This window comes from Eucalyptus grandis, chromosome 2 (genome assembly GCF_016545825.1).
Source record: "Eucalyptus grandis isolate ANBG69807.140 chromosome 2, ASM1654582v1, whole genome shotgun sequence".
Lineage (NCBI taxonomy): Eukaryota > Viridiplantae > Streptophyta > Magnoliopsida > Myrtales > Myrtaceae > Eucalyptus > Eucalyptus grandis.
In genome coordinates this window covers 13,923,088-13,993,625 of record NC_052613.1, presented here as the reverse complement: position 1 = coordinate 13,993,625, position 70,538 = coordinate 13,923,088, and the positions used below count along the sequence as shown (strand labels likewise).

Genomic DNA, 70,538 nt, shown 5'->3' with positions numbered 1-70,538 from the left:
ATCTGGTTTAGATTCTACATTAAGATTGATTTGATTGACTCAATCTAATTGATTGACAATTAGATCTTGAAGACAAAAACTTTATATTCTTACCTTTCACAAAAAAAAAAAAAACTTTCTATACGAGAAGCTCTACTTATGAAAACCAATGTTCTATTTGTATGGGCGATCGGAATCAATTTGGGATTCTATTTTTGTCACTCAACGGCTACCAAATTTTCTAGATACAGATTTGTCCAACGGGTAGATTGGAAGACGATCCTCAAGATATTGTCCAACGGCTAGTTTGGAAGTGGAGGAGTATTTAAGGAGATGAAGGACCGATGAGCAAATAAGAGACGGAGCGTAGAATTTATAATTCCAAAGTCTGAGCAATTTTCGAGCATACACTTGTCTTTGGTGAGCTTAAACGTTTGTGATCGTGAGAGAAATACCAAAAGAGTGGCTTAGTGAGATAGTGCGATCTACTACTAAGTATTTGCACTCAAAGTTGTATTCTCTTGTTGATTACATAGTGGAATTTAGCTAGAAGACTGTTAGCGTGGGAGAGTGGACATAGGCTTGATCTAAGCCGAACCACTATAAACCTTGTGTTCTTATTTTCTTTCCTAAATTTCTTTATTTTATTCGTAGTTCTATTTAACTGCTAAAGTCTGAATTCGCTCAAAAGTCTGTTGTTCTTCAGACTCAGTTTCAAAAGTTTGTTATTATTCAGACTCGGGTTAAAAGTAAAGGTTTTCACTGCATTTTGCAGAATCTGTTTTTATACCTATTCACCCCCTCTAGGTGTTCATACTAGCATTTTCAATTGGTATTAGAGCCAAGTGCTTGGTTTATAAAAGTGTTTTTACTTTTGAGCTAAAGATCTTCTATGGCTAGTATCTTGGCACCAGGACTTATGGAAGGGCAAAGCAACACTAGGCCACCATAGGACAATGCTAATCCTTTAGAACATATATGTTAGATTCTGAAAATCTGACAATAAAGTATATTGTCAAGAAGATTTTCGATCTTTACTCCTTATTCCACACATTTTATCATCTAAATCAAAACCGTAAATACAAAGGACACTCTACGGCCGACCAAAGCTCTAAAATTCAACTTCTAACTTTCATCGTTTACCAAGAACTTTGCTTCTTGTTGTTTGGATCCAATTTTTCCACGGTGTATGCTACATCATACTGTCCATTACATGCTTGTAATGGACTGACAATGTGAGTATAATGCTATTATTCCACATTTATTTGGTGAAGTCAGTGTCTATTGCTTCTTCTTTTTTATATATTTCCTTTTTTTGGGTTGACATTAAAAATGAAGCTCTTGATTTGGTGGGATATGGATGAGGGGGTGGAAATTCACGAGCCATAAGTGGTGGAAATTCACGAGACATAAGTGGGGTACCATCCGCTCATTTGAGTGTACAAGAATGTTCATGGGATTTATTGGAATTGGAAAGTTTGAAGAACTTTAGATTGGTCACACATCAAATTTGAGGACTGTGTTTTCTTAATCACCCACTGCCTCTAAGAGACTAGTCAAGCCATTGATTATGTCGCCAAGGCCCACCGAAACAAGACTCTCCCTCTCAATTCTTTACCCCATCTTTCCTAGGGAATATTTTATGTTCAAAAACTCAATTGTCTAACCCTAGTAGGGTTCGTTTCTTTGTATGAATGAATGTCTTTCAACCAGAGAAAAAAAGGAAAATTTGGGAAGTGGTTGACTTTGTCATAGCAAAATACTAGTCGAATCTTGAATAAATCTTGGGTATTCTGATCTCGCTCAAATTTGCATCTTTATTTTATGTCATTACCTTACTTGTCAATATGATGAGAGAGGTCATTTCCTGATGATTAACTCGAATTAGCATTGGAAATTGTTCGTTTATTTATGTTTTCAGGATGGGTGCATGGTATTAGTGCTTGACTGACCCATTGGACAAGGTATCGTGTCTCGAATTCAATTTGATATACAATTCCACAATACAAAGCCTTGATATGACTATTATTATCGTCGTTGGAGTGTTTTAGTTATTGATTTGAAGGAAGGATGGTGCTTGAAAATCATTTTTGCTTCCCTGTATCATCCTTGTCAATTTGTAGTTAAATGGTTTTTTGAACACTTGAAATGAACATGATTGTGGGAAGATACTTACCTCAGGAGATTAACCAAATTGCCCAAATACAGTTTTGGTTCTTTTAAAATTGACGTTCAGGCAATTTACGTGGCATCCTAAAATTTCGTGACAACCCCTGGATATACATAAACCATGAATAGGTGATGGAAGCACCATTGGGTTATATTATAGGCATTAGACCAATGGATTACAAATAATCAAGGCCGAGCATTTAATGAATAAATTGATAAGGAAAATTTTTGTTCTTGGCCGTATACTTTATAAGTTGGATTGTCATTTGATGAATGTTGCAATTTTATATAACCAAGTGAGTATTTGAGATTATGAAATTAAGTGGGGAATTAAGGTGGATTAAGGAGCAAATGTGGGTTGATTTAGTTAAGGCCCAAGACAGCCCAAAGGAGGCCCACAATTACCCACCATTCAGCCGACCAAGCTTGGCCCAAGGAGCCCATGAAGTAGTTGACCGAAGGAGGGAGAAGCCTAGCCCAAGGGAGGCCCATCAACCTGCATGAGGAAAATGACAAGTGGTGAGAGGAACTCACCAAGTGTCTAATGCCATGCAAATCAAATGATTACCTAGCTGATATTACTAGTATGAGTACCTAGAGGGGGGTGAATAGGTATATAAAAGATTTTTCTTCAACAATTGCACAATACTAGACAGTAGAAGGAAACGTTAATCAAAGTAAGACTGAGAGAAGAGAAAATTGAACACGCGGTTTATAGTGGTTCGGCTTATATCAAGCCTACGTCCACTCTTCTTCACTGACAGCCTATTGGCTGGATTCCACTATGAACAAAAGAGAAGTTACAGCACAGCTTTGCCTTGATTCCACAAAGTGTGGATGTTCTACCACACCTCCTCAAGATTTCTCACAAATATAGACTCTCTTGTATACAAGTATTTGCTCAAAGGATTTGTCTAAACAAAAGGAGCTTCAGACTTTGGAATTCTTCTATCGCGCACACCTTGAACAACTAAGACCGTCTTTCTTATATACTCCTTTATGCCATCATACCCGTTGGCACTTACTAAAGGAATTCCTCCAATCTACTCGTTGGACAGAATCAATTAGGAAGATTGTTCAAGCTATTAAAGGAACGTGTTGATAGCCCATCAATCATGTTCGCCCATACAATCGGATCTCGGTTTCCATAAGCGAGAACCTTCCAATAATATTTAGGCAATCACCGGATCTTCAATTATCGAGTCAATCTTTGATCAATCAAAGGACTCCGTTATGTCTTCTCCAGCCACGAGATCTTCTCCAGTTGATAAAGTTAAATCTTTAACAAAACATCCAGTTATGGATAACCTTTCTTCAACGGATTAGAGACTGTCAATGAGGATAGACTTTGAGTCTTGAGTCTGGCTGTCCGGAGGTCTTCAGACTTTAAACAGCCCAGTCTCAAGCCTTCGAGACTAGACTGATAGAAACGTTTTGTCAACTTCAAAACACTTCAAGAAGATTTCTCCAACAATCTCCCCTTTTTTATGGTGACAAAACTTTCCTGCAGATTTGGATATCTTTGACCTGCAAAACATTTCTCAAACACATATGCATATCTTATAGAGATAAATGGCTAACATGAATAACACTAGAATCTGCAAACCACAGAAAATAGGTTAGTCCAAAGATATGATGAAGCCATCCATAAGATATCAATATTAGTTAATAGAAGCGAAGTCAAGTCCAAGTCTAGTTCGGTTCTCATCCGGACACAAAACAAAGTCAAACGAGTTCAAACCACAAAACAATCCAACAAACAATTAAAAGTTTAATGAATGAAAAGTTTTTGTTCAAATCTTGCATCTCTCCCCCTTTTTGTCATCATTAAAAAGGATGAGATGAAGTCAAGATTGCTTGGGAACGGACAAGCTGGAAATCTTCCATAGATCGAACGAGGCCTTCCAGCCTTTTAAAGTCTTCCTTTAGTTGTGCAATCTCCTCACTCTTGGCATTGGCCTGATTCTGAACAGAGAGGGCTTGCATTTTATCATTCAATGAACATGAAGAAGCTTGACCTTCATTCTTCAAGCTTTGAACTTCGCATCCCAAGGCATAAATTTGACCTCGCATCTCCAAGAGAATATCCATGATTCTGCGAAAATCTGCTCCATTATCAGTCTGAGTATTTGCTTTGGCTCGATCTGATGGAGTAAATGCAGACGATGGTAGATCAGCATAATCTCGCAGGTTTGGCGATGAAACTTCATGACCTTCCTCTGGAAACCGAGATGCATAAACATCCTCTGGGTCTGCTGGTGAGCGACTGGCTCCTTCACTTGCATAAGGAAATGAAGACTTCACTCCTTTCTCCTGATCTCCCCCTGTTTCCATGCCTACAGGTGGAGAAGAGTGTTCTTTAGGTTCTCCTTCTTCTCTTCTTTCTTCTTCAGGTCTTTCCTCCTATGTTTCTTTTTCAGCTTTTATTTCTTCTTCTTCCTTCTCCTCTACTTCTTTCGTCATTTGTTCCGATTCTTTCTGTGGAATAGGACGACTTAAATTCTTCAAAGCCAATGCAGAGATGGTGATGTCTTCCTCATCATCTTCATCCTCAACGAGGAGAGCTCTTCTTCTCTTGGATGGAGCAACCATGGGCTCATTCCCTTTTCTTTTAGCTTTCAGAAGAGATTTGATGAGATTTTGCAGGAGTCTTCTCCTTGAATTTCTCCAACTCCTTGCTCAGTTCCTTCCGTACGCATTTTGGTCACCATTTTCAGTCCTACCACCATATGATCGCATGGTCGAACACAAAAGATTTGTGGAGGCTGAATATTCGAGATGTCCGAATAACTTCGTAACAAGGCTTGGGTAAGGGAGTTGACCTCTGTCCTTCATCATTGCTCTATACATGTGAAACATCACAGCGTGAGGGAGAGAAAACCTTTTTCCAAAGAGAATGGCATACATCAGCTTGGCCTCTGAACTTGAAACATCAGTCTTGGAAGTTGATTTCGGTCGAAGGCAATTAATCACAATCTTGTGAAGCAAGATGTTGAATGCACCCATCCTTAAGTAGGTGATCTTTCATCTGTTCTCCCCGTCCTTCACCCGAGTTCAAGTGTGGCCCGAGCAATGGAAACTTTGATTGGTTGATATCTTCCTCTTTCGACTTCTAACACATCTGCCAAAGATATTCATATCCACAACATAGTGTTGGTCTTTAACGCTGAAAGAGAATCTATTCGCATCCAAAAAGCTTAGATTTGAATAGAAATATGCAAGTTAATTCAGCATAGGCCTCCAGTAGAGTCGAGCGAGAACTTTTCAAGTTGAAGATAACTAAACTTTTCCCTCAAGTTCACATTCACAAAGATCCAGAAAATCAAAATCCACACTCCTAGGGTTTATTACCCCACGCTTCAGCAATTTCGAGTACATCCTTTTGCTCCTTTGATCTGAACAAATCTCCCATTTTTCCTTGATTTTCAACCGCAACACCCATTTTCGGTTGAAATTGACTGTATAATTTATCATCATCATTCCCATCTACGGATTCGGCCCCCGCACGAGGATCACTTGGGATATTTGCAAGGGTTTCCTCAGCCACCCCTTTTCGAGCAATTCCCAAACTTTCCATTTTTCGCAGAAATATATATTCGTTCCCATGTCCTTTGTCTTTAAGAAAATCATCAATGTAGTTCAAAGGAGTACGAATTCCTTTTAAGGCACGATATAACTGGTAAATATAAGCGGGCTTTTGAACTCTTACAGGGTCTGCATCCTCGATGATTTCTTCCCCGTTGATGATCAACGCCTTGAGGACTAGATGGAGGAGAATGACGCCGTTGAGAATGTTGTGGGCTCGCTTGCTGTTTCCGGGAGTCACTTCTACTTCGTAAGATAGAAGTGCATAGGCCCCTCACTCATTCGCCGTGGTCCCCGCTTGCAATTCTCAAAGACTTTCTTGAAGATGACATCTTTCTCAGTTTTGGAAGATTCCTTGCTTGACTTTCCTGGAAAGATGACAACTTTTTGAGGATTAAACGAAGAAGACAAACGGGAATGGAGGATCGATGCTTTCTAGGGTTTTTGAGAGAAAAGTGAAGAGGAATCGACGAGTGCACGATCGGTTAAAAAGAGGGATAAACGAACCGTCGCAAAGGAAATAAAAAAATGCCTTTTCAAAATAACTGTCTTTTTCGCAAAAATAGCCATTTCAAAATAACTTCCTTGTTGAAAATGAAACGATGCAATATTTACGTCAATTAAATATAGCAACAATTTAAACACGCTTGACGATCGTACCTTTTCAAGATGAGATTCAAGAGAGAAAGACTTACGGTCGACGGTCGTACCAAGACTATATTTTAGATAAAGTCTTGTAAGATCGAGTCCGAAAGTCTTTAGACTTTGATATCCTCATACCTCAAAATGTTGAGTCTGGAACGTATAGACTCAAATTGATTTTTCTCCAAAGGCTTTGTGAATATATCCGCCGGTTGATTCTTTGAGTCAACAAATTGAATTGAAACATCTCCATTTTGAACATGGTCTCTAATAAAGTGATGTCGAATCTCTATATGCTTTGCTCTTGAGTGGAGAATTGGATTTTGGTGAGGTTGATAGCGCTGGTGTTGTCGCAATTAATCTCCGTGCATGAGTCTTCAATTTCAAAGTCTCTTAGCTGTTGTTTTATCCATAGAATTTGCGAACAGCAGCTTCCCGGGCTACATACTGCTTCATTGTTGAAAGGGACACGGTGCTTTGTTTCCTTGAAAACCAAGACACCTTTGCCCGCTTCCAAGCATCCGGCAAGTTCCCGAAGTGCTCTTTCTATCAACTCTGCAACCGGCCAGATACGTAATCCGAATATCCTTAAGATTAAAGTCTCCCTTCTTAGGATACCAAAGACCGATGCTTGATGATGAAGCAACGTATTTAATGATGCGTTTCGCAGACCGAGATGGGATTCTCTAGGATCCGATTGAAACCTAGCACAGATGCAAACACTCAACAAGATGTCATGTCTAGAAGCAGCAAGATAAAGGAGTGAACCAATGATGCTCTGTACAGCTTTTGATCAACTTTCTTCCCTTCTTCATCTTTGTCTATCTTCAAAGAACTTGACATCGGTATGTCGGTCTTTTTGCACTTTTCCAGTCAAATCTTTTGACAAGATCATTAACATATTTTTCTTGATAAATAAAAGTTCCTTCCTTCAATTGTTTTACTTGAAGACCAAGAAAGAATGTTAACTCTCCCATCATACTCATTTCAAACTCATCCCGCATAGACTTAGAAAATTTATTGCATAGATTTTCATTAGAGGATCCGAAAATAATGTCATCCACATATATTTGAACAAGTAAGAAACTTTTGTTTTCCTTTTTGATAAATAAAGTCGTATCTACTTTACCTTTGACAAAACCATTTTGTATTAAAAACTTACTCAATCTATCGTACCAAGCTCGAGGTGCTTGCTTTAAACCATACAAAGCCTTTTTCAGTCTGAAGATTGAGTCTGGCTTCTTTGGGTCTTCAAACCCTGGTGGTTGTTCCACATAAACTTCCTCATGGATAAATCCATTTAGGAAGGCACTTTTGACATCTATTTGGAATAACCTGAAATTCTTATAACAAGCAAACGCAAGTAATAGTCGAATAGCTTCTAACCTTGCTACCGGAGCGTAAGTCTCATCATAGTCTATTCCTTCTTCTTGCGTATATCCCTTTGGCTACGAGTCTTGCTTTGTTTCGTACGACTTTTCCTTTCTCATTCATCTTGTTTCGAACACCCATTTAGCTCCAATAACAAATTTTACCTTTTGGTTTGGATGTCAATTCCGTGACATCATTAATGTTGAACTGTCCGAGCTCTTCTTGCATAGCTTCAATCCAGCTTTCATCGGATAAAGCTTCTTCTATGCTCTTTGATTCAATTTCAGAAACGAGCCACAACACTAGACTCTTCTCGCCTTTTGGATCTGGTGCGAATTCCTTCATTAATTTCGCCGATTATAAGATCTTTGGGATGACTGGACTTATGCTTCCAGTTACTTGTTGATTTGTCTGGTTGATGATTTCTCTCTTTGTTTGGATCTTCATGGACATCCTGATGCTGGTTTTCCAGAGTCTGAGATGCTTCTTGAGTTGTAAGCTTTGGAAGGTTCGGAGCGGGTTCGGACTCTTCTTGATGAGTCTCGACTTGATTCATCTTGCGTTAAGTCTTGAAATTTGACATTCATTGACTCCTCTACAGATCGGCTCTTCTTGTTATAGACTCGAAGGCTTTGCTTGATATAGAATATCCAAGGAAGATACCTTCATCCGATCTTTCTTCAAACTTACCAACTCGATCTTTTGCATTTTTTAATATAAAACATTTGCAAATCGAATACATGAAAGTATGAAACAATAGGCTTCTTATCTTTGAATAACTCATAAGGGGTTTCTCTAGAATAGGTCTTAAGAAGACTCTATTGATTATATAGCATGCTTTGTTGAAACAAACTTCAGCCCAAAATCGTGAAGAAATCTTGCTTTCAATTAAAAGAGTTCTAGCCATTTCTTGAAGAGATCTGTTCTTTCTTTCCACAACTCCATTTTGCTGAGGAGTATATGGAGAGGAGAACACATGATTAAATCCAGATTCATCACAAAATTTTATAAAATCTTGATTTTCAAATTCACCTCCATGATCTGTTTCTTATACTTGAGATGACACGTCCTTTTTCATTTTGAACCTTTTTAGCAAATTTTTCAAAATACGAGAAGGTTTCGGACTTACTTGCAAGGAAATATACCCAAGTAAAACGGGAGTAATCGTCCACAATTACTAGGCAATATTTCTTACCTCCAATACTCTGTGTTCTGGTTGGTCCGAAGAGATCCATATGCAGCAACTGCTTTCCCAGAATACATGGAGTGCATGGATCAGTCTTTTGATAAGGTAATTTGGGTAGTCCTCGAACAAGCTGTTTAGATGAGATTTTGGCTAATTGCTTCATGTTGACATGACCAAGCTTTCTGTGCCATAAGCTTGCTTCGTCTTGAATTGAGATAAAACATTGCGATTCATTTGGTTTCACATCCAGAAGATAGATGTTTCCATGTCTTCGACCCATGAAAGACTGAGTAGAGTCTTTACTGATTCTAGAACATATTCCTTCTTGAAAGAAGATCTTGAAACCAAGATCACACGGTTGACTAATGCTTTGAGAAGATTGTAATTGAGTCCTTCCACTAAGGAAACATTACTTATTGTGAGATTTCCAATTTTCACAGCCCAAATCCCACAATACTTCCTTTGCTGTTTCCTCCAAATGAAACTTTTCCACCATTTGCTTGAGCAAGCTTTATAAAACAATTTGAGTCTCTGTCATGTGTCTTGAGCATCCACCGTCAAGATACCACTTTACCTTTTTCTTGACGGTGACCTGCATTTAAAATAGAGTCTCAAGCTTTCTTTGGTACCCAAACTTTCTTGGGTCCTTTGGTGTTAGTAACATAAAAGTATTAGCCCATATTTTCTTAACGTGGTTTCAAACCATAGGACACTCTTTTTCAAAGTGATCCTGACTGTTGCATTTTGAACATCCGAGAGCATTTCTACCTACTGCATTTTACAAAAACTTTCTTGAAGTGATTTTTGTAAGCCTCTCTCGAGAGTCTTTTCTTAATTCTTTCTTTTACTTTAGGAAAATCAATCAAGGGAATTGTTTCGCTGTCATACCTAGACCGGACTTATTGAAGTAAGGTCTTTGAGCTGAAAGAATTTTCTCAAGTTTTTCAGACCTATTGAAAATTTCTTTGAAATATTTGATACGTCTATTTTTAAAAGAGCATTTTCTTTTAAAAGATTATCTTCATTTTCTTTAAGAGTGGAAACAGTCAAGTCTAGACTTTTAACTCTTTCTACTAAAACATTTTCCTTTTGTTTTAGAGCTGAGTTTTCCTTTTTCAGTTCGGAAATTCTTTTGAGAGAAGTCTTAAGACTAAAACACATTCATCAATGTATTTAGAAACTTTGACAGGAATTTTAAAATTACTTACCTCAAATTCACCGTCCGAGTCTCGATCCGAGTCTGAGTCTAATTGTGCCATCAGACATAGATTGGCATATTCATTATCACTTTCTTCACACTCGTATCACTCCGTGTTTCGGCTTTGAGAGCTTTTCTAAATTTTTCAGCTTTTCCTTTCTTCTTCTTCTAAGAGGACAGTTGGGTCTGATGTGTCCCTTTTTCTTACATTCAAAGTAGACTACGTCTTTGTTTGGTTCCTCATCATCACATGAGACTTGGTCTGCTGTCTTTGAAAGCTTTGTTTCTTTGAGTTGAACCTTCTTCCTTTTCTATTCAGTTTTCTGAATCTTCTTATCATGAGAGCAAGCTCCTCATCGTCCATATCTTCTTGAGAATCTATATCATCGAATCATCATTTGATTTTAATGCAATGGATTTCTTACCTTTTGGATCTTCATCTTCATTGATCCGTTCCACTTCATAAGACGAAGAGTTCCAATTAGCTCTGTACGACAGAGATAGTGGCATAATTCTTTGCGTCTCTCTTATCGAAGTCTTTATGTGATTCCAATCCTCGGAGAGTCCACGCAGAGCTTGTTTACCTTCATGGGATCAGAAGTTGGTTGACCTTGATTTTCAAGACCATTCACAATATCTGTAAAACGACTAAACATGTCGATATAGATTCTCCTAGTTTCATTCCTCAAGGCTTCGTATTGACCGAGAAGAATGTTGATTCTTGTTTCCTTCACTCGATCTGTTCCTTCATAGGTGATATGCAATCTGTCCCAAACTTCTTTTGCTTCGTAACACAAGAAGATATTCTATTATATTCAGTTGGTGACAAAGCACAATATAAGGAATAAATTGCTTTTGCATCGAGTGCTTGTCTCTTGATTATCTCTTCCCGAGTCATTCCGCCGGTCTCATCGCTTTCTTTTCCTCTTTCGAGACCGATGCAAAGGGTAGGAGTAATTCCTTTTCTACAACGTCCCATTCCAGAGGATCCTTTGATCGAATGAAAGCTTTCATCCTGTTCTTCCAGATGTTGTAATCCTTTCCATCAAAGTAGGGTGGTCCGGTATTGCTTTGCCCTTCCATTAGCCTTGGTGCTAGCATACTAGCCATGGATCTTTTACTACGAAGTAAAGCACTTCAAATAAAGTAAGTACAATGTGCTCGATACCAATTGATATTACTAGTATGAGTACCTAGAGGGGGGTGAATAGGTATATAAAAGATTTTTCTTCAACAATTGCACAATACTAGATGGAGACGTTAATCAAAGTAAGACTGAGAGAAGAGAAAATTGAACACGCGGTTTATAGTGGTTCGGCTTATATCAAGCCTACGTCCACTCTTCTTCACCGACAGCCTATTGGCTAGATTCCACTATGAACAAAAGAGAAGTTACAGCACAGCTTTGCCTTGATTCCACAAAGGTGTGGATGTTCTACCACACCTCCTCAAGATTTCTCACAAATATAGACTCTCTTTTGTATACAAGTATTCGCTCAAAGGATTTGTCTAAACAAAAAGGAGCTTCATACTTTGGAATTCTTCTATCGCGCACACTTTGAACAATTAAGACCGTCTTCCTTATATACTCCTTTATGCCATCATACCCGTTGGCACTTACCAAAGGAATTCCTCCAATCTACCCGTTGGACATAATCAATTAGGAAGATTGTTCAAGCTATTAAAGGAACGTGTTGATAGCCCATCAATCCTGTTCGCCCATACAATCGGGATCTCGGTTTCATAAGAACCTTCCAATAATATTTAGGCAATTATCGGATCTTCAATTATCGAGTCAATCTTCGATCAATCAAAGGACTCCGTTATGTCTTCTCTAGCCACGAGATCTTCTCCGCCTGATAAAGTTAAATCTTTAATAAAACATCCAGTTACGGATAACCTTTCTTCAACGAGTTAGAGACTGTCAATGAGGATAGACTTTAAGTCTTGAGTCCGGCTGTCCTGAGGTCTTCGGACTTTAAACAGCGAGTCCGCAAGCCTTCGAGACTAGACTGATAAACGTTTTGTCAACTTCAAAACACTTCAAGAAGATTTCTCCAACACTAGCTAATCATGAAGGAAGAAAAAGAGAGAGAGATGGGCGGATTGCTCGAGAGATTGAAACCAAGAGAGAGAGAAGGTGTCATGCGAGAGGGAGAGAGAGAACACCGAGAGAAAGTGAGCGTGCAAGAGAGGAAGGGAAGAAGAAGACCGGCCCGTCATGCATGCACCTAGTTGCTGCCGTCGATCAAGCCCGCTTAGCCTCGTCGTTGTGCTTGCTGTGATTTTCATTGGATTTAAGGCAAGTAGAGTCCATTGATCTACACTTTGCTTGCTGTGATTGTGTGTGAAGAATGGTGAATTTCGGATGTGGGGGAGGTTAGAATTTTCGAAGTTATGGGAGTAGTGCCTTAGCCTAGTAATCTGTTTTCTGGAAAAACAGTCCGACCTTTGGTGATTTTGTGAGCTGCATGCAATTTTCTAGCTGGAATCTCACTTTGTGTTCTTGATGAAAGTTGTAGAGGACTTCTTGAAGATTAACATATCAAAATTTTAGAGAAAGAGAACAAGTATTTGTTGGTGAAAACATTTTCTCCAAAGATACTAGATCTGGAAACTGTTATGTTGATCTGTTGTGATTATGTGAATTTTTTGCAAGTATCCAGTTCGAATTTGGTTTCATGTTCTTGATAAAAGTTGTAGATGATATCTCGAGGAATAACATACTAAAAGTTGAGAAAAAACGGACAAGTATTGGTCGGTGAAATGATTTTTCTTTGAAATGGTTAGATCTGAAAATCATCACCGAGGGTTAGGAAGAGTAAGGTGACCATAGATTTTGATCTATCAAGAATCTGACTTTGAGTTCTTCACAAAACTTTTACCTCTAGGTTTTTCCTAGAACATATCAAAATTTCAGAATTTTCGGAGCTGATTTAGGGTTTATACCGAATTTATGAATAAAACTGTACAATGGTGATGTTTCGAAATTTGCTGTATTTTCAAGAATAAATGAATTACTCTATAAAATATGATGTCTTGGGTGGTTATCTATGCTGCATATGTGGTGACATTTAGCATGTCATATAGCATCAAAAGGCTGGTTTAGACCTTTGACACTATTGCATCAAATGCTATGTTGAAAGTGAGATATATATGTGAATATACATTGTGATGATGATGATACCGTCGGAGGTGTGAGCCGACGATGCCTCGGGAGTGTCGGGATGCCCGGAGTGTGTGTGCCGGATGTCCTTGGGAGTTTCAAGATGCCCAAAGTGTGTGTGCCGGATGCTCGGAGTGTGTGTGCTGGAGGTTCCTCGTGATGCCAGTTAGGGTACGGGATGCCCGAAGTGTGTGTGCCGGATGCCCGGAGGTGTGTGCCGGAGGTTCCTCATGACGCCAGGTTGGGTGTGAGTGATATATGAGGGATGCAAACACTGGTCCCTGGAAGAAAATGAGATCCTTTTGAGAATTGAAAATGGGAATTGAATCATCTGCATGTGTGTGCATATGGCATGGTGCACGAATTGCCTATGAAATTGAATTGTACTAATTGGCATTGAGAATGCGATCATGAAGACATTGAATGGATCTCATCAGGATATATACATGATTGTGTGGATGACATGGATCATGTGTATGGGTGTGTGCATATGGCATGAGATATATTTGTCCATGATTCCTGAATTGGTATTGCTTGGCATGGGGAATGTGATTATTAAGGTTATGAATGGATCTCATGGAGACATATGTATGATAGCATGGATGATATGTGCATCTCACATGAAATTGTGGTTGTCTTGCTTGTTGCATTGTGTAGTTTGATGGATTTTTACTGCTAAGTAGTTGTACTCACCCCTTTTGGGGACTAATATTTCAGATTGAGAGATGCCTCTAGCACCTGTCACACGTGGTACATTCTATGGCTTACCATCTGATGTTGAGGTCGAGTGCTCGGAGCACCCCTGTGTTGGTGTTCGTGGTCTGGTGTTTATCCGAATCCATGTTTTGGTCATGTATGATGTGGGCCTACCTGATGGCCCTGTAGTTCAGGAGTTCCTTTTTGTACATGTTCGATGCGACGGTCTGATGATGGGGATGCTGCCACCGCCACCGGCCGTTGCACCGAGCTGGGTGTGATTAGAGCGTGTGATTGGTGGATGATGACACTTTTGGAATGTCCGACACTAGATGATGGATTGATGTACATGTCTAATGTAGAGTCAGGTACTTTTGAGTATAGCCGAGCTTAGTTAAAGCCTTGGCCTTTTGTTGTACCGACTTGTGAAGTTCATCATAGTTATGTAAATAAAAGTGATTCTGTCCTAATTCATATATATATATATATATATATATATATATATATAAGGTATAGTTGGTGTGTATTGCATTGTATTATTTAGTTTGAGTATGGGTTAAGGAGACATCAAGTATGCTTCCGTTATATGAACTATGTTGGGACCGATTAAGATAATATAAACCCCAAGGTTGTATGGATCCATTACAATTCAAATAATATCAGAGTGACATGTTATTAGGACAAGTAAAAGGTAAGCGAACTGTTGGCAACCCTAACGGATTGGGGGCCGTTCGAGGGGTGCCACAATTTACCTCTCTTACTTTTTTGTGGTAATGTAATATTCTAACATTGTCCTTTTGTACAATAAAACCTTTCAGTGCCTACCATTACTTGTAGTGTCAAATTGACATTGTAGCGCCACATTGGTAAATTTAGAATAAAATAGAGGGAGAATATGTAGTGAGAGAGAGGTGGTGGGAACGGCTGCCTAGCCTTGCCCGGATGCTAGCTAAGATCGTGTCTTGTTTTTGGCGTAACTTTTGGGTTTTGCCCCTTTCAATATCCCAAAAAAAAAAAAAAAGATTGTGTCTTTTACTGGACAAGTATCAAAGACAAAATGACTTAGGTAGCACAGACACATTCAAAGGGCCTCCGTGTCGTGTCGGACACCCCGACACGTGTCCGACATGCTCGGACACGCTCGGACATGCTCGGACACGCAGTCAACACATGTCAGAGTTTCCAACACATGGTCAACTCTTTCCGACACGCGCATCGGAGCGTGTCCGGAGGTTTGTGGGCGGATCCGCAGGTGCGAAGGGAAGAAAGTGATGGAGGGTGAAGGCAAGGGTGAGGGAGCTGAGGCAACGCCGCGAGCGACGACAAGGGAGGGCTCCGACCGCCGACTGCAAGGGCTCCGACCGCCGACTGCAACACTGAGAAGCTTTCTCGATCATCTTGGTTGGCTGCGACCGCCGACTGCAACGCCAAGATGGAAAACGGAAAGGCTGCAATGGAGGGCTGGATGCGAGGCTACGACAGCAAAGGGGGGAACGGAGGCGAGGCAGCGGTGAGAGAGGTGGAGACTGAGCGAGGGAGAGGAGAAAGAAGGCGATCGCCGATTGCTAGGGTTTTCAATTTTTGGAAGAAGAGCAAGGAGAGAGAGGATGTGTCGATGGCTTCTTGGGGGAAAAAAAGAAAGCCTCGTGCAGTGCAGTCTGACTTTGGGAAGAGATGTGTGTAGGCGGTGGGTGGGTGGGGAAATAAATGGATGGGACCATTTAACCCTAAAAAGAAATATTAAATATTAAATAACTTTATTTTTTTTGGCAAAATCTGTAAAAGTTCTCTCTTTCTTTTCAAGACGATGAGAGAAACGGATCGAATGCCTTTGCGTACATTGAATAACTTTATTAATACATGTTACTAGTATAGATTTATTATAGGCTTTTTTTATTATTTATTTATTTATGAATTTGAATAAATTAATTTAAACATAATAATTAATCATGTATATATAAAAATATTTATTTAATATTTAACGTGTCGGAACGTGTCGGAATTCTCTACTTTTTGAGAAATGACGTGTCGCGTGTCGTGTCGCGTGTCCGTGTCGCCGTGTCCGTGCTACCTAGAAAATGACACAACAAAAATTATGATGTAATACTTTCAACTACTTTGTCGCTGACCAATAAATCTTATACGTCTAAAAAAAGGATTTTTATATCCTCTCAAAATGATAGGTCTTATCTACCCAATTAAGTCATAGTGCAACAAAACATCACAAATATCATTATTTTCTTCAATGATAATATTTTAAGAACGGTTAGTACTTACTACTTAGTAATGGGTTCAGTGAGTAGAACACTTGACACAATTTATGTATCAAGAGAAAATCAGGCATTATGCGGGTTCATGGATATTGCTGTGCTGGAACCCGATGCATAAATTGCAGATCATTGCTATAATTTTAATTTGAATTTTATTAACAACTATTTTGAGAGCATTTCTCAATTGTACTTACTAAAGAAAGATTCTCGTTCTCAAAACATTACTTGTAAAAGATATGAGGGAGACATAGTACATCAAAAAGAACAATATTTCTTTATTTAAATATTTAACAAGTATCCTAGGACATGTTGATGAAATCCTAATGATTTTAGTAAATATTGAAAGCATTCATTTGACCTTGCCCCAACCTAAAATTGATGCATCAAGGTCATGACACGTGTCATGGGACTCATGAACAAGGGTAGATAAGGATGGGTCCAGGAATATAATCAATTTTAAAATGAAATAAAAAGAAAGGCACCAATGTGAACAAAAATAATCAAATCAAATCAAATCAAATCTGATAGGAAGCCGTCGAAGGGAGCGGTTGAGATTATTAGACAGGCGTGAGGTCCGTCTTGTAATGATGCACCCACCGTCCATCATCGATCATGCGCGAGAGCTGTTTTTTTAACAGAAAAAAGGTAACTATTATTATAATTCGGAGAAACTATATAGAATGAGATTTTTTTAATCGAGATATTTGAATCTGATAATACATATGTAGAAGAAACAACCGTGTAACTTTTGTATATTTCACCGTGAAGAGTACGTTTACTATAGAATTTACATAATGACTATCTACGCTAGCAAAATTGAATGAACGTCAATTTACGTGATTCTTGAATGATTGAATAAATTTTGTGGAATGAATAGTCACATATGCATGTGTTGTGGACTAAGAGGATAGCAACTTGCTTAATGGATTGGTTAGTGTGGTTCATGTACTTGACCCTTTTTCTTGTTTATCTCAAAGCATGTGCTTTTGTTTTTCTTATTGAACAGAAAAAGTTAGCTGTCTCCGGTGACTTGTAGTTGCATAAACGAAAAGTATTGGTTTTCTCAAGTTTATGATTTATATACATGAAAAAAATATATGATTGTGGAAACTACAAATATCTGAGGACATTCTCCAAACATTATGAGACAAGTGTCACATGCCTAATGAGAGTCAACCCAAGAGGTTCCTGGAGGACTATTGCGACTCACCCGTGGACCTCCTACTCTCACTCAGATTCCCACCAAACCTTCTCCCTGAAGTTTCCAAGGACGGGTGAAATAGTCATTGAGTCATATTCTAGGAGTTTGTTCCCTTATTTATGTCGGTAGACGGTAGTTGACATTATGTCGTTAGTTGAAGCGGTGCGATCTCGTTCGCTGATAGAATTCTAGATCAATGGATGTAATTTGAGGCCCTCAACTATAAAAGGGGGTGTCTTCCTTCATTTGTAAGCATACACTACTTCCGTAATACAAAACAAAGCTTCTTTCAAGAGCTCTTCTCTCTAGATTCTTTCTCTCTCTACGATCCGGGTATACGAGCAAGTAAGCGTTCGATCGAGCAAGGCTTGGCTTAGGTGCTTTGGCAATCCAATCCGATCTTAAAGTGCCCGAGTCGCCGTGCCGTCATGATCCCAATCGATCGGCCCGTGACAAGTGGTATCAGAGCTAAAGAGAGATTCGTTTCCAAGAGATTGAAGAGCGCCAACTGTTCAAGAGAATGTCAAGCCAAGAAGCGGCTATGGTTGGAGAGGCTGCGCCAGTCAAGGAGACGTGCGCCAAAGCAAAGAAAAGAGATGCCTTGGTGGATGTTGCGGCTATGTTCGATGAGAAGATCGGGAAGGTTCGAAGTGCCGTACTCGAACTCATGGAAGGTCTTGACGACGTGCGAGACTGGATCATGGAGGTTGAGGGCTCGCTCCGTGAAGACTTCATGACCAGCATCAACCAAGCCACGGCTCCATTATTCAACAAGGACGAAGCTCTCGAAGCATCGATCGATGGTTTGAACGAGCGCGTCCAAATAATCGAGGAGGTAAGCCCATGTAGGGACGAGGTCGAGGCCTTGAAGGTGGAGATCCAAGAGCTCAAGATCGAGCTCACCCTATGCAAGCTAAGCGTCACGAACGGTGCGGTGCCTACTCAAGCGGTGCCCAAAATAGAAGTACCAAAACCCAAGGAGTCCAAAGGCAACCGGTCCGCCCAAGAGGTGGACAACTTCGTGTGGAGCATAGAGCAATACTTTGGTGCTGTCAACACTCGAGACGAGTCGATCAAGGTACGAATCGCATCCATGTTCCTTACTGATACGGCAATGCTGTGGTGGCACAATAGGTGCGATGAGATTCGACGCGGCGCTGATCCCGTGGACACGTGGGACGACTTCGTGAGGGAGTTTCGCGACTACTTTTTCCCTGAGTTCGCTCAACAAGAAGCTCGTAGCTTGCTCCATCTCCTCGAGCAAAGAGGCGCGATCTGAGAGTACGTGAAGGAGTTCACGGAGCTCAAACTCCAAATTTGCAACCTAAGCGAAGAGGAGGCTTTCGAAGCGTTCATGGATGGACTCAAGCCATGGGCACAACTCGAGTTGAAGCGGCAGGACGTGAGTAGTCTTGCGCGAGCATTGAGCATGGCCGAGTCTCTCGTTGACCTCACCAAGGTTGAGCCGAGGAACAACCGAGCAAGAGATTGGAGGTCAGATTGACCCAATAACGAAGGAAGAAACACTCCCCGAAGCACGCCCGATCAAGGCGGCTGAGCCAAGACGTGGGGAGAAGGGTCTTCCAAGCCGTCCTTCCAAAGAGGTCGACCGCAGACGGACTATGTGAGTAACTTCGATCAACCTCCGCCCTCTCCTTGCTTTATTTGCAACGGTCCGCACTGGACCCAAAAGTACCCGATGAGGGTCGTATCAACGCCCTCCTTGCCATCGAAGAAGAGAAGGGGGTGCCCAAAGAAGATAAGAGGCAGATTCGGATTGGAGCTGTGAGGATGGTCAACTCGATCCAAACTCGATCGCCGACCAAAGAAGAAGGAATCACTCCAAACACGGACATGTTCTTTGTGGAGGTCGAAGTGTGCGGCCGAATGCTTTATGCTTTGGTCGACACCGGCGCATCCAACATGTTCATGTCGACCGAGGTTGCGAAGGCCTTGGGACTTCACGTGGAACCATCCGGGAAGTCGTACAAGCCCATCAATTCAGGCGACTTCCATGGCGTTGGAGCAACACCCGACGTCGATTTCAAGATTGGCGGATGGAAGGGCAAAATGGCGTTCGAGGTAATCCCTCTTGACGACTATGATCTCATCCTTGGGATGCAATTTTTCCATAGTGTGGGAGCCATGATCAACATGAGGACCAAGTGCATGATGATCCTCGACCAAAAGTGCTTGTCGATGATCCCCATGATCAAGGGGTGGTTGACACCAAGACCATCGCGTCGATCTAACGCCTCGACAAGAGCTTGAAGGCCATGATGCGCATCAACAAGCTGTCTGAGGTGAAGCCGAAGGGAGAGTTGGATCCTACTCCAACACACGCCATGCCAATCCAAGCGCTCTTCCCCAAGGTTGAGTGCGCGCCGCGTGCTCCGTCCAAGCCAAAGACCAAGCCGCGTGCCAAGTCCGAGTTCATCATCGAAGGTTGTGGTCCTTCATTCGTGAGCGTCCGAGTGAAGCGCAACAAGAACAAGAAAGCTCGTGCCAAAGCTCGCAAGGCTGCCCGCCAAGCTGAGAGCGACGAGGACGTCGCTTGATTGAGTGGGGGAGAATGTCATGGGCCTAATGAGAGTCGACCCAAGAGGTTCCTAGAGGACTATCGCGACTCACCCGTGGACCTCTTGCTCTCACTCGGATTCCCACCAAACCTTCTCCCTGAAGTTTCCAAGGACGGGCGAAACCGTCATTGAGTCATGTTCTAGGAGTCTGTTCCATTATTTATGTCGGTAGACGGTAGTTGACATTATGTCGGTAGTTGACATTATGTTGGTAGTTGAGGTGGTGCGATCTCATCCGCTGATAGAATTCTAGATCAATGGATGTAATCTGAGGCCCTCAACTATAAAATGGGGTGTCTACCTTCATTTGTAAGCATCCACTACTTCCACAATACAAAGCAAAGCTTCTTTCCAGAGCTCTTCTCTCTAGATTCTTTCTCTCTCTACGATCTAGGTATACGAGCGAGTAAGCGTTCGATTGAGCAAGGCTTGGCTTAGGTTCTTCGGCGATCCAATCCGATCTTAAAGTGCCCGAGTCGCCGCACGGTCATGATCTCAATCGATCGGCCCGTGACACAAGCACCTATGGACAAAAAGTATTTTATATCGATTCCTCTAACCATTGATGTGCACCCTTGAAAGTCTTGGTCTTTGTTTATTGTTTTTGGCATGTGAAAGTCTTGGTCTTTCTAGCCTTTATAGTTTTCTCTCTCCCTTATCTCTTTATCACTTAGATTCACCATCACCCATGCCAATCCCCTTGCTCAACGGTGTTCTCCTCCCGCTTGTCTGAACTGAGCGGTCGTGCTTGTTGGAGTCCTGTCATTGATCTCATCCCGTTCACCGGTCTGCTCCAGGAAGTTTACTCGGAAAAGGTAGATACATCTATCTTCTTGCTCTATTTTTTCTCAAACTGATCCAACCGCAACTTTGCTATCTAAAGCATCTGGTGGGCGTTCATTACCCGAGAGCAACCACCTGTTCTTTCTGAAATCTTTCTATTAATGGAGGCAAAGAAGAGGCTATAGCAACAATAGAACTTTGGTTCTTAAACCGATTTGATGCTTATCTATGATCTTGATTAAAGTTGATCTCAAATACTTGATGTCAAGTTCAGTAACAAAGAATTGTTTACTTCAATTTTTTTTAGATAGTAATATTAGGACATTAAGATTAATTTTTAATCTCTCTATCATTGATCTCTTTATTAAACACGCATTGACGTGGAATGATTTTACTAAGTACAAGTTTGGGATTTTACATGAAACAATCACATACCAGTTTGGAATTTTAGTCCATTAAATAGGATAGCTTCATTCCTCTTAGAAGAGATACATAGGAAATTCACGTTTACTATAATTTCGTGGTGCCAAACAAAATAAATAACTTTTGTTGTGTCTTTTCACATATTTACTGTTATAGTAAGAAGTCCTTGTTATGTAGATATAGTAGATTTACCATAACCAAAAGGTGTAAAGTGAATTAATAAGGTGCTTGTGATTTAGTATTCTTTTAAGGTGTGCCACTGTAATAAATTGAGTTAAGTCAATTCGCAAATTAAACTTCACATGAAATAGTTTCTACTAAAGCCCCAAGGGCGTTGCATGTGGACGACTTGTTTTCATTGTGTGAAAACCAATGATAGTTTAGTGCTGGAAAACTTATCCATGTATTTTCTTTCAAGATAGAGAAAAATGTGAAGGTGTTCGTGATAAAAAAAAAATTGAATTATGGAAATTAAAATTGTGCTTTGTTAGAAAAAGACCACGCGATGACTCAATGTTTTGTTAGAGGAAAAGGTATTATGTCGGAATTTTTTTTTTTTTTGGATTGTTCATCTTTTATAATGCACATCAATCTGGTATTGAACAGACTTCGAATATTATTCAACCCTAAAAAGCCCAACTTGTCATTTTATATTGTACGCTCCTAAAAGTGAGTAACTTTCTTATATTTGTTGACTCCCCTTTTAAGTTCTAATTGATGCTAAAGAATCTTTAGTCGGTCAATTTTAATTTTAATTTTTGAAGGCGTCAAAAAAACTTATGATATATAATCAATTGGTGGGGCTGTGAAGCCAAGAGCACATCACTCCATGGAATTAAGCTCTCTCTAAGTTATGATATATAATCAATTGGTGGGACTATGAAGCCAAGAACACATCACTCCATGGATTTAAGCTCTCTCTCTCTCTCTCTATTATATACATGTATATAATATATATGATATATTTTCCCAATGAGCCTGAGAGAGAGAGAGAGAGAGGGGACAAATAATGCATGTAACCAGGTAATTAAGGGTTTAGTACATGTTTTAGATATAAATCATTGAAAAAAAGTGTAAATGAAAAGTAAATGTTTATAATCGTGCATTCCCGCTACCAGAAAATAAAAGATATGATAGAGAAAATGGAGAGGGAAAAAAAATACAAAGTCAACACATGAAAGAAGTGAAATGCTCATACCAAAAATGAAAAATCATATTGTTAAACATATTAATATGGTTCTAATCTCCTTGTGAATTTTTCATTATGATGTTACCAAATTATGGAAAACTCGTCATTTTTTTCCCTTAATCGTAGACCAATAGAAGACAAAAAGAAAAGAGGGACATTTGCTTTAATCCAAGGTACATAGGAAATGCATGGTTGATGGAGAGCACGTAATGTCTGGGTGAACTTCACACGATTCAGAATACAAAATGTTTAAAGAACGCTTCTAGAGGGGATGCCTTCTTGCTGCACAAACAGATGTAGATAAATAGACGAAAGGCTGGATGGAAAGCACGTGTTCTCCGAACGATTCCGCTCATTGATCACATATTGTGGATATGCGATCAATATAGGCTTTAAGTGGCAGTTACAATGTTAAAACTTTGCAGCAAGATGACGACGATGATCTGCCGAAGGGTGCTAAGTTAATAGTTGATAATCGGAATCACTTGATAAGAGAACGATGGTTTAATGCATAAAGTATAATTTTCAGTAGATTATGAAATGTTAGTTAATGATTATTGACTCCACTATTTGCAAAAGTAAACTAAAGCAACTTGGTTAATGGATTAGTTGGTGCACCTGACCTTTTTTCTTGTTTAGCCCAAAGCATGTGCTTTGTTTTCCTTATTGAACGGACAAAATTAGCTGCCTTTGATGTCTTTACATGGTCATTCACATTGAAGGAGGAACCGATAATCTTCTCATATCTTAAACATATGCAAATTTTCAGCACCGTAACTGCCACGTAAAAGCCTACATTGATCGCATATTCAACAATAAAGTAGAAAACAAGGACAATGAAATCATAGAGATTCTAATAATATATGAATGCGTGAAAAGCCAACACAATACTCGTAAGTAATGAAGTTTTTTATGAAAATACGTGTGAACTCTAAGTTGGTCATATGAAGAAAAATCACATTTATCCTCTGTTTTGGATGCCCACAAGAAAAGCCTGGATCCGAAGAAAAGGGAGAACAATTGACAAAATAGGCACTCTTGGACAAAAAACTATTTTAGTTTGATTTGTCTAAACTTTAGTGTGCATCCCTTGAAAGTCTTGGTCCTTTTTTTATTCTTTTTGGTAAGTGGATGTCTTGGTCTTCCCAAAATTCATAGTTTTCTCTTTCCATTATCTCATTTTTACTTTGCTTCACCATAACACCTTTGTTGTTCTCTACAGCGATTGATTTACCCATGGCCATTGGAGAGATCATTTTGGGTTCCTTCTTTCAGGTCTTGTTTGACAAGTTGAGTTCTTTGGCATCAGACTATGCGCAACAGGAAGGAACTGACACCACCATCCTTGATGACAGGAAGAGGATGCTAGTCACAATTAATGCAGTGGTGGATGATGCAAAGGAAAAGCAACTTAGCGGTAATTGTCTAGTGAAGCTGTGGCTCGATGATGTTAGGGGCTTGGCCTTTGACCTAGAAGACTTGCTCGATGAGTTCGACATCAAAGCCACTCAAGTTAAGTCAGAGGTTGAATCCAGAACAAGTAGAGGTGAATGGAAAATGAAGTTCTTTTCTTTTACACGACCAGGCTCACTCGTGTCTAACACTAAGGTCCAATATATCAATGGTAGGTTGGAAGCAATCGTCAAAAGGAGGGATTATCTAAGCTTGAAAGACAATGTTGTGGACAGATCCAACTACATCAACAGAAGGGATCCCACTAGTTCTCTGCCAGAGCCTTGGTTTTTCGACAGAGAGAAGGAAGAAATGGAGATACTTAAACTATTGATCCGTGAGGTCAAAAATTATGATGCCACACTAAGCATAGTCCCCACAGTTGGGATGGGCGGTGTTGGAAAGATGGCCTTGGCTCAGCGGCTATATAATAATGCCAAAGTGAATAGCTATTTCGAGAAGAGAGCATGGGTTTGTGTCTCATATGCTTTTGATGTCTTTGACATAACAAAGAATATTTTGCGGTCGATCACCGGATTGTCCAGCGAGGGTGATCTTAACGAGCTTCAAGTTAAGTTGAAGGATAGTCTATTTGGGAAGAAGTTTCTTGTGGTTTTAGACAATATCTGGAATGAGAAGTATGAAAAATGGACTGCTCTCTTAAAGCCATTTGAAGTGGGGGCTAAGGGAAGCAAGATCATCATCACGACTCACAACTTTAATGTTGCTTCCATAACAAGAGCTTCGCCATATCCTTTGAGGGAATTGTCCTTTGATAATTGTGTAAGCTTATTAGCCTTTCATGCTCTTGGAGCAACAAATTTTGAGAGCCACCCGGCTTTTAAAATAATAGACAAGAAAATAGCTGAAAGATGCAAAGGTTTACCTTTGGCGGCAAAGATGTTGGGCGGTGTCCTACGTACTAAAAGTAATCCTGATGAATGGGAAGATACCTTAAATAACAAAATATGGGATCTTCTGACAGCAGAGAATGATGAGGTTCTCCCAGTTTTAAAATTGAGCTATGTCCATCTTCCTTCCTATTTGAAGAGATGTTTTGCTTATTGTGCGGTATTTCCCACGGATTACAAAATTGAGAGGGATGAGTTGGTACTCTTATGGATAGCAGAGGGACTCTTAGATGGGAAAAAAGAAAATGAGAATATCTTGAAATTGGGACGGAAGCACTTTGATGAGTTAGTATCTAGGTCATTTCTTCAACAATCAAGTATTGACGCATCTAACTTTTCAATGCATGATCTTTTGAATGATCTAGCAAAGTCAATTTTGGGTGGGACTTGCTTTAGCTCAGGGGGGTCTCAGGTAGCAAGTAATGAACATGATGTATCATCTCTTGAAAAAACTCGTTATGCATCATTCATCCCATCGCGGTATGTTACATCAAAATGCCTAAAGCCATATCAAGGAATGAAGGCACTAAGAAGTTTAATTCTGGTGCGTGATGAATCTTGTGGGGGCTCTTTCTTTATTTCCAACAAGGTGCTACATGACTTGCTAACAAACTTGAAGTAGTTGAGAGTATTCTCGTTATATTGTTGTGACATCATAGAGGTACTGAGTTGTATTGGTGATTTAAAATATCTTCAGTATCTCAATTTCTCGTACACCCGTATTGAGAGGCTACTTGAGTCAATTGACACCTTGTGCAAATTACAAGCTCTGATTTTAAGAGGTTGTCAAGAGGTTTTAAAGTTGCCTCAAGGTATCACAAAGTTAGCCAGTTTACAATTTCTTGATATTAGAGATACCGAGAATCTAAAAGAGATGCCATTGAGTATCGGTAATTTAAAGAATCTTATTGTGTTGTCCAAATTTGTTGTAAGACTTGAGAGCATTTGAAAGAGTTAAAGAACTTGCCACATCTTGAAGGAGAATTATTCATATCAGAACTGCAAAAGGTGGAAAAAGTTATAGATGCTGTTGATGCTAATTTGCTTCAAAAGCTAGGCCTTACCAACTTATCCTTGCATTGGGCTGAACATTTGGGAGATCTCCATAATCATGGGTGCGAAGCACAGGTGGTTGACTCTCTGCGACCTCACACTAATCTTGAAAATCTTGCTATTTTGAACTATCATGGTGCAATATTCCCATCATGGTTAGATTGTACATCATATTATAAAATAGTGTCTTTATGCTTGTGGGATTGTCCTAATGTTATGTCGCTGTTTATGATTGGACAACTACCTTCACTTAAGGAATTATCTCTTAAAGGCCTACATGCAATAAGAATGATAGGCTTTGAATTTTATGGAGGTACAAGGCCTTTTTCATCCTTAACCACTTTGAAGTTTGAAGAGATGTTGGCATGGAAGGATTGGTCTCCTAATGCTCGACGCCCAAAAGAAGAAGTCTCATTCTCATGTCTTAAGCATCTTGTTGTTCGAGGCTGTCCTTTGTTGGTTGGGACATTGCCTTGTCAACTTGATCGTCTCACAAAACTTGAAATTCATTCATGTCCGCATTTGAAAAACTCAACCAATGATGTTTGTAGCATCTCTCCATGAGTTGTTCCTTGAGGATTGTAACAAGGAGATCTTGAAGAGCTTGATCAACCTAACTTCTTTGACCATTCTTACAATAAGAATCTTGCAGAGTTTGTTTGCTTTGATCATGGGTTTATGAGCCACTTGATCATGTTAAAGAAGCTTCATATAGGAGGTTGTAACCAGTTAAAATACTTGTGGCAAGATGGAAACGAAATGTTAAATCTTACTTGCGGCTAGGAATTAACCATCGTAAGCTGTCCTCAGTTCACATCATTCATAGCAGGAGTGTTGGGAATCACGGATCCCCGAAAACCGGATTCGACACTAAATCGAACCCCTAAAACGAATGCGGAAGCGAAGCCCGGGAATAACACGTATCACCGATCCTAAAGCACACCACAGATTCGAGCGTACCTTGTTAGCCACAGATTAGACACCGATGCCGATAGAGGAAGAGAAACTGGCCCTGTTCGATCCGATGACGCCTTGAAGGGAAGACAGTGTCGCCGTTTGCTTACTGTTCCTTTGGAGAGAGAGAGCGCGCGGGAGAGGAGAAGACGTACGTGCGTTTTTATTTCCAAAACCTTGTCTTCTCTCTCTCTCTCTCCTCCCTTTTATACCTTCCCCCATCCACGGGCCCTATTCCCGTGGGCTGGGCCTTTTGAGCCCAGCATGGGCGGACGGGCCTTAAGCCCATCACCAATTAAAACCATCATCTCCCACTCGCACATGGTGGGCTGAACATGATCCTCTTTACCTCTCTTCAACATTTATACCGGTGAATAATCCGTGCGACCAACATGCTTTGAGAGCTCGTTACTATATATCTGTTAGGAATATATAGCAGCTCATAATGGGCGTCACACTCCGAGTAGATTTAATATGCAGTACCCTAGATCGATTGATCACATTTATATCTCTCTTGATCTCTTTCAACCGATAATATATATATATATATATATATATATATTGTATTCACAATTATGATTATCACAAAGACAGTCATAATTGGTTAACCGGTGAATACAAAAACTACAATGTGATTCTCCAAATTCGATCTTCCTCTTTCCTTCAAACTCTCAATTTCAGTTCAGCTTGCTTTTCTAGAAATGTCCCATTAGATCGAATCAACTCATGACCATTGGCAACATCCTAAGATAGCAAACACTAAATAGAAATCTTGAGAATAAGTAAGAGTCATGAGGGGACTGAAAATTGAGGAACTCTTTTCCTCAAGAGCCTCACACGACATAAAAGTTGAGATCAAACTCTTGCCTCTCTTATTGGTCGTCTCATGTATACGTAGTATGAAACACGTATTACGGTATTAACTCCTTTCCCATGGAGTGTATGTCTATACCTTTCAATACCGTACAAATGATAGTTTAGACATACTCAATGTCTAACTTGAGTTTACTTATCTACTTATTCACAAAATTCATCAGAACTCACATCTGGCATTATAGACAGATAAAGTAAAATATGTGGGTTATTTTACTTTCGGACATAGTAAGTATTATGTCCTCATCTTAACACTCAGTTAAGGCGACATACGTATTTTAAGCTTGAGCTCTCGATTATCACCTAGATAATAAGCTTAAAAACAGTCTCATCTCTATTTATCACATAGTAAATAGAGGCGATTACCCGTGTGAGTGGGCTAATCTTTTATCTGTTCGACATACTTTCTCAACTTAAAGTAATGCACTGAGCATTAAGATACATAAAGATCAAACTAAGATTCATAGGCATTAATGATGAAAACACAAATTCATCAAATGTGAACTCTTAGGAAAATTACAATATTCAGTACATCATCCTCTACACAATCCTAGAGATTTCATATGGCCACAAAACACATCTCTAGGTATTGGCTTTGTCATAGGATCTGCTACCATTCTATGCGTAGTATGTACTCTAAGTTCATATCTTTTCGTGCAATCATATCCTTGACAAAAGTATACTTGATATCTATATGTTTGGTCTTGCCATGATATTTTGGATCTTTGGTGTACGCTTTCGCTGCTTGGCTATCACAGTTAACCAATAACAAATCTGCAGTACTTCCAATAACACCTAAATGATCTAATAATCTCTTAAGCCAAACATCTTCTTATACTGCTGCTGATAATGCCACGAACTCAGTTTCCATCGTGGACAAGGCTATAAACTTTTGTTTCTTACTGCTCCAACATATGGTGCCATTATCCGGTAAGAAAACAAATCCAGAGGTAGATTTTCTTTCATTTAAATCTCCTCTCCAATCAACATCAGAATAGCCTTTGAGTTGCAGATCTTTTCTATAATAACTTAACGTATAATCAGCAGTCCCCTTTAGATACCTTAGTATTCATTTAACGGCTTTCCAACGTGCTTGACTTGGATTGGATTGGTATCTACTCACCATTCCAACTGCATAACATATGTCAGGTCTTGTACACATCATAGCGTACATCAAGCTCCCAACAGCACTAGCATAAGGAACATGTTTCATTTGTTCCTTCTCTTGTGGAGTCCTTGGACACAGTCTATGGCTCAATCCTTCACCGTTTGCAATAGGAGTGTCAATGGGTTTACAATCCCATATCCTTCAATTCAAAATTGGAAGACAACCAACTTTTGACAGTATTGACAAGCTCCATATTGCTTCCGGCAATTAGTATATCATCAACATATAATGATATGATCACAAATTGATCCTTGGATCTTTTGATATATACATAATGATCATCATCTATCATTGTAAAATCATATGCCATTATGGCATTATGAAATCGTATATACCATTGTCTTGACGACTGCTTAAGGCCATATATCGACCTCAAAAGTCGACATACCTTTTCTTCTTGGCCTTTCACTATGAAACCAGCAGGTTGTTCCATATATGTTCCTTCCTCTAATTCTTCATTAAGGAAAGCAGTCTTTACATCCATTTGATGTAACTCAAGATCCAGACTAGCCACTATTGCCAGAATAATGCGAATCGAGGTAAATCTCACTATAGGAGAAAACGTATCTTCATGATCAATTTCTTCCTGTTGATTATACCCCTTCGCCACAAGGCGAGCCTTTTGCCTTTCAATCGAGCCATCAGCCTTTCACTTTATTTTGAGAACCCACTTGTTCCCAATAGCTCTGCGTCCTTTTGGAAGATCAACCAGTTCCCAGACTTGGTTTGATTTCATTGACACCATTTCCTCTTCCATTGCATTAATCCATTTTTCCTTACTAGGGCAATTCAGAGCCTCATTAATATTTCTTGGCTCATCCTCATCTTGTGGAGCAACCATAAAAGTTTCCCCTTTAATGTCAAAACGTCGACGGGGAATACTTTGGCAACTTGTTCGCTAAATGAGAGATTGTACACTTAGCACATCATTCCCCATCATGCTCCCACTGGATTAGATAATGACAATATCATCTCATCATGTGGTTGTAATTGAGAATGAGTTGAATTCGATTCATCACTTGTCATATTACTCCCACTTGGATGAACTCCATTAATATCATTATCTTAATCCAAGGTTTCAAATAGGGGTAATCTTCCCCTATTTCGCCCTTCTTAGGAAATTCACCCTCTAAGAATGTGACATCTTGTCATTCAAACTTAGTTATATTCCCACTTTCCTGCTCACCTATAAACACATATCCTTTCGAGTGTTCAGAGTACCTTATGAAAATACTCTTCTTTCCTCTGGGACCCAATTTCCCAAATTTGTGAGAGAACTCATGTGTATAGGCAGCACAACCCCATGGCTTAAGAAAACTTAAGTCTGGTTTTCTACCTGTCCATGTGTGACGCCCAAATTCTAATCTATTCACTCATTAGTTAGAATGGGCATGTTTGAGGCTAACTAAAATTTGTTCTGGTAAAGACCTACTTCGTACATGAGAGAGTGGAAGGGGGAGGGATTATTTTAAGAAGAAATTTTTCTTCTTCCCCCACGTTGCAGCCAAGTGGAGTTGAGAAGGAAGGGGGAGCCAACACTTGTACATCTTATTATATATATACATATATATATATATATATATATATCATTCTCCTTCGTTGAAACGTTCGATACCTTTTCCCCAACAGACCCGCGTCTTCTCTTCTTCTCTCTACCGAAACACCCACTTCTTTTCTCCCTTGTTCTTGCTTCGTTCCACCAAAAACCCGACCTCATCTCGGCCTCTCACGACCGGTGCCTCCATCCAGCAGCGAAATCTTCTGTTCGGAGCTCCGCCGCCGGCCGTGGAACCCTAGCTCGCCCGACGCCTCCTCCCTTCCCCACCGGTGAAAGATCCAGGCAAGTGGGGCTGTGTTTAGAGTTTCGGGTTCACAAAAAAGGCTGTTTCTAGATGTGCATATGAGAATCGGGGTAGATTTTGAAGTTGGGTGCGAGAAATTTGGGAACCAAAGCTCTGTTTGGGAGCTAAAATTTGGGGGAGTTGAAGTTCTATTCCTTTGCACTAGACATTGGTTGCTGGATGAGGTACTATCGCATGTTATCTAGAGGATTTTCCTCTCCTCCGATTCTGTTGTGGTTCGGCCTCACCTATGGTGTGCCGTTTGCAAGTTGTCTGTCTGGTTAATGGCCATCATGGGAGTAGAAAGTCTGCAAGAAAGCTGAGAAATATTGTTTTGCTTGGTAGAAGGCCATGAGTGTTGTGAAATTTTGCTTTGTACCGAGTTGTAGAATGTTTCTTGTGGGTAAAGACCTACTGTGATTAATTTTAGATGCTGTGGAAGAGTCTTGAGGTGTTGTAATAGAGATTGGTAGAGAAATTTGCAGTTTGGTTGAACTAAAAATAGAAGAAAACAGTATAAGATGCTTCTGTTTTAGAGAAATATAGATGGAAAGCCTTTTGTTTTGGTGTCGCCTTAAATTCTGATGATGTAGATAAGGAAAAGAACAAGTTTACTTGAGAGAACATTCATTAGATCAAGTTCGGCATCTAGTTATAGCAAGGTTAATGAGAAAATGTGCTGGTAAGAGCATTTACCTTGAACTAGTAAGCTGTACTTTAGAAAACAGCAATACCTTAGGTGATTTCACGAATTTTATGTAATTTTATAGAAAGAATTGGACATTAAATTCTTAATGAAAGTTGTAGGACACATCCTTAGGAATGACATATCAAAATTTGAGAGCAAATGGTCAAGGTTAAGGTGGTGAAACGATATTTCTCCTGTAGGTACTAAATCTGAGAGTTGCTGCAGAATTTTGAGGAGAAGACAGCAAATTACTGCTCTTAATACATTGAGATTTAGGCTTAGTTTTCTTCACGGAAAATGTTAATCTATGTCTTTTCTATAACATACTAAAATTTCATAACATTCCAATGAGGTTAGATATACTTTCTGTGTCTGTGATTGAAACTGCTCATTTCATTCTATAGACTGCTTTGATCCGAGAATGTGCAGCAGTTGCTGTGTCGCCTTTAATGGGGTTCCTTTATACCTTGAAGTATCTAATGATGTATGTTTAGACCTATTTGTGATTGTTCACATACTGAAGTTGTTGGTGCTGCAATAAGGCTGAATTGTGAATGTGTGGTTGGCTAAAGAGCCAAGGTGAGACCCCGGGTGTCGGGATGCCTGGAGAGGGGTGACGATGAGTAGTGGTATTCTCTCCAGAGGTTTGAGAAGGATTGGATAACTTCTTAGGGGACCTCGTGATGCCAGGTTGGGTGCGAGGGGGACAGGGTGGAGTATCATCTTCCCCTGGGTGATCGTGGACCTCGTGATGCCAGGTTGGGTGCGAGGGGTTCAGGGCGGAGTGTCGTCTTCCCCTGGGTGATTGTTGCAGTTAGATTTATGTGGATTCAGCAAATTGGTGACTTTTTAACCTATTTGTCTTGTTATTAGCCAAATCCAAGTTAGGACTAACCGCCCACTTGCTGAGTTTTTATTTTAAAAACTCATCCTTGTTTATTATGTCTTTTCTTCAGATTAAAAGGTGACTGAGGAGTGCTCGAAGTGTGGGAGAATTTTGTTTTTGTCAATCTATGTACATACTCGATAGGAGGCGGGATATTTAGTGTTTGTGGCTTCTATTGTTTTTTTTTTGTAGAAATCCCCCTCCTTAGCCTTATCTCCTGATATGTACGTAAACAAAGTTTTTGATAAATATAGTCAAGTGCAATTCAATTTCTTATGACTCAATTTAGAATGAAATTTATTTTATTCCTGGAATTAATATCCCCCTAATTTATAAAGCAAGTCATGTGAGTTGATCTCAAATAATGGGTGTCACACCATGACTCATATGGAGTGGAACTAACTGATTTGGAAGGCATCCGGTTAAGTATATAGCCAGCAGTTAACAACGCATCACTCCAAAAAGTGATATGTAAGTTAGCATGCGCCATCATGGACCTAACCATTTCCAGTAAGGTTCTGTTTCTTCTCTCTGCAACACCATTTTGTTGAGGAGTATATGGAATAGACAACTGTATTTCTATTCATTTTCATCACATTATTTTCTGAACTCATCAGATAAATATTCTCGACCTCGATCGGATCTCAATATTTTTATTTTCTTGTCTAATTAATTTTCAACTAAGTTCATAAATCTTTTGAAACAACATAATGCTTCAGATTTATGAGAAATCAAATAGACATATCTGAATCGAGTATAATCATCTATAAAAGTGATGAAATAAACAGCCCCATGCCTTCTTCTCTCATTCATTGAACCACATACATCATAATGGATTAAATGCAGAGGAAATTCAGCTCTTTATCTTTTCCAAATGGTTTCCTTGTCGTTTTTCCTACTAGGCAATGCTAACATCTGGGCAAATCGACTTTTTCAATGTTGCCCAACAAGCTCTTTTTGGCTAGTCTATTTATACATTGTTGGCCAATATGACCAAGTCTAGCATGCCACACATTCACATGATTATCACATGAAGTAAAAGTCGTGAAACAAGGGAATAACATATTGACATCATCACAGTCAACATTCAGTACAATAAAACCATCCAGAAAGTGACCACATCTATAGTAGTTTGTATCCAAATACAAATCTACATTGCTATTATCGAAGTTCACACATAAAACCAAGCTTAACCAACATCAAAACAGATACTAAATTTCGACGAATCTCTAGAGCATATGGAACGTCATGTAGGAACAAGATGCGTCCACCACGCATGTTCAATTGGCAGGTGCCAATCCCTTTAACTTCATTTCTGGAGTTATATCCCGCATAGATCCACTTAGTTCCAGTCGGTATCGTCGGAATTCCACGAATGATTCTCTATCCTTCACTACATGGTCTGTCTTTCCTGAATCTACAGTCCACAAAGGATTGGATTCAGCCAATAATTCAGAACTTGACACATAATCAAAGTTCTCAAATGTACAAGAGATGTATACCTTCTTTGGCTCACGACAGTCGCGAGCATAGTGACCATTCTTGTCACAATTGTAACACCTCACCCTTGACATTTTCTTAACTTGAGGACATTTTCCTCTCTTGTGTTGGTTAACTCTTGATCTCTTGCAATAAGGACTTGATCCTTTGCTTTCCCACATATTGAACGAATCAATACGTTTGCACTTAGAGCTCAAAGCCCTTTCTAAGCTAGAACCAGCATTGCAAATATCTATTTTCGGCTCACATGCCGTCAAGCGGTCCTCTACCAGCTCAAGGTGGCGCACAGCATCCTCAAGATCTTCCATAACATGGTCAAGAGCTTCTAGTGCTTCTTGCTTTTCCAGCACATATTGAATCTTCATATTCAATATTTCACAATTGTTGCCGTTCACATCAGCAATTACGTTCTTAGTTGCTGAATCCATCAATCTGAACACATTAATTAATGCCTATCATTTATGCATCCAATTTGCACAGACCCATCATATCAATGAATAATTTCAAGTAAGGTTTCGGAATCAAAAGGTCACTACGTTTCCAATCATTCTCCAAAAATCCTAACTTAAAACTATTATTAATATAATTGTCTTATGCAAAATAAATTCTGTGAAGTTACAAAAGCTTCTATGAACTACCCACAGCTAACTACCCACATCAATCAGCAATAACAGAAAGCAGCAGATAATATGACATCCAATAAAATAATAATGCTTTCAACTAATACAACAATTCATTACACTAAGTAATATATCCAAAAAGAAATATCAACATAGAAAGAGATATTCAACACTCAAAAACATCTCAAACTAATCTAAGAAATAAATAGGGAAAGTCCCTTCTAATCTATCAGTCAAAGTATCTGAGAAAACTGAAGGCACATTTGCCAACCATGGAAAAACTTTTGGAGAGCTCTCATGTCGCCATCAAGGCGCATTCGCTCTGTGCCATGTGGCGCTTAATCTAAGGGTTGAAGTTTTGGCCAACTCAATCCTATAGTACTCTCTTACAAAAGCTTCCACTAGCCTCCTATAATCCGGGACCACGTTGACCTCCCATAGCCGATCTAACACTGCTTGCCATTCAGGTGGAAGAGTGTTCATCAAAGCCAGCACCTTCTCAAAGTCCGGCATAAGATAACCATTCTAGATGATTTCCTGTATCATCTGATTGACCTTGACCATGTGTGATACTAAATCACCATCAAGCCACCGATAATTAGCTAACTCTTTCATCAGCCTTTTCAGTCTAGCTCTTCCTTCGTCCGTTCTCGGGATTGCAGGTATCCGTGCATAACGCATCATAGTTCTTGCAACAAATGCAGAACTAAAATGGATCACTTTTAATCCATAATAAACAAAATGGAAAATACATAATTTTCCATGATTCATGCAACAAATGCAGAATAAAAATGGATTACCTCTAACCCATACAGACATAATTGAAAAAGAAACAAATTCCTTTTTTTTTTTTTTTTTTTTTGGGTCATCGATCAAAGTCAACGGGTCAACGGTCGCCGGTCGTCAGACGTCGGACCGGTCGGATCGGACGGGCCGGTCGGCCCGGTTCGGGCGAACCGACCGCACGTGCCGCGCGCGTGCACGGGCTGATGTCACGCAGACGCCACCGAAACGTGCGCTGCGCGTGCGGGCGCCCGCGTTCAGGTCGCCGGGTGGTGACCGCCGGCCAACGCCGTTAGCATTGACGCCGACATGACATCATCCAACGGTCGGTAATCGCTGGGATGACGTCATCGTTGACGCGCATGCGTCGGTTCGTCGATCGGCGCGTGCCGGTTCGCCATCGGCGTCACGCACGTGCCGGTTCGGCGGCCGGCGCGTGGGACGCACGCGTTGGCCGATGCCGGCGCCCGGGCGCGTCGCGCCCATGCACAGCGGCTTCTGGCCGCGCGTGTGGGCGTGTGCAGCGTCTCCCATCGGCGCACGACATGTCGCCGGACTCGCCTCGACGTCGCCTTTCTTCCTATGCCATTATAATTCGATTTTGACTTACGGAAACTCGAAAAAATCGATGAACAAAGTGCTCGGGTGTCGGGATTTCTTGCCCCGATCCGTACGGCCAAAAGTTTTCGCCAAAATCAATCAAAAAGACATCATACAGGTCGGGAAAACATGAACTAGGGCTCTGATACCAATGTTGGGAATAACGGATCCTCGAAAACCGGATTCGACACTAAATTGAACCCCTAAAACGAATGCGGAAGCGAAGCCCGGGAATAACACGTATCACCGATCCTAAAGCACACCACGGATTCGAGCGTACCTTGTTAGCCACAGATTAGACACCGACGCCGATAGAGGAAGAGAAACTGGCCTTGTTCGATTCGATGACACCTTGAAGGGAAGACAGTGTCGCCGTTTGCTTACTGTTCCTTTGGAGAGAGAGAGCGCGCGGGAGAGGAGAAGATGTACGTGCGTTTTTATTTCCAAAACCTTGTCTTCTCTCTCTCTCCTCCCTTTTATACCTTCCCCCATCGACGGGCCCTATTCCCGTGGGCCGGGCCTTTTGAGCCCAGCATGGGCGGACGGGCCTTAAGCCCATCACCAATTAAAACCATCAAGGAGAAACAGAAATAGAGCTGCCATGCTACCTTGAAAAGATGAAATTGAGTAATTGCACTAGTTTAGAAAAGCTTCCAAGCAAGATGTACACACTCAATTATTTGTCTATTGAACGGTGTCCAAAACTCATAATACCAACCATTTCTTCATATGACCCCAACAGCAACAACTAGATGTCTCAACTTCAATCTTCGTGTACAGGTAAATATGATTCTTTGACATTTTGTCCCTCTGCCAAGGGTAGACTTGGTAGTCTAAAGAACTTTGTTATTGAAAACTACGGGGGAGTGGAATCGCCAGAATAAATCACCATAGAATCACTCAAATTTAGGGGAATTTACAATTGTTGGAATCTAAGAAGCCTACCACAATTCCTTCACACGCTCTCCCATCTCACTCAATTGAGGATATTTAACTGTCATAAGATCGAGGACTTTCTCCCCTTCCCCTCACCCTATCGAGGCTTACACTCTCGAGATGTCTGAAGATAAAGTCTATCACCAGTATCACCAGTTGTAACAATCTCACCTCTTTGAATATAATTAGGTGCAGGGCATTGGAAATAATAGATTCCCTTCCCCTTCCCATCACCCTATCGCATGTCTTTCTCTCTGACTATTTGAAGATAAAGTCTCTACCAAAGTGGCGTCATCTTACATCCCTCCAGTACACATTAATTTTTCGTTGCCAGAATATCCAATGCTTGTCCGAAGGAGGTTTGCCTCCCAATTTGCAATTGTTTTAGATTTGTGAGTGCAAGAATATGAAGCAGCCAGTGAGGAATGTGCCAGTGAGAGAATGGGGCTTACCCCGCTCACATTCCTCACATTTCTAGATATTGACTTGAGCATGGGAGGGGGGGGGAGAGAAGGTGTGGTTTCCTTCGGAGGGGGAGGACGAGGAGGATGCATGGAGTCTTCTCTTTCCTTCCTCTCTTACCTCTCTTTGGATTCGCCATATGAGGAATGTGGAAAGACTATCAGATGGCCTCTGGAAGCATCTCTCCTCTCTCCAAGTGTTATCGATTTCAAATTGCCCGAAGTTGAGGGACTTGCCAGAGGATGGCCTCCCTCCTTCCCTCCAAGAATTATGGATAGATAAATGCGAGATTCTTAAAGTTTGACGCTCAAAACACACCGGCGACTATTGGCCCCTCATCCAAGAGATCCCTTACATCGAGATTGATTGGGTTCGGATTCAATGAATTGATTCATCTTGGTATGGTCAGGTTTTCTAGTGTTCGGGTAAGTTTATGGTTTCAAAGGCATCGATTTCCCATTCTGCTTCCTCAATCCGATGTGTGATGCAAACTGATCATGTAGATGTCTCACATAAATTTCTGGGAAAATCCAAGAAATCCCTGACATGCGCCTTGATTGGTTTCAAATCTGGTGAAGCGAAATCAATCTGCTTTCACTTTCATTTGCTAACTACCACGATTCATCCTTCGATGTGCAATCAGTTTTCTAGGGTCCAGTAAGCTTTTTGGTCTTGAATGCATCGATTTCGCTTCTGTTCTCAATCCAATGCTTTGTAAGAATTAATTTTTTCCCATGGAGAAGTGTCACATAGAATTTCCAGAAACCGTTGTATCGTGAAATACAACTAAAATTCAGGGCTGAAAGAATGATATTTAGTTGCCTGAATCCCAGCAAGAGATTCCTTTAGTCTCCAATTGCGCTGCTTGAGGAAGTTGATGATATCCTCATATGCCACTGCTGCATCTTATCTATTGCCTTGGGCCTGTCTTTTTCTTTAGCCACCGCAATGCTCTATTGACTAGTAAGTAATTCAGCATCCTTTGTAGGCGACCATCTCACCCGTTTCATTTCTGGTCTCAATCCTAGCGACGGCATGTTATGTAAGATTCTACCTCAATTAATATTCACGGAACCTAGCTCAGGTTTACTCCACACACCCTGCCTTTCATCCACCTTATCATGACTCAGCTTACATTTTTATTGGCAACACATTCCAAATATACCAACAGGTCTAGGCAATCATTCTTAGGTGTAATCAGCAGTACCAATCATTCAATTTCATGACCTCACATTTGTAGAATATCAGCCCGTGCCAACTAGTCACCGTCACCCGTGATTGGTGGTTTCCCGTACTTGTAAGTTTAACATAATCGCAAGAATTTTTCAGGGGAAAAGAAGTTATCAAGAGGGTATCCAGGTTCATTTTTCGTTGCTGTCAATTGGGTACGTATCTAATTTTGTCCTGTCTCAGATTTTTGGATAATAAATATGAGGAATGTGGAAAGGCTATCAATAAGGGAGGATGTAACAAGCGTGGAGTATTTTGTTTCCTTGATCTCTACATCTCTTTGAATGAGAACTAGGAGGAACATGGAAAGATTATCAAGTGGTCTTCATAGCCATCTCTTCACTCTCGAACAGCTACATTTTATAGTTTACTAGAATGAAGCCATCTAGAACTTGCCAGAGGATGGCTTCATTCCCTCCTCCAAGTATTCGGCATAATTCACTGTGAATTTCTGAAAGATTGATGCTCAAAACTCAGCGGTGACTATCGGCACCTCATCCAAGAAATCCCACTCATCGTAGTTCATCAAATTCAGATCTAATAAGAAGATATCTATCCAATTTCTAATTTTTGCTCTTCATGTAATGATTTGGACTTCTTTCTTTCTTTCACACTTATGGTTTAGCTACTGCTGCTGCTCCAGGATCCATTTCTATTTCAAATCCTCAATTCGATGCTAAAAGGTTCATGTTTTTCCATGGACAAGCTTCTCCTAAATTTCCATAAACCAATGGCTGAAGGTCCAATGTTGACATTTGGGTTGCTTTGTGTTGTTTAACAAGGAAGCACGCAATGAAATGGTTATGATTTTGATGTGGTACAGCAAGTCAACCAACCATTGCTTCATACAAGTGACTATTCATCAAAACAAAAAATATTTACATGGACTTGTTTACAGTGCTGGAATTATGATGTGTGTATGTGCCTGTCCGAATTGATGATATATCTTGAACTGTTTGATGGACAAAAAACGCTTATCTTTCCACTTATGGAAATGCACTATGCTTTACGTGAGAATCATGAAGAATTGTTGCTCTTATATTGTTATTTGTCCACAACTTCAGCGTTTGTTATGTTTTCTATTCCAATTATCTTTTTTTTTTAATTTTTTATATACTAGCTCAATGACCTGACTTCTCTCAATGGTGATTGTTTTGCAGAATATCCCATTGTCATCTTTATTTGCAAAATTTCCTAGGAGGATCAATGCAAACAGTGCCGAGGGAAGCAACTGATGTGCTTATGTTCATCTTTTGCAACTTAACAAAAGAAAAACAAAAGGCTATTTATTATTGGTAGGCGTACTACTTGCTCTAAACTGTTTTTTTTTTTCGCGACCTTCTCCCAAAGATTAATCTGTATCACGATGTCAATTATTGAGGTCTATATTCATAGCCAAACGAAGAAGCTTCCTTACTTCCAAAAACAACAGCTTCTGTAAGGATGCAAAAAAGAGGATTTAAAACGGGTGTATTCGAGTTGGCAAATGTGACAATTAAATTTGCATGAACCCTGCAAATTATAAGCCATTCAAATCTGACTTCCTTGTCAAAGTTCATGGTTCATCTTTCAATTTAAATTCCCACACTATCTCAGAGCACATTTTCTTTTTCTTTGTTGTCAAGGAAAGGCAGGAAGGAGCAATAAGGAAGACTATGATTTATCTGAATTATGGAGATATCTCTATGCGAGATTCTGAAAGATCAATGCTCAAAACTGACTAGCGACTATTGGCCCCTCATCCAAGAGATCCCTCTCATCTACATTGGTGGTGTTTGGATCCAATGAATTGAAATTGATCACACCTGAGCCATGACAAAAGATTTATCTCCACTGACTACTTTTCCTTCTTCAGGTAATTGTTATGACTTCTTTCATTCTTTCGCTTCCATTTGCCATCTACTACAATTCGTTGTTCCACCTAAAGTCAGCTCTCTGGGTTGGGGTCAATTTTTGGGTTTGAAGGCATCAATTTCTATTATGTTCTTCAGTTCAATGCTTAATAGGGACTGATTTCTTTCCAGGGATGTGTTTTTCAAAGAATTTCCATAAACCAGCCACCAAAAGTCAGAGACTGACATTCGAGTGTGTTGTGTGTGTCCTCGATGGGGATTTTTCTTTTTAGGCCAGCAATTCACGGTTGAAATAAGCATATGTGATAAGAAGGATGGGTGATGCGAATGTAGACCCCAATTTTGGCAAAACTACCTAACGGGCACAAGCATTTGCTTTTTGTGAAATACAACTAAAATTTGGAGCCATAAAATGATCTTTAGCTTCTTGAATCCCAGTAGGAGCATCCTTTAGTCGTTAATTGCGCTGCTTGAAAAAATTGATGATATCCTTGTATACCACGGCTGCATTCAGCTCCACTAATACCTTGGTTTAGCATTTTCTTTAGCTACTGCAATGCTCTTTGAACAGCAAGTAATTTAGCCTCCTTTGCAAATCTAGGCACCACCACACCCGTGCAGGCAATCATCTCCGACCTTTCCTTTTGGGCCATAATCTTGACAACAGCATGTCTAGTTCCTTCAATGTAAGACCCATAACAGTTAATCTTCGCAAAACCTAGCTTAGGTTTACTCTACACACCCTGCCTTTCATCCACCCAATTATGACCCAGCTCTCTTACATTTTTACAGGATACACAGTCTTAAAGAGTTTTTTCTAATCTGTATAAATGACATTTTCAGGATCAGGTGATTTGTTGTTAAAGATTACTGCATATTAAGCATTCCAGATATACCAACAGGTGTAGCCAATCATTCTTAAGCATTATCAGCCCATATCAAGTCATTTGATCTCTTGACTCACATTTGTAGAATATCAGCCAATACCAATATGTCAGCATCACCAGTAATTAGTGGTCTCCCATACTTGTCAGTTAACATCATCATAAGAGTTTTACAGCAAATCATCAACATGGTATCCTGGTTCATTTTTTGTTGCAGTCAATTAGGTGTGCGTATAATTTTGTTCTAATCACTCTTGTACTTGTTCATTATGCATGAAAGATAACTTTTATTCGGGAGTAATTGCTCATCCTGTTTCTAACTTTTGGATGAGAAATATGAGGACTGTGGAAAGACCATCAACGGTGGAGGATAAGAAGCGTGGAATATTCTATTTCCTTCATCTCTAATTTCTCTTTGGATGAGAAAGGTGAGGAATGTGGAAAACTTAAGTGGTCTTCGCAACCTTCTCTCCTCTCTGAAACGGCTATCCTTTATAGGTTACCGGTACTTGCATAAGAAGATTTCTCTCCAATGTCTAATTTTAATTCTTCAGGCAATGGTTCATACTTTTTTCTTCCACACTCAGTCATTTAGCTACTGCTGCTGCTCCAGGATCCATTTCTATTACAAATCCTCAACATGATGCTAAAAAGTTCATGTTCCATGGACAAGCTTCTCATTATTTGCCACAAACCAGCTAGACATTTGGGTTGCTATGTTTTGTTTGATAATGGAGCACACAATGAAATGGTTATAATGCTAATGGGGTACAGCTAGTTCACCATTGTTTCATATGAGTCACTATTCCTCAAAACAAATTATACTTACATGGACTTGCTCACAGTGCCGGAATTGTGATGTGCGGATGTGCCTGTCTGGATTGATGAGATGTCATGAACTTTGTTTGATGCTTAACTATTGCTTATCTTTCCACCTATGGAATTGTACCCTGCTTTGCATGAGAACCGTGAGGAATTGTTGCTCTTATATTGATATTTTTCTGCAATTTCAGCATTTGTTATGTTTTCTCTTCCAATTTTTTTTTATGCCCTAGCTCAGTGACCTGAAACTCTCAATTGTGCTTGTTTTGTAGAATATCCTCACTGTCATCTTGATTTGGCAGAATCTCTCAGGAGGATCAAATGCAAACACTGTAGGGGTAGGCAAATGATGTGCTTAGGTTCATCTTTTGCAACTTGACAAAAGAAAAGGCTATTTATTTTTGGTAGCTACAGTGATATGCTCTAAACTACCTTTCTGTAGACCTGCTCCAAAAGATTAATCTGTATCATCATGTCAATTGTCAAGGTCCATATTCCAAGTCAAATGAAGAAGTTTCTTACTTCCAACAACAGCAGCTATTGTAAAGATGCAAAAAATAGGATTTAAAACAGGTGTTTCGAGTTGGTGGCATTGTCATCGTTAGTGGGTTATCCTCACCACCTCACATGTGAAGAATATCAGCTTGTACCATTAGGCCTCAAGTGATCAACAGTCCCCTATAGTTCATTTTTTTGGACTTGGTTTGGGGAGTACCCTGTTATGTCTTGTTGATTTTTGGTTGCAGTCGATTTAGTACGTGGTTGACTATATGTATAATTTGTTTTTCTGATTACTCTTTTAATCGTTTATTTCGCATGACAAAGTAATTTTTACTGTAGGCTACTTGATTTTCTCATCCCATAGTTCATTTTTTTTTTGTTCCCATTTTTCATCTCACATGCCATATGTCTATCTATTGGTTGAACTTGAAGAGTCCGATACAGTGACTGTGATTTAGTGGAGATAATTATAATGACGATTGTGATCGGCGAAAATTGAGGCATTAAAGAAAATGTCTAAGGCCATAGTGAGATTGTTGGCATGAGCTGATTTGTAGGAGTTATATGTATAGGAAGAAAATATTTATATTTGCGTGAGTTGATTTGTCGGGGTAATGCATATAGAAAACGAATAGTTTACCTAATAGGCGATTGTTACCCTAGCAGTACTTGTATGTGTATATATTTATGTATAGCCTTGTAAAGAAAAAAGATATACTGAGAATGATAGTGATCTATTTTTCAACATGGTATCAGAGCAGGAACCTTAGTTTTCTCCACTTTTTCGACCAAATCAAATCGCTACTGCAGCTTTGACTTGTGCTGTTGTTGCACTAATCTAACCTGACCAAAAATTCCTTTGCGAAGGAATTGTGATTGGCAACCATGACAAAGCCAACTGATGAGGTACCTCATCAAGACCAAGGGGAGAACTCAACAACTGCTTCTCTTCTAGAGAATCTTACAATGAAGCTAACACCAATTTTGACTTAGAGTTCGACACAAGTATCAACACAATCCCAGGAGCCATCCACTGCACAAATCTCAGTCAAATTGGATGGATCAAATTATGGATTGTGGTCTCAAGTGGTACTCTACCAAGGTTATCTTTTCAGCATCACTACAGTTCAACAACTGGAAAATATGTTATATTCCATCAATCCAATGTTCCGCCTCCTTAGGACTTTCCATTCCACTAAACTTAGGTGGTTTCAACTTCAGGAATTGTTCCACCAGTCCTTGAGTGCAGCATTCTGCTCCGGGTTGTTGCTGAGCTTGCCTTTCCATCAAATTTCCTATATTGGCCAATGCCCACAGGATATCTTCCATCCGGGGTTCAACCCTTGAAGCAGAGGCTTCAGCCCTCGATGGATGAGAACTCCTAGTTCACACCATGATTTCCTGTAGTTTTCCAAGCATTTGCCTCAGGAATGATTAGTGACTCAATGTCACGGGTTAAATAATAAAATAAAAATGGGTTACTAAAGTCACACAAGTAACATTATTGCACACAAAGGTAACTCACAATCGTTACCAGTAGTCTACAAGTGAAAATCAATCACTCGTTGTTCATAGTTAGTCGACTACCTTTGGTTAGTATCCCATGTTGTGCATCATTCTATCCTCATTTCCATTTAAGGCACCTTATCACTCCAAATAAAACCATGCTCTGATACCACCCGCTGTAGCACCCCCTGAACGGCCCTTGATCCGTTATGGTCACCACAGATACCTTTCATCTACCTTGAAGGTATATTACTCTAATACCATAGAATCTTTGATAGGTCCTTGAGTCTTGGGGGTTTATATCTTTTCCATCGGTCCCTGTGCAAAACATGGTGGAAGCGTATCCAACAACTCCCTTTCTTATATTAAAAAAATGATGCACACCAACTAAACATTTTTATAGGTAAAAGCCGAACACTTTTATTTACATAAAACTAGATGGCCAATCATTAGTCGGTATATCAAAATGCCGTAGTTTTTTGAACTAGGCCATACATCAAAAGATACCCAACATTTCCACAGGTACAAGCATAAAGTCCATTGTTTAGTGTCGGCGTCCAAAAATTTCTTCCTCTGCTGACCCCATCTCACGGTCACAGCTAGCCCCTTGGTCCATTTGTTGGTGGTGGTGGTAGTGGCCCCAGCATTCGTCCATGCCGACGGACAAATATGGTGATGTACTCCTGAAGTACAGGGCCGGTGGGAAGATCGGTATCGAACACCATAATGACTCTCACTCGTACAAACGTCAGTCCTCGCACCTCAGGGTCCTGATACTCCGACCACACCCATTGTAAGTCGATCGGGACTCCATAGAATGTACCGGGAGGTGCAGGCAGTAGAGGCATCTTATCTAGTCTGAATTGTTAATTCCCAAAAGGGGTGAGTACAACCACCCAGCAGCAAAAGATCCACTAAACTATATCGTGCATAACCATCACAATCTAATTTCATGCAAGATAAACAAAACATATAACCAAAGGAATGAGTATACATCAAATCCATAAAGCTCTTTAATGCAATGATAAGTGTAGTTTCGAAACCAAGATGCACCATTTTCACTCACATGGGTCTCGATTATAAAATCGAACTGTTATGACACATCCCATTCCATGCCATACAATTTAATTCTATAACCAGACCACACACACTTAGTAGAGCCATTAATTTTAATATTAAAAAGGTTTCACCTCCCGGAGGACCAATGTTTGCGTCCCTCCGAGCATTCACACCCAACCTGGCATCGCAAAGTCCTCCGGCATTATGCCACTGGGCCACCGGGCATCTAGAGCATGTTACGTTACACCTTCGGGCATCTCGCATCCCACCTGGCATCACGAGGAATCTCCGAGGCTCGCCATGAAAATGGTTACCCTTACCCTCTGGAATTACGTACTAACATACAACCAGGCATCCTGACACTCCTAGGGAAAACCTCTGGGGTACTGCAGACCCTAGGCATCCACAAGGCATCGACTCATTCGATCCTTTGGGCTTCCCGACTCCCGGGGCATCGTCAACTCGAAGGTGCGATGGCATCATCAACATCTCAGATTATTTCAATATCAAAAACATTTTCAATGCATTCACATCGGATGTCCCATGAGTTTTCATTGAAATCTTCAGTGTTGAATGATATGCCAAATGCCAAAAACCATCATGTCAAATAACAACTCAAGATGCATTCACCTTTGGGATAAATTGAGCAAATTCGGAATAAAGACAACTCAAAAACCAGACTGCACAGTTTTAGTAAAAATTTTGGAATAGCCCATAAACAAACTCAGAAAATTCTAAATTTTTGATATGTTATAAATAAGATCTGAAGGAAAGAATTTTATGAAGAACACTAGGCCAAATTATTCATGTATAAAGAGTAATAAATCACACAACTTGGTTTCAGTTTTCTTTTATCAACAGAATTTACATTTCGGCAGAAAGCATTGCACATTAAAAGAAGTTTATACCACTATATTGATTCCGAAAAATCTGACCAAAAAGATATGTTCTAGTTTAAACCATTCCCCACAACTTCCATGAAGGAATCAGGACCAAAATCGCACTAGAGTTGTCCCTATAAAATCTACAAAATTGCTGGGATTATACATGACTTATTTGGACAGTGCGGATTCAGCAGGATTCCTTGCCTATGCCGCGACTATCTCACATCCAAAAATTTCACCACAGATTGTTCTTCCAATCATAGTTCAACAAAATCAGAATGCATAAAGCTATCCAAAGCATTTCCTCAATTCTTTAGTCCCAATCTACTGCAATCACTCAAAAATCCAGCATTCAGCATCCAAATTCAGACATCCTCAAGTCTATTTGCACTACCTCAGACAATAATAGCCTTGCATTATATAGGTTAGTAGACTTTCACTTGCCTCAGGTCCTAAGCACCGACGGCAAGTAAAAACAGGAAACTTGGGTCACGGACACGGCTCGGCGATGGCAAATGCGAGCGGCATCGATGGCGGCAGCGCACACGCACGGCGGAGGGGCGACTTCCTTCCTTTCCTCTCGCCGTTCACTCTCTCGCGAATCTCTCTCTCTCGCTCGGACTCTCTTTCTCTTGCTCACACTTACGAGCGTTTTGTTTCCTCACTTAATTGACTAATTAGTCCATCTATGAGAGTTGCGGTGGCTGTACGAGAAGAAGACAGATGCGAAGGGCGTGGCTTCCGCTCGGTTGAGCTCCACGGCTTCGCTGGCTGCATCATTTCCACGCGTCTATGGTGGCTTCACTTGTTGACTTTCCTAGTCAACTAAGGAAGTGGCGGCAAAAGGCATCGATGGCTGGGGGAGGACGTGCACTCAATTTGCACCATCGGGCTTCAGCGGCAGCCGTGTAGGTGGGCGACGTGGCTGCGGTTGGGTGCCTCTTGGTCAACAAATCTCCTCCTTCGGTTGACCATCCCAACACGTGTACATGGCCGGGGAAACAAGGGTCTTCGAGCAGCATGGCTGCATGGGTCAATTTCCTATTTGTTTGTTGACCCGCACAATGGAAAGACGTGCATGGTCCTCATGCATATCCATGGAATTAATTGTTTTCATGTCCTAATGGAATAGAGTAGATGGACGTGGCTGCATGGGCGTGAAATGGAGTCTCTCGGCTCCTTCGCCTAGGGTACATACTCAATGGGAAACGGCTAAAGTTCAAATGATAGGTAACTTGTCGACACATCCTTTGGAATAAACCTTGGTCTCGTTAGAACGTAAGAAAGATTTTCGACAAGACTATAATTTATTCGACGATCGGACCATTTCTAAACGTAACGTCTTGGTTTGATAATGATAACTAAATGGTGTCCATAGATGGTACCAGTGACATAGTCCGACAATACTTTTGTTGATCTACCACGGAACATCACCTATTCGAGGTCTTGCAAAAATCCATATGCCACAGATGTTCATCTCCGATAAAGACAAGTTGGGTTATATTAATGGTGATCTCCCTTAGCCCTCACCTACCAATCCTCAATTTCGAAAGTGGAAGACTGAGGATGCGATTGTGAAGGGGTGGCTAATCAACTCGATGGATCCTGCATTAATAGGAATTTTTATTCGCTTCCCAAATGCGAAGATGGTATGGGACTCTATTGCAACAACCTTCTTTGATGGAAGTGATGCCTCCCAAGTTTATGACTTGAAGAGGCAGGTGACTCAGATGAGACAAGGTGGAGAGACAATTGAGGCTTATTACAATAATCTTCAGGATTTGTGGAGGGAGATCGACTTCCGTCGTCCAAACCCAATGACATGCCTAGCTGATATTGAGCGGTACAGTCTTGCCATTCAGAAACACTGGGTGTATGTCTTCCTTGATGGGTTGGACGATTGTCTAGACAAAGTGAGAGCGGATGTTCTGCAAATGCAACCATTCCCAACTGTCGAGCAAGCATATGCACATGTTCGTAGGGAGGATACGAGATAGTCAGTTATGCTCACCCATACTGATTCCACGTTTGGGTATGCTGCCATGGTGGCACAGGGAAGCAAGACAGGTGTCCGAGAATCACCGGTAATGCCAACTCTGCAAATGAATAAATCAGGAGCTACGCAAGGGGGTGGGTGGACGAATAACGGTTCACGAACTTCAATTTCATCTGGAGGATGCTCACACTGTGGGAATGCCAAGCATACTCGAGAGACATGCTTTAAGCTCCATGGCTATCTAGAGTGGTGCAAGGAATTGAAGGCACGAAAACAAGCTGACGGGGGTACTAATAGTGGAAAAGGGAAAGTGTTTTTTGCTAAGATGGAACCTCAGCTGTCTTTGGTGCCCAAAGTTGAAATTCAAGACCAACCGGCTACGTCCAATTCAGGTAATATCCAAGGTAATTGTGGTTGTGCGCTGGTTCTCCCTAATCACAGTAGTTGTGATGGATGGGTTATCAATTCGGGGGCTATGGAGCATATGACCTTTAGCCCAGATGATTTTGTGAGCATTACAGAACCAAGATGATGCAGTATCTCAAATACAAATGGGAATACATACCCAGTGACAGGGGCTGGTGTGGTTGCGGTTTCCCCTCAATTGTCATTCCCTAACACCTTACTTGTCCTGTCATTTAGCACGAAATTAATTTATGTTGGACAGCTCACTAAAGATTTGAATTGTATTGTTCTAATGTATCCTCAATTTTGTCTTTTCCAGGATATCCTCATGAAGGAGATCATTGGATGTGGTACTAAATCGGGGGGGAGGGGGCTGTATTACTTGGATGATCTCAAGTTTGGAAGTGTGCATCAAGTCTGGGGTTCACCTAGCAATAAAGAAAAACAGATTTGGCTTTGGCATCAACGATTGGGACATCCTTCATTTGGCTATATGAAAAAGCTATTTCTTGAATTATTTTTGGATCTAAAAGAGTTGGATTTCCGTTGTCAGACTTGCATTTTGGCTAAGAGCCACCGTGTTTCCTTTCCCATAAGTTTGAGTAAGAATAACGTGCCTTTTTTGTTAGTTCACTCTAATGTGTGGAGTGCTTCTCCTATTACTGTTATCTCGGGTTGTCGATGGTTTGTTATATTCGTTGATGATTGCACGTGTATGACTTGGCTTTACTTGATGAAAACTAAGGATGAAGTGGTTAATGTGTTTAAAGTATTTCACAAGATGGTTCAAACACAGTTTGATGCTAATGTCACGGGTCGATCAATTTCGGTCGATCAAACACCGCGTGGCCTTAGGATCGGTGATCCCAAGTCAGCCTTACACACACACTTCGTTCGAACACAAGAACCGAATGGGCAAAGAGAGTGTATTTGCTTGTGAACGAACTGATTACATTGTGGGAGAGGGATCCCTATTTATACAAGAGTGGGTCGTATCTCGGCCGTGGATCGTCCCCTCCGATCCAACGGTCCATTTTGAATCCGTATAATCATTACAAGCTATACAAAGACTACTCGAAGGCTACTCGATGGTCTCGCACCCGGCAGCCCTTGGGAAGTCCATGGGTCGCGTCGTCGCCTTGGGCAGATCATGGGCGTGCGTCAGAAGCAAGATCAGGGTTGCAGGTCGGTCTGACACGCGACCAGCTGAACCGTCACGGGCTACTCGAGCATCGCTCAGGGGTCGCCCAAGGGCCGTGCATGGGCCTTCCGCTCGTTCTGCTCATGGGTCGTTCGTGGGCTGCTTCCGGGCAGCCCGTTGTGCGTGACACGGTCCCTTACGAACGATCTTGGATCATGCTTGTCCGTGGGCCGTGTCATTCTCCCCCACCTAATCTGGCGACGCCCTCGTCGCGTCCGTGGCATGGAAGGCTTCGATGTGCCCCTTGAATTCCCACAAAGCCTCGGAGGGCTCCCAGCTTGCTTCACTCTCAGGAAGGCCTCTCCACTGGACGAGGTACTCCTTCTTTGGTGCCCGATATTTCTTCCGTATGGTCCGATCCGCCAGGATACACTCAATATCTCGATCATAGGAGGCCTTCGCTCCAAGGGGCGCTCGCTGATGTGCCCCGATCCGGATCATCCTCATCCACATGAAAGGGTTTCAGCATGCTTACATGGAACACGGGGTGGAGCCTGAACTTGGCCGGTATGTCCAACTTGTACGCCACCTTCCCGATCCGTTGTATCACTCGAAATGGGCCTTCATAGCGACGGATCAGCCCTTTGTTCACGTTTCGCATCCGAAGGACGAGGTGCAACTTGACTAGCACCAAGTCCCCGACCTGAAACTCTACATGCCGTCGCTTCCTGTCAGCCCATTTCTTCGTGCGTTTCGCGGCCCTATCCAGACACGCCCGGGCCAAGTCCACGTGCTCACCCCATTCCTTAGCGAGTTTGTATGCGGCCGGGCTGCTTCCTTGATACCCTGAAGCGATCGCACTTGGCGTGAGCGGCTGCTGCCCGGTCACGATTTCGAACGGGCTTTGATTCGTGGACTCGCTCCGCTGCAAGTTGTAAGAAAATTGGGCCACGTCGATCAGCCGTGCCCGGTTGCTTGCGTGTTGCTCACATAGTGCCGAAGGTAGATCTCCAGAACCCATTCACTCGCTCGGTTTGCCCGTCGGTCTCGGATGCATACGGTGGAGAGATTGAGACTCGTCCCCAAAGAACTTGAAGAGTTCAGTCCAAAGCCGTCCGGTAAACCGAGGGTCGCGATCGCTCACGATCGTGCGTGGAACACCCCAATATTTGACGACGTGCTTGAGGAACAGCTTGGCAGCTTCCTCGGCTGGGCATTCCATTGTGGTTGGCACGAACGTCGCATATTTGGAGAGGCGATCTACCATGACCATGAGAGCCCGACACCCTTCGGATTTGGGCAAATTCATGATGAAGTCCATGGAGACACTCTCCCATGGACGTTCCGGGATAGGCAACGGTTCAAGGAGTCCCTACGGGAGACCGTTGCTCTATCTTGTCTTGCTAGCAAACAAGACATGTCCGCACATACGTCTCCACATCATCCCTCATGTGCGGCCGTAGTATTGATCCTCAACAAGCGCCATGGTGCGGTGGATTCCGGATGTCCCGCCCATTTGGAGTCGTGGCACTCTTTTAGGATCTCCCTTCGAAGCTTCCCGTGGAGCGGCACATAGAGTCGCCGTCCTTTGGTGTAGAGGAGGTCATCCTCAAGCCAAAATATCCTCGTCAAGCCCTTCTGGGCGTATTGAAGGAGGGCTTGAGCTCTTTGATCATGCTTCAGCCCCTCCTTAATACGATCAACCCACGGGCAATCGGGCCTGCTCACCACATTGGCCAATTCGAACTTCCTGCTTAAGGCGTCGGCCACGGAATTGGACTTTCCGGGCTTATACTCCAAAGACATAATCAAACTCGGCCAGAAGTCTTGCCACCGAGCTTGTTTCGGGCTGAGCTTCTTCGGGTTTGGAAGTAGCTCGTAGCCACATTATCCGTCCTTACGACGAACCGAGACCCCAAGATATAGTGCCTCCATGTGCGGCGTGTGCACCACCGCGGTCATCTCCTTCTCTTGGACCGTGTATCGTCGCTCAAAGATCATTCAACTTTCGGGATTCGAAGGCCACCGGATGACCTTCTTGCATCAAGACACCACCGATGGCAAAATCAGAAGCATCGGTCTCCACCTCATATGGCTTGGTGTAGCTGGGCAGCATGAGTACCGGCTCTTTGGTCATGGTCCGTTTCAACTGCTCGAACGTCTCTTGACACCGATCCGTCCACTCCCACGGCCTTTCTTTCTTCAGCATATCCGTGAGTGGCACGGTGAGACGCGAATACTCCCGGATGAAGCGCCGATAGTAGTTCGTGAGACCAAGAAAGGATCTCGGCTCGCCACCTTGGTTGGTGGCTCCCAATCAACAATGGCACGGATCTTGGCCGTGTCCATCCGCACACGTCCGCCCCCAACGATGTGCCCAAGGAACGGAATCTCTTTTTGTGCAAAGGCACATTTCTCACGCTTCACATACAAGTCGTTTTCTCGAAGGGTCCGAAAAACACGACTCAAATGTTCAACATGCTCCTCAAGCGTCCGGCTATATATCACTATATCATCAAGATAAACTACAACGAACCGATCAAGGAACGGATGCGTACCTTGTTCATGAGTGTGCGAAACGTAGCCGGCGCATTGGTCAAGCCAAATGGCATGACAAGGAACTCGTATGACCCGTAGCGAGTCACACATGCTGTCTTCGGCTCATCCCCCTCAGTGATCCGCACTTGATAATACCCCGATCGAAGGTCGAGCTTGGAGAACCAGCGGGCTTCTCCGAGCTGATCGAACAAGTCAGCAATAAGGGGAATCGGGTACTTATTCTTGACGGTCAGCTTGTTCAATGCCCGGTAGTCGATACACATACGGAGGGATCCGTCGTGCTTCTTTTGGAACAGGACCGGGCACCGAACGGGGCCTTAGATGGCCGAACATAACCAGCATCCAACAGCTCCTTGAGCTGTTTCCTCGCTTCCTCCAACTCGGGCGGGGCCATGCGATAGGGAGACATGGCCGGTGGTCGAGCATCGGGTACCGCTCGATCCGATGGTCGACCTCTCTCCGAGGAGGCAGCTTCTTGGGCAGTTCGGGCGGCATCACATCCTGGAAGGCATCGAGGACTCGGGATGCCTCTTCCGGTACCGAGCTTTCCTCCGCGCCCTCCTCCTTCAATGCCGCCAGGAAGGTCGCCTCGCCTTTCTTCAGCCCTTTAGCAAGCCGCATGGCCGACGGATCTTCCCTATCGCGTCCCGACTCTCGATAGATCGGGACCATGCATTGGCACCGCTTGTCCAGGAATGCATATGCAATCCGCGAAGGGCATGACACCCGCATTGATCCGGTCGAGAAATCCCAAACCGAGTACGAAGTCATAGTCATCAAGGGAATTACCTCGATATCTTCTTTGCTGGTCCAAGGACCCAGGTGGAACTCCACGTCCCTGGCCATGCCGCTGGTCGGGACTTCTCTGGAATTCACCGTCTTGAGCCAACCCGACTCATTTGCCTCGACCGGAAGATGCAGCTTCTTCGCGGCCTCTTTGGATATGAACAGATCGGACGCCCCGGTATCCACGAGTGCACTCATCGTGGTACCCCCGATCTTCACGTCTACGAACATCATCCCTTTTGGTTCTTTGGCCTTCTTGGAGGCCTTGATCGTTCCAGAGGATCCGCAACGATCCCAACCGCGCCTCCTCTCGCGGCTTGTCCTCCTTGCACAGGGCCGCCAGCTTTCCTCTCTTCGGGCAATCCCGAGCCATATGAGGACCGTCACAAAAGAAGCACTTGTATGTGCATACCTTGTTTTGGTATCTCCCGTTGCTCGACTCGGGTTGATTCCTATGAGGATTCGGAGGTGGTCTGCCAGCATTTGGTCGAGGGAACCGGCCTCGATCTCCCCCACCAGTGGCCTTTTCTCTCTGTCGAAAGTCGGGCTTGGCAGTGGTTGCCGGCCTATATTCAACAAGGGACTCGGCCACAGAAGTGGCTGTGGTGAGGTCCGTTGCATTGCACCGTTTGAGCTCCTGTTTGACCCAAGGTTTGAGTCCGCCCATGAACTGGTGGAACGCCTCCGTTTCGGTCATGGACGGGATTTGGAGCAGCAGCTCCGAGAATCGCTTCACATATTCACGAACTCCGCCCTTCTGCTCTAGGCGCTTGAGTTCCCCTCGGGCTTCCTCCTCCGCATAAGCAGGATAGTAAGTTCGCCGAAACTCTTCGACGAACCGAGCCCATGTCACGATAGGATCGCCATTCCTACCATCCGACCGACGTCTCCACCACAAAGGCGGCGCATCATCGCATAAATACATGGCTGCGGTGTTTACCCGGATTACGTCGTCGGTTGTCCCCATGGTCTGGAAGTATCGCTCCATGTACCATAAGAAGTTGTCTACGTCCTTTGCCACCCGAGAGCCCTTGAACTCCTTTGGTTTGGGTGCATCGGCACGGGACTGGACGGTGATCACCCCGTTCACGCGTGCTGCTTCAAGCTCCACGAGCTTGCCCTTCATCTCCGCCATTTCCGCCCGCATGGCCGCCATCGCGGCTTCCCAAGTCTCATCCCGCTGCTGCAGCTCGTGCATGAAGGATCCTTGCACCTCGACACGGAGCTCTCCCATGCCGGCTTGGAGTTCTTGCACTTCGGCCAAGATCTCCTCCCTACCGGCTTCCGCTCCTTCAACAGTCTGGTGAAGGTCGTCCATGAACGCCCTGGACGTCGTGGCGGTCTCCTCTATGGCCGTGACGGTTTTCCATCCCTCTTCGGATCCCTCGCACACGAGGCAGCACGGGCCTTTTTCGACCGGTTAGCCCTCCCGGCTGAACGCCCCGATCTTCACGCTCATCATCTTGAACGATCGGAACATCGAGCGAGGACCGCCATTTCGTTTGGAAATGATGGCTCGATACCACTTGTCACGGGTCGATCAATTTCGGTCGATCAAACACCGCGCGCCTTAGGATCGGTGATCCCAAGTCAGCCTTACACACACACTTCGTTCGAACACAAGAACCGAATGGGCAAAGAGAGTGTATTTGCTTGTGAACGAACTGATTACGTTGTGGGAGAGGGATCCCTATTTATACAAGAGTGGGTCGTATCTCGGCCGTGGATCGTCCCTCCGATCCAACGGTCCATTTTGAATCCGTATAATCATTACAAGCTATACAACGAGACTACTCGAAGGCTACTCGATGGTCTCGCACCCGGCAGCCCTTGGGAAGTCCATGGGTCGCGCGCGTCAGGCCTTGGGCAGATCATGGGCGTGCGTCAGAAGCAAGATCAGGGTTGCAGGTCGGTCTGACACGCGACCAGCTGAATCGTCACGGGCTACTCGAGCATCGCTCAGGGGTCGCCCAAGGGCCGTGCATGGGCCTTCCGCTCGTTCTGCTCATGGGTCGTTCGTGGGCTGCTTCCGGGCAGCCCGTTGTGCGTGACACGGTCCCTTATGAACGATCTTGGATCATGCTTGTCCGTGGGCCGTGTCACTAAGCTACAAGTTCATCGAAGTGATAATGGTAGAGAGTATGTGAATCGACATCTCAAGGAGTACTTTCAGCAACATGGTCTCATTCATGAGACCTCGTGTACACAAACTCCACAACAGAATGGAGTGGCCGAAAGGAAGAATCGTCATATTCTCGAGATCGCTCGAACCCTCTTAATTGATGGACATGTTCCTTCCCATTTTTGGGATAATGCTATTGCCACAACGGTGCATCTTCTCAACCGAACGCCCTTGAAAGTGCTAGATTTCTGTATGCCTCTACAAGCACTCTCTGCATTTACCCATTGCCATTAGTCTTGACAATTCCTCCTCGTGTGTTTGGATGTGTTGCGTTTGTTCACATTTTGAAGAACCAACGTACCAAACTTGATCCATGTGCTTTACGGTGTGTGTTCTTGGGGTATGGTACTCATCAAAAGGGCTATCGAGGCTACAACCTATCTACTAAAAAACCTTATGTGACTATGGATGTCACATATGTCGAAGGAGAGTTCTTACCCAAGTACCAATTCTACCTTTCAGGGGGAGAATTGGCTAGAAAGGGAGAATTTGTGGGAGATTATTGCTGGGGTTATACTCGAGGGAAGAGACGCGGTTGTTGGGGGTGGTGGTAGTGTCGATGATAGCTCCAACACTGGTGATAATGGGGCTAGGCAGGCTCTAACTGATGTTGGAGCAACCGTGGGTGGTGCTGGCATGACTGGTGTTAATGGTGGAATTGTTGAGCAGGTGATAGATGGTGCTAGTGCTGGTGAATTTACGACAGGTGTAGCTATAGAAGCCTCGCAGGATCCAACAAAGGGAGAAATACCCACACGTGAACAAGTTGAATAGCCCCCTTCCTCTCCAGTACCTAACCAAGTTCGTGAGGATTTTCCTGAGGTAATCTCCTCTACTACTTCTGGTTTGTTTGATGAATCTAATATATCAGTGGAATATAAATTACCTGTTAAGCATAATTAGGGAAAGCCCCCAAATCGATACTCACTAGATGCTGGAGAAAGGAGATCGAAATATTCCATCGCAAATTATGTCTCAACAGGAAGGTTATCTAAAGGTTGCATAACAACTGCTTATTTCTGTTCCATAAACAATTTTTCTATTCTATACCTGTTTATGGAATAGAAATCCATTTGATAAACCTATTCCATTTTTCTATTTCTGAAATAGATTTATGTTCCAAAAATAAGTTTGGAACATAAATCGAAGTAGAAATTTTCCACTTCTCTATTTCTTGAACATAAATCAAAAATAATTTCTCCCCCAAAACTCTCTAAACCCTAATTTCGATGACTCCCTTGTCTCCTCTACGACGTCTCCTCCTCATCCGCCTCTGCCTCCTCCTCCTCCTCCTCCGCCTCTCCTAATCTCCTCGAGACATTGTCTCCTCCTCCACTGGACACTCAGATCGTCTCCTCCACTTGATGCTCTCTACATCTCCTCATCTCATCGACGTCTGCTCGCAAATCTGCCCCCTCACCATGACCCACTGTCCCTGCTTGTCGTCCGAGCACCCCTCAGCAACAGATCTCGCGCCTGCACCCCCACCGCTCGTTCCCTTAGGATGCTAGACCGCCTAGCATTTGCAACTCGGTCCCTGCTCCACCGCACTGATGCCAAAAGCCCTCTGCAGTAGATCCTGAGCACCAACACCTAAGCCGCTCCTGCTTTGCTCCGTCTCACCAGAAGCTGCCATCGCCTCACGACTTCAGCAACGCCGCTTCTACTCTACTATGTCTCCTCCACTAGTTAGCTCTACCTCTCCCTCATCTCTCCCTCATTTGTAAATTCTAAGGGCCCTACTAGATTAAATGCTGCAGTTTTATATGAGTGTAGGAACATATATTTGAAACTTCTGTGTACGAGTTTTTAAACAAAATTTTTGTGTGGCTGTTGTGTTTTGTTATATTTGTGTGATGGATTATTTGACATCTCCATATTTCAAGTCTGGCTCTTTAGAATGCCGATGATATAGGTGAATGAATTAATTTTTAGTGGAAATGTTCACTACTGGTTATTATGAGCAAATAGATGGGGCATTGATTGGTGGGAATGTTCCTTTTGCTTGCAATATATGGTTGCTTGTAAAATTTTATATGCGGATGATTCTCTTTTAACTTTCTTTGTGCATTTTGTTTTATTGATAGTCATAGAACATTGTATTGATGTGATATCGACATCAAATTCTATGCGCTTGAACTGGTACACCAATTGATATGGCTCATTTGATGCTTAACTAGTTAAGGTTAAATGGCTTCCCAAAAAGAGGTTTGTATGGCAAAGTGGACTGAGCCTTTGATCAATGAGTTTGTAAGTTTGTTGGTAATAGAGGTAACAAAGGGAAATCGCACCACTTCTACCTAAAACAAAACAGGATGGAATAACATACATGCCGAATTCAATAAACGGACGGGACTCCACTTTAGTATAGTTCAGTTGAAGAACAGGGTCAACAAACTAAAGAAATAGTATAGTAGCTTCAAGAAACTTTGTCACAATCTGGATTTGGATAGGATAATATAAACAATAAGGTTGCTGTGGAGGATCAAAGTGTGTGGGAGTCTCACATCAAGGTATCAATTTATTAGGGTCATTTTCTTCATATTGTATTGCAAGCTTTGATTATGTTGTTGACATCTATCATTATTGTATAAATTCTAGAATAATAGCGAATGGGCTAAATTCAGAAATGATGGGTTTCCTCAGTATCCTGATTTGTGTATCGTGTTTGGTGATACATATGATACTAGGAAGTATGCAGTAGGAAATGCAGAAGAAGTGGTAGTGTCCTCGGAGAGAGACGACATTGGTGATGACGATGGTGGTAGTGGTAGTGGTTATGTAGTAGGTGATCTAGAGGAATTTGATGAACAACATATTAATGAGGAAGTCTTCATACCTGATATGACTACTACCTCAAATCGTAAGAAACACAATCAGAATAGGACTCCAAATTCTAAGAGGAGGAAAAGCAACAGATATGATGTTAGTGACATATGTAAAGCCATTCAAGAAATGATTAAAATCAGGACTGCTCAATCAACAAGTGGCTCTGTGACCTCAGATGCCCCATCAACTGTAAACTCCTACTCCACAGCAGCCATGGTTGGCGTCCTAAATGGCATGCTTGATTTAGAGCATAATATTTACAACAAAGCTGTGAACCAATCATGTCGTAATGCCACTTGGAGAGAGGCTTTCATCACAATGCTACCTGAAAGGAGACGTGGATTTCTTGAACCTCTTTAAATAGATGTTGAGCAGTATGCTATGGATTTATATATTTTATTTAATTTCACTCTATGACTTATGTATTTGAGATACTTTGGTCTTTTTATGATGCATTTATGAAAACTTTGTGGCTATTGTTGATTATTATTAGATTCCTTACTTATATATTGTGTTTATCTTCTTTTTTCATGTGATGGCATAGGTAATATGGAGGGGGATGAAAGTAGCATGTATAGTGATCAAGTAGCAATAGGTGAATCGGTTGAACTAAACTTTGATGATTTTGATAATGATATTATGATAGCATGGTTGAGCATGATTGTGGTGGATATGTCTATGCACTCAAGAGAACCTATTAGGGATAGCATATTCTCAGGACCTGAATGGATGAGGGAGGTTCTTCAAGGACATTCAGATAGAATATATGAATCTTTTAGAATGGAGAGATACGTCTTTCTCAACTTTTATGATTTGATGAAGGCAAGAGGTTGGCTGGAAGATAGTCGATTTATAAAGGTAGATGAACAAATTGAGATATTCTTATTTATGATTTGTCATAAGAACTCGAATAGAACTTTATGCAAGAGATTCTAACGTTTGGGACAAACTATTAGCAAATACTTTATTATAGTGTTGAAAGCAGTTCTCAAACTTGCAAAAGAGATTATCGTACCACCTTCCTTTGATGTGGTCCCAAATGAGATTCTTATGAATCCCAACCATAAACTTTACTTCAAGGTAAGATTTTCATACATTCATTTACAATATCGGTTTCATTTTGTTGCTAATCTTATATAACACTAGTCTTTGATAAAATGACAGGATTGTGTGGGCGCTATTGATGGTACTCATGTTCATGCTTCTATACCTATGTCGAAGCAAATTGCATTTAGAGGCAGAAAATGAATTACCACTCAAAATGTGATATGTGTATGTTCGTTTGATATGAAATTCACTTTTGTGTATGCTGATTGGGAAGGATCTGCCAACAATTGTCGGGTGCTATCAGCAACACATGAGACTCCTCGCTTGGAATTTACTCGACCACCACTAGGTATTTACTTGTTCTAGAATTATCAATTTTCTATAAGATTGTATTGTATTTACAAATCAATACTAATATATGAGTACTTTGTTATAGGCAAATACTATGTTGTAGATTCTGGTTATGCATCAATTCTAGGATTCTTAACTCCTTTTAGACGTGAATGGTATCATCTAAATGATTATAAGAGTAGAGCAAGATGACCAAGAACAGTAAGAGAGTTGTTCAACTATAGGCATTCTTTACTAAGGAATGTCATTGAGAGATCATTTGCAGCATTAAAGAATCGCTTCTTTATTTTGAAACACATGCCTGCATTTGCAATTTGAAAGCAAGCACATGTTGTAATTGCATGTTGTGTTATCCCTAATTATATCCATGAGCAAGATAGGAGGGATAGAAACTTTTCCTTATATGGAGATCTAGAGTACTCATTTGAACCTACACAAGATGAGGTTATAGGCGATACATCGACCGAGGAGAAAACTGAGATGAATATGCTTAGAAAAAGTATTGCCAATAAGATGGTAAGGGATCATAATATGCCGGACATTCCATGAAATCGTGTTTTCAACTTTTGTAATCTATTTCTATTATTTTGTATTTGAGGATTTCCAATCTTTGCTTTTGTAATGTGATATTGTATTTGATGATTCCTATCTCAATTCTTGTAATGTGATGTTCGACTTGAGGATTTCCCTTATTTGTAATGGTTCTTTATGACAAGCTCTATTACACTTCGCCAAATTCGCCGATTTTGTAAAATTTGCCGCAAATTGCCCAATACACTTCTTTGTGTTTCTTTCTAAAATGATTGCTCGATATCGTAAACCGTGGCGACGATCGACGTGACACACTAGCATGAAGTGGATTAGAATATGGTTGCCTACCGTCATTCTACTAGAGTTTTGGGAACCTTCTATCATGCTCAAGAGTAATGCATATGTATCTCCTTTTTCTATTGTATGGAGACTATTGATAAGTATATTGTTTGACCGTAATTGCCTATCTAGGTGGATGCTAAAGAATTTTGTGTGAAAATTTAGAAAATTTGATATAACACCTCTTACTTTGTATTTTTTTTTTCAAAAAAGGGAGACTTTACCAAAAAAAAACTCTTACTTTGTATTTGGGTCAATGGGTTCATAAGCATATGAAATTTGTAAGAATTGACATCTCATTTGCTCCAAAAAAAGAAAAAAATTGTTTTAAGAAATAGAAATTTTATACTGTTATCAAACCAATTTCTATTTCTAAAATAAAAAATTTGTATCGATATCAAACAGATTTTTTGCTCGAAACTCATCCAGAAATAGAAATAGAAAAATCTATTTCGGTTTCAGAAACTATTTCTGGAACAGAATGGTTGTCATGCGCGCCCGAAACCATTGAAGTAGTTCGTGTTGGTTGTATCTTCGGTTCAAATTCCGAATGGAGTACAAGAAGCTTTGGAGGATCCACAGTGGGTTCAGGCTATGGAAGAAGAGATAAAGGCATTGCAAAAAAATAGAACATGGGAATTGATGGACTTACCTGAGGGAAAGAAAACAATGGGATGCAAATGGGTGTTTTCTATCAAATATAAGGCGGATGGGTCCATTGAAAGATACAAGGCAAGATTGGTAGCAAAGGGTACACGCAGACGTATGGAATTGACTACCAAGAGATTTTCTCTCCTGTTGCAAAACTTAATACTATTCGAGTTTTGGTGTCTCTTGCAATTAATTTAGACTGGCCACTACATCAGTTTGATGTGAAGAACGCATTCCTCCATGGTGACTTGGAGGAGGAGATTTATATGGATATACCACTAGGATACAAGTCTTCCTCACATCCAATTGTGGTCTGCAAATTGAAAAGGTCCTTGTATGGTTTGAAGCAATCACCAAGGGCTTGGTTTGGTCGGTTTAGTATGGCAACAAAGAAGTGTGGGTACAAAAAGAGTGAGTCGGATAATTCCTTGTTTCTTCAACGACAAGAAGGGAAGATAACTGCATTGATTATCCATGTTGACAATATAATCATTACAGGGGATGACGTGAAAGAAATCACCTCACTCCAAAGGAGGCTTTCTGAAGAGTTCGAGATTAAAAACCTAGGAGAACTAAGGTATTTTTTGGGAATAGAGGTATCAAGATCAAAAGGGGGAATATTCCTATCTCAAAGCAAATATGTACTAGATTTGTTGGCAGAAGTAGGGATGCTAGATTGTAAGCCAGCGGATACCCCAATCGTGGAGAATCATAAACTTGGAGAGTATCCCAATCAAGTACCAACAAACAAGGAGAGATACCAAAGGTTAGTGGGGAAGTTAATCTACTTATCGCATACGCGTCTAGACATTGCATATGCGGTAAGTATCGTAAGTCAATTCATGCATGCTCCTAGTGAAGACCATATGAATGCTGTGGTGAGAATAATTTGGTATTTGAAAGCATCTCCAGGGAGAGGGTTAAAATTCCTGAGGAATGGTCATCTTGGAATTGAAGGTTACATGATGCAGATCGGGAGTGTGTACGACAGAGGTCCAACTTCGTGGTATTTTACATTTGTGGGGGAATCTGGTCACTTGGAGAAGTAAGAAACAGAAAGTGGTGGCTTTGTCGAGTGCAAAGGCAGAGTTTAGAGGGATGGCCAAAGGGCTATGTGAGCTTTTGTGGCTTAAAAAGCTGATGTCTGAATTGGGATTTCCTCATAGATTCGAGATGAAGCTCTTTTGTGATAACAAGGCAGCTATTGACATATCACATAATCTTGTGCAGCATGATTGAACCAAACACATTGAGGTTGATCGTCATTTTATTAAGTAGAATTTGGATGCAAAGATAGTTCAATTCCCGTTTGTGAGGTCTGAAGATCAGCTAGCAGATATATTGATGAAGGCAATCTCAACCAGAGCCTTCTACAGCTCACTTGACAAGTTGGGCATTAGTGACATTTATGCACCAACTTGAGGGGGAGTGTTGGTGTGAGCTGATTTGTAGGAGTGATATGTAGAGGAAGAAAATATTTATATTTGTGCGAGTTGATTTGTGGGGGTAATGCATATAGAAAGCGAATAGTTTACCTAATAGGCGATTGTTACCCTAGCAATACTTGTATGTGTACTTATATATATATAGCCTTGTAAAGAAAAAAGATATATTGACAATGATAGTGATCTATTTTTCGATAGAGATGAAGTCAATTAATGTGAAAAAAATGTTACTCTTTCCATTTTTTAGTTTGTTTCGCTTTTTATGTAATTTAATAAGTAATCTTTCTCAACGATTTGTAAGAATTTTAGATGTCTTCAATGTACTTATCTTCTAGTCAACCCAAGTTAGTTGCCTTTATACAAAGTGTTATGAATCTTCTTGTTTTTTTCTTTACAATATATATTGATATTTTATATGACTAAATTAAATAATGAATGTTTCGAGAATACTTACATATTTGTAGCCAACGACTTAGATTGGTTGATTTTCCCAACAACGCTGCGTGATATACTAGTATATAGATGTAAATCAATTATATAAGCAAAATCATAAGTCAAGGATATCATTTGCTAAGGTTAAAATAACTTTTGAGCAATTTTCCCTTGTTAGAAGAAAAAAAAAGGAAATGGAAAATGGCTTTGCGAATCTTCAACATAAAAGCAATCCATTACAATCAATTGATCTTAATATTTTCTTACCCGAAAAAAAAAAATCTTAATATTTGAAGCAGGCTACAAATAAGAAAAATTCGATAATATTGACATTTTGCATGTGAAGCGATATTGATGCCTTAGAACTTATATCATTCCCTTAATAGAGTTCCTAGTTTAATACCAAAGAGAAGCAAGAAAAAAAAAGATCTTAATTAGTTCCTGAAACATGTCCCTTCTTAAAATTTTGTAGTATGAAATAAAAATTCAAATTTTAAAAGAATAGGAAAGTATGAAATAAAAATTTAAATTTCAAAAGAATAGGAAGATTTTACAAATAGATTTTCGAAATGTTTTAGGTGCTTTTAGTGTTAAATGTGAATTCAATCTGATTTTGACAATTGTAATAGGATTAAGCCCTAACACCATGCTTCAAAGGTAGTGAATGGGCCGCCGTTGGTAGGTCCAAACTCTTGGGCCTTAATCCCAAAAGGGATCGGATTGCACTTGGACTTGACATACAATTCGGGTGATAAGGTTAAAAAAAAAAAATAGTTGTTCAGCTGGGACAACACTCGCTATTTGTAGAAGTATTGAATGGGGAGCCTAGACAGACCAAGTCGGATATCAGCCATCAAAATTCTTGCTTGGCCTGGCCTATGATTTTGTAAACAATTATACTTTCTTACCAAAAACAATAGCGTCGGGGCAAGCGCCCAAGAACAAAGGTGCTTGCCCAGACTCATTCAAGTCTTGCATTCACCAAACAGTAAACCCATGTTGGGCAAGTCTTGGTAGCTCCAAGGTCTAAGAGAAGAGTCATTGCCCTCAAGCTTGCACAGCTATTTTCCCTTATATTTGGGCTAGGCTGAGCCAAACTCGATGGGCAATTCTTTTTTCACTATCGAGCCTACTCAAATGAATAAGTATGCTCTGCATTTGAATACAATGGGAGCCGTTTGAAATATTTAGTTTCCTGAAGAAAAAAATAATAGATAATATGCTTGATGTTAACGTGATTACTATTCACATGAGCTCGAAATTAGGGAGAAGTACACTATCATTGCCAAAAGTTGTGTACGGCACTCACTTAAGGGCCAAAAGTTTCCATCATATCACTTACGTGCCAAATCGGAGAAAAATGATCACTTTGGTGCCAACGGCGAGAGATTCCGGCCAAAATGATTACGTGGCTTTTATATTTTAAAAAAAAATCGACTATCCTTGGTGTATGGCATAAAACGACGTTGTTTTCCTTTCTTCTTAAGAAACGACGATGTTTTACCAGTCCACGTGAATCACTTAGAAAACGGCCATCATTTTGTAAAATAGAGTGGATTCACTATGGTAAAAAACGACGTCATCGAAGAGGGATTCACTAGGGTTTGTATACGATTCTCGCTCGATGCCGGTTGAAGCTCGCTCACCCACCATTGTTCGCTCGCCCGCCATCGCTCGCACGCCGTCGCTCGCCCACTGTCACTCGGCCACCACTGTAATTACGCCACCGTTCACGGTCGTTCACTGGCTGCATCCCTAACTCTTGCTCACTCAGGTTTGTCATGTTCTTGACGTGGGTCAATTTAGTGAAAATTTAGGGTTTCGACGGGCAAGTTAGGGCGCGGAGGGTAAATTGAGGGCTCTGCTCAAAGGGAAAGTGGTGGGGAAAGTGGTGGGGACCAAATAGAAAAATTGAGGGTTCCGTCGTTCGTTTGCTTTCTTTTGTGGAGACCGAAAAGAAAAATTGAGGGTTCCATCGTTCATTCGCTTTCTTTTGTGGGGACCAAATAGAAAAATAGGGCGCGGAGGGGAAAATGGGGCTCAACTTGGAGGGAAACGGTGGTGGTTTCTTACTTTGTTTAATTAATTGGACTGCTTCTGTGGGAACCAAATGTGATTGAATTGAAAAATGGATGGTGGAGACCTCACTTTGTTTATTCAATTCGGTTTCATTTGTTTCTATAAAAGCACCAAATTGAATGGTTGACCTCGCATTTGTTTCTTGACAACAAAACGACAAGGACCTGCATGTGAAGTTTCTAATTCTATCATGTGGTCTTGAAAACTAATGACTTTTTATTTTTTCATTGGGTGTAGCATGGACATGGACGAGAATCAGGTAGGTGTCATTGTTTGTTATGGTGGAGAGTTTGTTATTGGCACCGAGGATTGGGAATATAGTGGTGGAAATGAAGGTATTATCTATGTCAATGTTCGAAAGCCATCATATATTAATTTTCTGAGGGATGTGGTGTATTTTTTACAATGCAAAGTGCAAAAACCACATTACTGTATTCTTGGGAAGGAATTGAAGGATGACTTGAGATTTTTTAATGACGATAATGGTATTAAGGATATCATTTACCATTATCTTCATGGCGAAGAAGCTAGGGTATATGTTGAATATTATAATGAGGATGGGGATGAGGGGACCACCACTAAAAGAGGAGAAGTGAGGGATCCTATTCAAGCGAGTAATCAGGTTGGGGATGAGTTTAGGTTAGATGAAGGGCAAAATGAGAGGAAGGGAAGTCATATTGATAGAGAACATATAGGGAGATGTCCTGAAATATTGGGAGAAGATGTGGGCAATGAAGACTTCATTGGATTAGAATGGGAAATTGTTATATCCAGTGAATTGGAAGATGAATATTTGGCTTCAGTAAGTTTCCTAAGTAACGAAGATGATGATGAACTCACACAGTCAAGAAAAAAGCAAAAGGAATTTCTTAGAAAAAAAGTTACAGCTTCAGTAAAGAGGCCTGAGCCAATAAATAGGGATGGAACTCTAGCTGAAGGTAATAGAAATGAAGATGAAGAAAGTTATAGTGATGAAGTTGTTGGTTCGGAGAATGAGCTTGACAATGATGATGAAGAACCTGCTCATGGCAAAAAAAACAAAAGTAAGTACAATTGCTATGATCCGACTGTTGATAAACCTATTTTGTCTGTGGGCATGAGATTTGACGATGCCAAATAGTTCAAGGAAGCTGTTGTGAAGAACTCCATTGCTGAACAGAAGAGCGTTCAATTCATTAGAAACACGAAAGAATTTGTGAAAGCTAAGTGCTCACAACCAAATTGTCCATGGAAGCTCTATGGCGTGCTGAGTAAGAATGGGTCATTCCATATTAGGTCTTTCCAGGAGAAGCATACTTGTCCAATTATCTTTAACAATAAAATGGTAACAAGTGTGTGGTTATCGAAACATTTTTTCAATACTATCAAAGCAATGCCCAAGATCAAGAGTCCTCAATTTCAGCTATTAGTAAAGGAGCAATTAGGGGTTAATGTGTCAAGGAATCAATGCAAGAGAGCTAAAATGAGGGTGATGAAAATATTAATGAGTGGGTATAAAGAAAAATATGCGCATGTATGGAATTATGCAGCCGAATGCATGTTTCAAAACTCATCTAGTAGGGTATATGTAGAGATTGTGAAGAGGCCACTCCCTGGTCTTGGGACTAAATTTGATAGATTTTATGTCTATTTTGATGCATGCAAAAGGGGCTTCTTGGCTGGTTGTAGAAGAGTTATATAATTGGATGGATGCTTTCTAAAGGGTTTATGCAAAGGGGAGTTGTTGGTTGCTGTGGGGAGAGATGCCAATAATCAAATGTTTTCGATAGCTTGGGCGATGGTGAAGATAGAGAACAATGATATTTGGTCCTGGTTCCTAAAAAATTTAATGGCTGACCTTAAGATAACCGATGGGGGATGATGGGCATTCATGATAGACCAACAGAATGTAATTTCCTTATCAATTAATTCATTCCCTTTTAATAGTAATCACTTGCATATTTGTCTTGAATTGTATTTATTGGTTTGAATTTTTGTAGGGACTTATTACTGCATTGGCTGAGTTGATGCCCCATGCTGAGCATAGAATGTGCGCGAGACACATATATGCAAACTAGTCAAGGAACTTCAAAAGAGATAGGTTGCAGAAGTAGCTCTAGCAAATAGTGAAGAGTACCAACATGGCTGATTTCATATTAGCCAAACAAGGATTGTTGCAGCTGACAAAGGAAGGTTTTGATGCACTCTTCCAAATAGAAGCTAAGCACTAGTGTTGGGCCTTCTTCAACGAAGAGTTCAAATGTGATATCATTGATAACAACCTCAGTGAAGCTTTCAATGGCAGAATTTTAGAGGCCAGGTGCAAACCAATCATCAGCATGCTTGATGATATTCGAGTTATGGTGATGACTAGACTACATAGGCAAAGAGATGAGGCTACGAAATGGACTAGAGACTATGGCCCTAGGATTGTGAAGAGATTGGATGCAAACATTGCTGCTAGTAGGTTCTGCAATCCAGTTTGGAATGGAAATAATGGATATGAGATTCTTCATAATCAGGATAAGTATGTTGTCAACCTGGATAGAAGAAAGTGTTCATGCCGAGCCTGGCAACTGAATGGAATTCCCTGTGCCCATGCCATTTGTGCTATTCAAATGAAGCAAGAAAACCTAGATGATTACCTAGATGATCGGTACAAAAAAGGCTCATACCTTGCTTCATACCAATTCATGATGCAGCCTATCAGAAGCAGCAAATTTTGGGAGCCACCCTATACCTTTGTCATTGAAGAAGCAAATAGGAAGGCCAAAGAGGAGACGAAGAATGTAACAAGAAGAGGTATCAAGTCAGAGGATGAGTAAGACTTGGGCAAAGATGAAATGCTCCTATTGCCGCAAGGAATGACACAATAAGAAAGGTTGTAAGCTAAAAAAGTAGCATCAACAGCAAGCCGATTTAGTGCCAGGGACAGGACCTACTGAAGAGCTTCTTCTTGGGCCTATTGAAGGGAAGACAGAAGGCCTTGCTGTAATGCCTACTAAAGGGCAAATAGAAAGTCCTGCTGTAAGGTAAGTATTCTCTTTGCCTCAGTAACTTTTCAGTTCATATTCGATAGAGTTTGATGGTTGACCAGGTGTACTGGCTTCTCTTATGTTTTTCCTCTGTCATGCACTTGTAATTTGAGAAGTTTTCTCCTAGTTTCCCACCATGAAAATGAGTAGATGTCTAATTATTCAAATCATTGTAATTGGTCATAATCCTAATATAGTACATTGTTGTAAGGCATACTAAAGGGCTAGAAACAGACCATGTTGTAGGCTCAAGTGAAGGAACAGGGACTGGAATGGGCAGGATAGTAACAACAACTGAGTCCACTGTTGAGCAAATAAGAAAAAAAATATCATGTAAGTTGTGCATCGCTGTGTTTGTTTTTTATGGGCTGAAATTTAAATTTGTTGTGTTTCTCAAGTGAGAAGATGCACAACTGCACAAGTTGCAGAGGTTGCTCCCCCATTTGTTGCTATTGAAAATAATGCACCACAACAAACAAGAGGGGCTCTTGGAAAAAGATTAAGGCAATATGGTTATGGGATTTACACAGATGAACATACTAAAATGACTATTTTGAATGTAAGATATGTATGTCTTATGCATTTAATTTGTTGTACTTCAATTCATTTGGTTGACAATATCGCTATGTTCTTGTAACCTGGGAGAACTTCGGAAGTACTTCTCTCTCAAGGTGGGCCAACTCAAGAATCAATGGTGCAACCAAAGAAGAGTGCTCCAAAGAAGAAGACAGCTGGTATAGCTGCAAAACAGCCATCCAAAAAGAACCCAGCACCAGTTCCATCTCAACCAACTAATCATAAGAGCAATAGTAATGATATGGACCAACACATGACACGTGCTAGAACAAAAATAGCTGCTGTCAAGAACAAGGAAAAGGAAGTGATAGAAAGCCCAATTAAAGAACTTGCACATCTAGTTCGAAAGAGTGCTCGGATTATGAATTAGTTCAAACCTCCAAGAGGAAAAGGAGATCGAGATGTTGTCCATATTGCCTGATGGGAGGGTGCTAGACATGGTCTCTTGTTATGTGGTGCTACATGTTTTCTTTTTTTAGGAGGGTGCTGAATATTATATCATTGATGATAGTTGCTACCTGCATATTGCCATTGTTTCTTTTTTTTCAAGAGGGTGCTGAACCTTCAGTGATTGAGGAGTGAAGCTAGATATGTTTTTCTTTTGTAAACAATAAATCAATATCAATGGTAATAGCTATTTTTGTTATTTTCTCTTTTGTTGGTTATTTCGGCTAGTAATGCTAGCAAGACAGTTATAACAGTTATGCTGTCTATTTTTTTTGTTGATGGTAGTTGTTGCCTGCATACTGTAGCTAGTTGAAGTTATGGATGCTAATGAATTTGTGAGGTTCTAATTATATGTGCTGGTGCAAGAACAAGATGCAATTTTAGGTGCTGGTGCATCTTGTTGAATTAACACTATTGTATGGGGTGGTACAAGAAAATGCTCCAGCAACCCAACTGGTGCAACAAGATGCAAGATGCATCACGACTGGTGCAAGTTAAGGAAACTAACATGTTCTTTTTATAAAAAAAAAACTTGTGCAACACAAGTGATCACGTTGTAATCGCGACTGGCACTTAAATGATCACTTTTATAAAAACTTGGCACTCAAGTGATCACTATTTACAACTTATAGCACTGAAATGATCAATTGTGAATTTGCCACCATCTCTTAATTTCACTATGGTTTGCAGTTGCAACAAATCAGCAAACTAGTAAACCAGCAAACCATCACCAAATAAAAAATGCAGCAAACCATTATATTTGAAGCAAAAACTAACCAAAACAAACATTGACAATACACAACTAAGCAATAAAATTTTTAAGTACTCATAACTAATGCATTCCAAAAGCACCTTCCATTTCACCATGGTTTGCGGTTGTAGCAAACCAACAAACCAGCAAACCATTACCTAATAAAAAATGTAGCAAACCATTATATTTGAAACAAAAACTAACCAAAACAAACATTGACAATACACAACTAAACAATAAAACTTTTAACTGCTCAAAACTAATGCATTCCAACTCAACCTTCCATTTCTACCATAGACTACAACAAAACTTTCTGCTTTATACAAAAATTGTAGCAAAAAAAACATATTTTACTTATAAATAATCCAATATAAGTGCATATTCCACGTCTTCGACTATAATATACATACAGACTTATTCTCATTACTCACTTCACATTTGAATAAACTACCCAAGAGAATAAGAACACAATCAACGCTCGATAAAAGTTTCTTTCAATTTTCAGCCTTGAAACCTCCCTCTTCAAATGGTCAACTAGAGATGTTAAACCCTTCATTTGAGCTTGCATTGAGTCGAAATCCTCCAACTCATCCATTAACTTAGGTGGAGGTTGATTTCGGCCTTCAAGTAACTCCAAGATCACCTCTGTTGCTTGATTAGAGAATTTTCTATCAACCATTTAAAATATTTGCACTTCGAGCCTTCTCTATATCCGCCGCACCCATGAGATCTACTCTCGGGATTCAACTGAGTCCAAGATGCTCTTCTCGGACTCAGTAACCCACAATAACAGTAACACTCACCATCTAATTCACTTTTTTTTATAGGAATGTGAGCCGCTGCTGAAGCTTCTACCCTCCATTTGCAAGAGCGAGCTAATAACTTTGGAAGAAAATCGAAGTATGCACTCAAATTGGTCAAATTGGGGATTTAGGGTTTTCAACTTCCAATTTTGGTTGAATTTGGAGATTTAGGGTTTCTTATTTAGGGAAAAGAAGCTAAACTGTATCGTTTTGTTATTTGCATGTTGATTGTACTCTCCGCGATCCACATCAACTTTAAATATTAATAAAA

General features: G+C 41.1%; 1 protein-coding gene across 1 annotated transcript; it reads left to right on the top strand.

The window, feature by feature from the left end:
* Positions 1–23,673: 23,673 nt before the first annotated feature.
* On the top strand, positions 23,674–32,182 carry LOC104434609 (putative disease resistance RPP13-like protein 1). The gene is made up of 3 exons (XM_039306803.1): positions 23,674–24,999; positions 31,782–31,861; positions 32,068–32,182. The coding sequence occupies exons 1-3, from the start codon at positions 23,674–23,676 to the stop codon at positions 32,180–32,182; spliced, it is 1,521 nt and encodes a 506-aa protein (XP_039162737.1).
* Positions 32,183–70,538: the final 38,356 nt, after the last annotated feature.

What these genes read in the sequence shown, in the direction of transcription:
- LOC104434609 (XM_039306803.1), top strand. Translation starts at nt 23,674, where the DNA reads ATGGCCATTGGAGAGATCATTTTGGGTTCCTTCTTTCAGGTCTTGTTT. An exon ending in AAATTGAGAGGGATGAGTTG is followed by an intron (nt 25,000 to 31,781) that starts GTACTCTTATGG and finishes TTCATTCTATAG; the next exon opens with ACTGCTTTGATCCGAGAATG. An exon ending in ACCTTGAAGTATCTAATGAT is followed by an intron (nt 31,862 to 32,067) that starts GTATGTTTAGAC and finishes TCGTGATGCCAG; the next exon opens with GTTGGGTGCGAGGGGGACAG.